At 31.3% G+C, this 51,636-nt stretch overlaps 2 protein-coding genes and 2 long non-coding RNA genes across 4 annotated transcripts; 3 read left to right on the forward strand and 1 right to left on the reverse strand.

Moving 5' to 3' along the window:
• The first annotated feature begins 6,062 nt into the window (after window positions 1-6,062).
• Window positions 6,063-7,914, forward strand: LOC126841617 (uncharacterized). Its single transcript, XR_007686212.1, has 3 exons — window positions 6,063-6,642; window positions 7,016-7,193; window positions 7,859-7,914. It is a non-coding gene; the product is annotated as an uncharacterized LOC126841617 (long non-coding RNA).
• Window positions 7,915-9,714: 1,800 nt separating this feature from the next.
• On the forward strand, window positions 9,715-11,416 carry LOC126841616 (uncharacterized). Its single transcript, XR_007686211.1, has 4 exons — window positions 9,715-9,833; window positions 9,927-10,065; window positions 10,381-10,571; window positions 10,666-11,416. It is a non-coding gene; the product is annotated as an uncharacterized LOC126841616 (long non-coding RNA).
• Window positions 11,417-34,057: 22,641 nt separating this feature from the next.
• LOC126841619 (golgin subfamily A member 6-like protein 22) lies at window positions 34,058-34,795 on the forward strand. Its single transcript, XM_050578200.1, has one exon. The coding sequence runs from the start codon at window positions 34,058-34,060 to the stop codon at window positions 34,793-34,795; it is 738 nt and encodes a 245-aa protein (XP_050434157.1).
• Window positions 34,796-46,121: 11,326 nt separating this feature from the next.
• LOC126841621 (nucleolin-like) lies at window positions 46,122-46,765 on the reverse strand. The gene is made up of 3 exons (XM_050578201.1): window positions 46,650-46,765; window positions 46,194-46,553; window positions 46,122-46,125 (listed from the first exon to the last, which is right to left on the reverse strand). The coding sequence occupies exons 1-3, from the start codon at window positions 46,763-46,765 to the stop codon at window positions 46,122-46,124; spliced, it is 480 nt and encodes a 159-aa protein (XP_050434158.1).
• Window positions 46,766-51,636: the final 4,871 nt, after the last annotated feature.

The following is a 51,636-nucleotide window of genomic DNA, read 5'->3' on the forward strand; positions in this document are numbered from 1 at the left end:
CGCTTCAATCGGGTTGGCTGTATATGAATATTTATTCTGATATTGCTTCGAGCTTGAAATAAAAAAAACACGAGAAAAATTGGTGTCTAAAATGTACATTTTTTATTCTATTATAAAACGTGTAAAAAAAAAAACCATTGAAACGGCATTATTGTTTTCTTTGACGCGTGAAAGATATTTTATATTTACATGGCGTAACCCCAATGTTTGTTATGTCCGTATATTTTAGTTATAAATTGGTCACTGACTGAGTATGTAAATATTCCTCTCTTAATGTTTTTTTTTCTTCTAATAAATCCTATTTGTCGAATAGATATGGTTTCTGGTATTGTGATTGTCATACCTAATTCTCTAAATTATGAACACTAGATATAATATATTGTTTGGTATGGACAAAAACCATCAGTGAAGGTGGAATGGCCATAAATAGTTATCACCTAAAATTCTGGTGTCTGGCTGAGATTTAATTGAGTAGCTTAAAATTAAAACAACAAGCATAATTGCAAAGTATTAAAAATAATCATTTGGGAGCAGGTTTAATCTTTAAATTGAATTTCCTCAAAAACATGATTCGTACTAATTGTATGCAATAATTATTGGCTAATTTTAAGTACATTATTGCCTTCACATTGCTCTTACCAATACCTACTTCATATTTCTACTAAATAAAATATACTATCGACGACAATGTCACATTAACAACTTTATGCCTTTTTTATGAAAATCATTTTATCAACTAGCAATTGTTTTCGTCTTAACTTCTTCCGTTTATCTTTCCTTTAATCCTAATTATTTTTATTACAATTTTCGCCGATTAAATACTTTTTTAAAACACTATCGACATTTTAAAATTAACAGTATTTGCTTCGTTTGATTGTCAAACCGCAAAAAACTCCATCACACATCCTGATTCAACACACAGTGATAGTTTTTATAAATTGTTTTTCCAATATGTACTGTTTTTTTTTTAATTAGTATAACTCAGTACATTTTTAGGACACGCGGTTCTAACTACTGGCGTTTAGAATACCATGAAAAGACTTTCGAGATCGATTATAGCTATAGTAAAGTTTTTACTTATAAAACAAAAAATAGTTGTGTTTACTTAGTATACCATAAGTTTTTTCTAGAATGGGGCACATAAAATTCACTTAAAAATCTGTAGTATAGTTTTGTTTTATTAGGGAAAAACCAAGTTAAAGGGGGGAATTACGACGTTACGGTATGTAGGTATGTAGGTCGCAATGAGTAAGGGTGAATCAAAAGTCAACAGCTGGTATCTGAAATATATTTGCATTATGGTGTAGGTTTTTTCTTTGTCTGTATAGACTGCTACTTTTTTAGGGGTTTTCAAAATTGATAGGTCTATTTTATAACTTCGATATGGAGCAGCGAAGCTATTGGATTTTGCAATGATGTGAGCTTTTTTTTGTATCTGTAAACATTGTAACTTTTTCAATACTGGACCAATTCTTTTGAGTTGCAACTCTATAATTCACAAAATGTATCTACTTGGTATTGAGTCAGATAGACTTTAAATTAGAGTTTCAACATTTACTGGCTCTAATGTTTATTTTTATTTAACAAATAAAAGATCAGAGTATGGCATAATATTCTTGAAAACTAATTGGGTTTTTTTTTTTTGTTACATCGAGATGCAAAAGTCAAATTACGGTAGCATATCACATGTGTTTTGTGTATATTTAAACAAGCCAAGGTTAGACGACGAAATGTGTTAACACCAACAGTGAAAATAAAATATAGTAGATAGTAAACCTATGTAAAAAAATATTTTACAGAAAAATACTTCAAATATTATGTTATTTGCAAAACATCCATGATGTTCACCATATTTCATCTTACTTCCATTTAAAGTATTAACCGCACGTTTTCTTGGGAAATAATGCACATTAACCATTATAACAATTTATTAAAACTAATTTTCTTCATAGCAACAGTATAAGTGATTTATTAATTAAATAAGCCGCTGTCAGATTATACTGATTTAATAGTGTACCTATGTATACAGGGTGACTGATTAATTATGACCCAATCAATATTATAAAAAATGAAACACTTTTTAATTAAATTAAATATGACTGTGGAACGCTTCCAGTATGGATTCTTTATTTTATACAATATGTTATTGATATAAAATTGACCTCTATCTTCTGTCTAATTTTCAGCTTTTAAATATTGAAGGAATTCACTTTTTTGGCTTTTAATACCTTTCTCAGGTCCTCGTGAAGCTTATGTGTATTATTTGCTATTATTAAGCTAAGCCAAGTCCGCTAAGGTTAATTTATATTTTTCATCGTCAGAAAACGAGTTATTTACCATTTTTATAAAGTTTTAATGATTTGAATATAATATTTATAAATTACACAAGTAATAAAGCAACCGATTAAAACAAAAATAACCCACACACCCATTAAAATGTTAAGAATAAATACATAAAAACTAAAAAATAAGATATCAACATAGTAAAGTGATTTTTCTTTTTTTTAAGAGACAAATTAAATACTTTAGTTTTTCTTTTTGAATTCACTGAACAACGGTAGATGTTGTAGTAAATTTGTAGCCCTGAAATATTGATATAATAATTAATTTGCAATGCGATAATAATACATTATATGAAATTATATATACAACCCTGTGGGAAACATTGACAAACCAATAAATAATCAAAAGCCGTTTACTACCAGAAAGGGTGAAAACAGTATCTATATTTCTGTTTCTGGGGTAGAAATAAAAAGTGATTTTTTTATTTACGGTTATATTAATTCCTTAAGACCTGTGACCTCCCATATCATAACAATATGCTCCGTCTCCATTATGTCCGATCCCGCTGTACTGGCTTTTTATATTTACTATTTGTTGAACTAATAATTAACTCAAACAAGCCTAAAATATGTGGAAATCTTTATTTCTATTTATCGTATTAAAAAAAACAAATACAGCTAAAATATGTTATAAAGAAACTCAAAATGTATTATTAAAAGGGTGAAAAATATTACTTGCTCAGAGGCGGCGAATTTATAAATCCACTCTATTCATAGTAGCTTCAAACTCGTCGAATGTCATATCTTCACCAACTAGAAATCATAACAAAATTATTTATATCAAAATTTACCAAACTATATTATTGTTGACGGGTTGCAATTGCTATTATTATTATTTCGTTTTTATGTACAATAATTGGCCATAACGGGTATAATTAAAAGTCATCAAGAAACATAATTTTGTTTGTTAACTTCTTTAGTTTTTAGGTAATCTAAAATCGTGTCTAAAAAAAATGTCACGGGGAATTACATAAAATTAATAATCCAATATTAATTACAATGAGTCAAATTGTTATAAAATTGTTTTATAACATATCTGGTAGAACAGGAAGATACGATTGGGTTTACATTGTTATATCTAACTTGTTTCTCCCAACTATTTTTACAGACGACTTCTGAATAATATTATAAGTCTCCCTCAGATAACACACTACCTAGTACCTATCGATAATAATTTTTGTACAACATCAAAGTAATTATTAGTTATTAACATTTCACATATATATTTTACAATATCTATTACTCAATCATTATTTAACGTACTCGGCGGCAATTCTTCTGTTATCGTCTCCATGCTTTCAGGTGTTAGTTGATAATTTTTATATTTTTCGTCTTGACATAAGTAAAATCTAACTTCAAACCTGTTAACTTTTCCCGTAAAATGGTCAGGAGACATCAAGATAATATAGCAGATGGAACTGTCTTAAACTAAGCGCTTTGGCGCCATAATAAATGTCATGCAATTGCTAAAATTCATTAAATTTTTGTTGTTAATATACATTTTGAACACTATTATTACAGAAATAATAATTTTTTCTAGTATATAATTCACTAGGTTTATAGAGTATTTAGTTATTGTTATTATTATTATTTTAATTAATCATACATTAAGGTATGAGATTATTTAATTACCTGATTAGTAAATCTTGCTGCGTTTGTTACTTGAAAAAAACAAAACAAGAATAATAAGATATTGACAATTTGTATTTTTTTTTAATCATATTAAAAAAAAAACAACTAAAACTAAAATATGTTACAAAGAAACGCAAAATTTATTGGTAAAAGGGTGAAAATATTACTGAATACTACTACTCACATACTCTATTCATAACATCTTTAAATTCCTCGAATAAGATATCTTCATCAACTAAAAATCATAACAAAATTATTCATATAGAAATTTACCAAACTATATTATTATGTTGTAACGAGTTGACTGGTTGCAATAAGAAAACAATAATTTTTTTGTTCAATCTTTCAATTTTCAAATAATCTAAAACGGTGTCGAAAAAAAATCTTGTAGAATGTCATAAAATTAATATTCTAATATCAATTACAATGAGTCAAATTGTTATAAAATTGTTTTATAATATATTTGGTAGAACAGAAAGATACGATTGGGTTTACATTGTTATATCTAACTTGTTTCACCCAACTATTTTTACAGACGAATTCTGTTTAATATTAAAGCACCCCTCAGATAACACACTACCTATCGATAATTATTTAGGTACAACATCAAAGTAATAATTATTAGTTATTAACATTTTACATACATATTTTACAATATCTATTACTGAATCATTATTTAACGTACTCCCGGCAATTCTTCTGTTATCGTCAGCATGCTTTTAACTGTTAGTTGATATTTTTCATATTTTTCGTCTTCATATAAGTAGGTTCTTACTTCAAACTTGTTAACTCTTCCCTTTTTAAAATGTTCAGGAACATCGAATTCTAGTGCTTGGAACCGTCTTAAACTAAGCTCATTGGTGCCATCATAAATTTCTCGCAGTTGCTAAAATCATTACATTTTTGTTGTTTATATACAATTTGAACACTATTATTACAGAAATACTACTTTTTTCTACTATATTATTCACTAGGTTTTTAAAGGATTTAGTGATTATTATAATTATTTAAATTAATCATACATTTTTAGGTGTGAGATTATTTAATTACCTCATCAGTAAATCTTGCTGCGTTTGCTACTTGTAAAAAACAAAACAAGAATAAAAAGATATTACTATATTTGAAATACATGATGATTTTTTTTTTTAAAGAGAGACTTGTTGTTTAGTAGGAATTTAGAACTTTAATGGTTCTTATTATTTTGTAAAGGCTCACGTTATAGCGATTTTAGTGTAAAACTTTCTATCATATATATATATATATGCTATTTGTTCAATATACATTAATGTGTACTTATAATAGTCATGACTGTCAATCGTAAAAAAATAATTGTTTTGCCGTTTTGACAAATACAAAAAAATTACCTACTTCTTCTTTACACGACCATCGTATGTATATACGATGTACTGTATGTAATGTACTTTGATATTATCGCTTTTGAAAACCAAACATTTTATAGAATAAATTGATTTCCATAATACTATTGCTTTGTACAGTTTATTGTTTATATTAGGTTTCTTCGAAATAAATACACCGGTAAACTTACCAGTTATGCTAAAAATGCTTGATTTTATTCACTCTGTAGTTTTATAACCCAAATAAAGCGAGGCTTAAACGTAATACTAACAATTGGATGCGATAATAATTCAGTATATAAAATTATATCTACAACGTTGTAATATCCTTCGTTCGGGGAAGTGACTGGTCTAGATTAATAATTGTTACAACTAAAAATAACGAATTTACTCTATATAAAAAAAAACGCCTTAGAAGACAGTAATGTGCAAAAAATTGTATTTACTTTTGATGATCTACTCTAACTAAACAACCTAAAAATTTACCCCTGTCAAAGGGTAATTTGTGTCCTTTTCTCTTTGGATTTTATAACCCCACCTGAAGATCTATCTTCAGTCATATTTCAGTCAGACCTCAGTCACAAAACTATAAAAGTTGAATAAAAAAAAAAAAACATGATAACTCTTTTTGGGCGATGTCAAAGCACTTATATTTCTGGAGGTAAAAATAAAGTGATTTTATTGTTATAGGGGTTATAAAAAAAATCCAATTTTCTTAACATTCTTCACTGTTGGTGGGTTAAAAAAAATTCGGTTATTGATACAATTATTATTTGTTAAAAACTCCATTATTTCTGTGTAGTTTCATTATAAGTCTACTATAAATTGAATTTGTATTTTTCTCATGGCCAGGAGAGGAGGGATAGGGGAGGGGGAATCCCACCCATCCTCCCGCCCTCTGGATATCTATATCTCTCTATTTTAATCTCTTGAAGATGCGGTGAGTCATATCAATATGAACAATACTAACCCCGTTAGGAAATTACCCATGAAATACATCTGTATATTGATATTAACAATCGCCCGAACATCTGAAAACTATAGTAGGTATTGAAATATGGCTTATGTTTGTTTTTCGCAGTTGTTGTTTTTACTAAAAAAACATGTTAGAAATACTGCAAGTACTCAACGCGAAAAACATAACGCAAAATTGTTAGAAACAGTTTTACTTCCAAGCACACCACGTACATAATAATTTATTCCACGTACATATTTTTAATTGCAGTATGTTTTTAAGTAGTTTTACAGTACTTTTGTGTTTTGCATGTTTTATTGGGGAAAATGATGCGTCAATCGAGACCAATTCAACGGAGGTACGTAAATAATATATATTATCTAAAGCTTTTAAATATGAAACAACTTGTAGTAAACGGGGTCAAAAAAATATTTTTTCTTACAACAAAACATTGATAGTAGAAGATAATAGTATACGGGTACAATGTAATTGAATTTTTACTAATAATACCAAACAATTAGCAGCACAGAAATAAACCATCGTGGAAATATTTATTTTTTCCTTCTTTTTTTTTTAAGAGTTTTTTACTAGTTATAAATGGTATATTTAGACAAAATGATAGTCTCGCAATGATATCGACGAAATGTATACAAAATGTCTTTGCACTGTTTGTTCTACACAAATTGGTCGTGTTGTTTACCACAAAATGTATTCTCATATAATACACTTAGGTTGTGATTCCGAGCGAGGATGTGAACGATGGATGGCATGAGAAATTTCATATGTACGACCAAAACAATGATGGTTTGATCTCCGCAATGGAACTACAGCAAATGTTATTCAAAGAGTCAATAGGACTCGTTACTATTCGCCAAGCAAAAAGATATATATCTTTATTGAATAGAGACGGTAATATATTTCAGAAAAAAAAAAAATATATATATATATATATTATAAACATATATACAGGATGACCAACTTATCGTGAACCACTCAATATCTCACTGGTTTTAATAAGTAATTACATTTTTTCTCTACATAATATTTTTATACGATGTGATCTTAATTGTTCACAATTTTTTTTTGGTTTCACCCTCCTCCCAACTTAGTTTTTTCGATTACAACTTTTGAAACTTAAATGGTAACGCATACATTTCATTATTTTTTTTACTTGATAATAATGTACTAGAATTTTTGTCTGGTCGATTAACAGTTTTGTGTTACTATTTTTGAAGTTATTGAAGTTTCAAGTTCAGTACAGGAGGAAATGTGGAGTGCAGTATTGTTTTTATCTGCGCGAATTTCCCATTCGCACTTCCCCCCACCCATCCTAACATTTAAACTCTATGCGTTACCATTTAAGTTTCAAAAGTTGCTATCTAAAAAACTAAGTTGGGAGGAGGGTAAAAACAAAAATAAATTGTGAATAATTGAGTTCACGTTGTATACAAATTGTATGGAAAAAAAAATTGAATTATTACCTAAACCCAGTATGATATTCAGTGGTTCACGATAAGTTGATCACCCTGTATTTTGTATTAATTTCACTCTACAATTGTAATAAATATTTTCAGGTAACGTGCAAATTAAATTAGAAAAAATCAAACCGATAGTGGATATTATGACAGAGGTTAATTCCGTTGTATTATTGTTACGCTATATTATTATTATTTTTTTTTTTTCGTAATTGTGATTTCCACATTGTGGTCTACGATATATCTGTGAGATACTTAGGACGTAACAGACATTATAAACTCTAAATGAGTACAGTGGGGTCGAGGCATAGTAGGAACGGTGATTTTTTTATCGTGTGCCACTCACTGGGTTGAATTAAAATTATTTTTTTTCATAGTGTTTTTATGTAAAATTATCTCAATTTCTCACAAATTTTCATGTTTTTATTCTCCTCCAAAATTAGTTTTTTTGATAGCAACTATTGAAACTGAAATAGTAACGTATATACCTTATTTACTTTTTAAATGGAGGATAATGTACTGAAAATTTGTCTGGTCTATAACCAGTTTTGAACAACTATTTTTTAACTTTTAAGAGTTTAAAAGTTAAAACGGGGGGAAAGTGCGCGCAGATAAAAATAATAATACCTCAAGAACATCAAAATTAGTTATCCAAAACTTGTTATGGACCACTCAACATTTGTAGTATATTCTTCTCTATTTAAAAGTTAATGAAATGTACTCACATACAGAGCAATCTAAAATTGTATAAGACGTCGTAGTCCCCTTTTAGAATTACCTTCGGTATATTTTTCAGACCTTAAGGCCTAAAATTTCATTTAAACAATAGAAATAAACAAAATGTTTCTGGCCCTTCAATTTTTATATATTCCATACAAATTTAGAAGTAATTACATTTTTATTAAAACTATAGAGCGCTACTATTTTAATTTGAAACTACGAGTATGTACATATTTTAAAAGATTTTTTAACGCATACTTTGGATCGAATATAAATATGAAATTGATTTTAAAAACTTATACGCGTCTGAAGTTTTTGTGTTTTCAGTTTTGTTGCAACTTATTAATAAGGAAGGAAAGGAAGAATGAATGAAAACTTAAAAGAGATTTTACCCTGATACTGTTTCGCTTTAATTCATAAAAATGATATAATTAAATATAATCATTGTTTTTAAACATTATTCAGATACACACAAAAACTATATATATATATATATACCGGGTGATTGGTTAACTATGGACCACTCAATATCTTAGAAGATATTAGACTTTTTTAATTATTTTTTTTTTGTACTATTATAGTTATTAGGTGGGACAAATTTAATGTATTTTTCAAAATTTTAACACCATCCCTTATGCGTTAAAACCATATCAACTTTAGATTTTTAAATGGTAACCCCCAATTTTTTTTTGATGATCGTGTTTATTTTTTTTAAATTTAATTTTAGGCGTAAAAACTAGCTAAATCGATTGAGTAGTTAACGAGCTACACAGTTTTAAAATTAAAGGGAGTGTAAAAAATAAATTAAATATCTTGGAGACGCTAACATATTATGTGACTGCTCTCTGTTATTATTTATTGACAATTAACTTTAACAATAGCTATTGTAGCGTTTAAAAAGCATAACCGTACCAAACACTATTTACTTTAGGTAAATAATTCACCGATAGTAAATAATAATGATAACCGCTATATCGACTGACAAATATACCACCACTACACACTTTTACATTTATTTTGTAAAATAGTAGGTAAGTTTTATTTGTTATCAATATCTTGTGTATATTTTTCCAGCATTTAGCAATTATTTGTTTTGGTTAATTTGACACATTTTGTTTATTCATGCGATTTGTACGTCTTAATCTCATAGTATATTATAATAATATAGTATCATAACTTACTAGAGTCTAGATCTATGAACTTGTCAACATTTATTGTGTTTTAAATAAAAACATTGATATTAAATATCCATAATCAATGTGAATACCAAGATGGAGTTTTGCTCAAGTGACAAGTCTATAAAACCTAAAACCTTACTTATAAAATGTATGCACATCAAATATCAAAATTAAAGGTACTTATAATAATAATATGTTATTTAAAATAAATATTATTATATTTTGAATTATGCTTGATGATATTTTAATTAAAACTTTTATTTTTTCAGTATTATGTCTTTGTTCTGAGAAACTTATAAATGTGTAGTTTTGTGTTTTAACATATTGGTATCTGAATTCAAAGAAAAAATATAAAATTTTTTATGAAAAAATTGAATCTTCAATCATCGTTTACTGAATCAATAATAGGTAAGATAATGTATTTATTGATATAGGTGTATTGTATAAGTACATTTTTTTATTAGAAAAATATAATTAATCTTTTTTTATTATTCATGAACATATAAAATGTTTTTACATAATACATTTTTTGGATTACTTATGTTTATCATACTTAATATGTTTAATTATAATGCGTTACCTAAAACTTAACGTTTAACTTAAAAATTATCATACTTGTATAATTATAAAAAATATATGTGTATACTGATATTTGTTGCTTAACCATATGATTATTTAAGTATCTAAGAAACTTATTTAATTTATTTTAATTATATGTTTCAGTATGTTCAATATTAATATGGACTATCTCAACTTAAATTGATATTTGTTATTGTCTACAACTACACTTCTACCAACGTCAAATTTGGTGTATTATATTATTGTAGTCAATCAGTCTAAACTAATTCCATCAATACATTGTCGAATGTTGTGGTATTCAATTTTCAGTAAATTTATAGGTGTTTTATTTTAAGGTAAAATATATAAGATCATCAGCTTGCAATAATTTAGTTAATTTCTATGAATTCATCACTAACAATTTATTATTATTATTATTTTTTTTTTTAGTTACTGTGGCACACTATTGCAGATAACGGTTTTCCATTAAGTCAGTAAGAAGAATAAGATGGATTCACAAGTTCAAATCAAATATTAGACAACTATATATATTTATTTATTCAGCTAAAAATGTAATTCAATAAAATAATTTAAAAGTACTTTATCATTTTAAAAGTGACATAAAGTTTTTAAACTCTAAGTATTTAAACACACATATACTTAACATATTTATAATTATTAAACATTATTTATTAATTATTAATGATGAATTCTTTATTTAATATTAATTTAATCTAAAATGCTGCTGAGAATGTTAATATTTCTAAAATATGTTATTGTCTTAATCCAAATCTTGAAATTATTTTCATGATGGCATAGTTTTGGCATTAGCTATTACAGAATTTATTGACAATTTTCTAGTGGTTTACGATTAAGTTTTTATAAGTAATAAAGTAAATAAAATTATAAAACACAAAATAGAAAGAAAAAAAAATGTTAACTATTGGATTAAGTGTAAAAAAGTAAATTGAATGAATATACTTATAAATATTTTTTAACTTAAATATGTAAATGGAGATGGATTTCTTCTAGTGGGAAATCATCAAACAAACTTTACCGCCCTAGGTAACTTCCTATAACTACATCACTATATACAGCAATATGTTGTACCTCTATTATTTACAAGTTAATTATAGATATGTTAATTTTATTTAGTCTTAGTTTTTTAATATGATTTAGCAAATAAAAATGTTTATTCGTATCTTATAAGCGTATTATTTATCTTGTTACTTGTTTTTTTATTTTACTATTATCATAATAAACATAACATAATATAGTATTTAAATGTTTGTTAGTAATATTATTATTGAATTTTATGCTTATGACTGTTAAAAAAGCCGTACAAAAACAAACAAAATTGTACTTTATCATTCACTCTAAATTTTTGGTTATACCTCGTACAACGAGAAAAACAACCATTTATTAAATAAGAAACATACTTTTACTGTTCATATGAACACATTAAGACAAGTAAGAATAGTCAATACTATGAAATATATACAGTATAGGCTTAAGGTGGTAATATAATAAAGAGTTAATAAATAAATACAGCTTTTAATAATTAAAAATACTGAACTAGAAATAGTTAAAATTGACGGGTTACAACTTTAAATTATAAAAATGAAAATTTATTTTAGTGCACAAGTATTGGATGAACGTATTTATCATGGAATCCTTTGTTATCTAAACATTTTAATAAGCACAATAGATGCCTTATAAAGATGTTGTTTGACATCTTATGTACCTATCATAAACCAGTTCGAACAAAAATGCTAAAATAGTTTCTGTACATATTAAATTTAGTTTTTGTTTATTTCTGTATATATTCTGTACATATTATCTATTAACTGTATGTAATACAATATTATACTAAAAAAACAAAAAATTAAATGTTATTTATTAGTTTTTTTAAAAATATTTTCACTAACAGAATTAATAATTTGACTAGTTAAGACACCAGTACAAGTAATACTTATTAAGACCAAGACGCTAAATATTTAAAGTAAAAACCAAGACGCTAAATAACCATAATAATTGAAAAATTAGAATAATGAACTTTTTGATTAGTTTTCAAGTAGTCGTATTTTTATAATAATTTGTTCTGTGTTGATATTAATCTACGCTAGTAACGAATCGTTTTGGTAGAACCACGGTATATACTCTATATAAGACCGTGATTAGACCACGGTAACCTATGGTTGAAATTGAAAAAAAACTATTTACTAGGGCTTATAATATTGTTTGTTAACAGCAGCTAATGCCTAATATTCAATACGTACAGGTACACCGCACCGCTAGGAACACTACAGAAAAAACAGATAAGAAGACATTACCCATATAATATTGTTATAGATTTATTATTAGTTCGTTTTCATTGTGACCGACGACCGTCAACTATTAACTTTAATCTACAACCGTATCGTTAATCAATCTTATTTTGTGAAACGTGAGATCCGGCGATAAACGATTTTTTTCTTTAGCTGTAAAACTTATAAAAGCATCTCATATAAGCTAATATTATAATATTGTAGTACTAAGCTATAACTTTAAAAGTACTTGTCTGATTTAGCTAGTTTTTACGCCTAAAATTAAATTAAAAAAAAATAAACACGATCATCAAAAAAAAATTGGGGGTTACCATTTAAAAATCTAAAGTTGATATGGTTTTAACGCATAAGGGATGGTGTTAAAATTTTGAAAAATACATTAAATTTGTCCCACCTAATAACTATAATAGTACAAAAAAAAAAAATTAAAAAAGTCTAATATCTTCTAAGATATTGAGTAGTCCATAGTTAACCAATCACCCGGTATATTACAATTAGAGGAGGAGTGGCCGAGTGGGTAAGGTGGCAGTGTGTTAGCGCTTACTGTCGCCGGTTTGACACCCGGTCACAGGCACTCCGTTTGCTGGGCGAGCAATCGTCCGGTAAAAAGGAACCGCCATCCCCCTCCTCCGGTGACGGATTGACGACCCGTCCCGGAAGCGAATTCGTCAAGAAACCATCTTGATGGCAGCATTGGGCCTTAAAAGGCCCGCTAAGCTTGATGGTTTTATATATTACAATTAACTAAAAAGTGTTCTACTTATTGAAACCTACTCTTAGTTTTCCGTTACAAATGTTGGTCGTTTACGGTGTTTTGTACGCGGTCATCCGACCGGTGCACTACAGTGATAATTATTATGATTATTGCGTTTGATTTTGGAAATTGGGCGCCAAAACCAAAATAGGACTCCGACCGGTCACACTACTTATTATGTAGACGATTTGAGGGGAAAAATGATAAAAAAATTTTCTGTCGCCAACTAATTTTGGAATAATTGAGTTAAATTAAAAAAAATAAACTCCAGTACCTCAATAAACTACAGCACCGACTAAAACGACCAAAGGGCACCGGTCTCACTACTTTTCGGTTTACCCAAGGCGGTTGTGAATCACAGCACGTGTTGGCAATATAGTAACGTTTACCGAAACCGGAGACCTCCGGTTTGACGGATTGACTTGTAAGTATACCGTCTTGAAAAATAATTGACTTGAGCGACGATTGACGGCGGGTGAGCACACCGCGGCACACGTGATCCAATAACACATAATATATTTTGTCAGCCAGACACCGCGCAGACTTATATGTAGACCTCTGTATATAGTTCCAAGTATATAAGTACTTGCACAAGACCGGTGACGAGTTGACGTATACAACGATTTGTTTTTAAAAAATCGATCAGCACATAAAAAAACACCACGACGTCGTCGTGTCGGCGATGATAGCGTATAATCCTCTAAACAATATTTCCTTATAATAATATTACTATGACGTATCTTAGGACAATCTTAAGATCATGGGCCGTCGCGTACTACCGCACAGCTGAAAGAATATTGTGACCCACACTGCAAAAGCGAGTACTTTGGGTAAACAACGATTTAAAAAGTTGTTGTAACAAATCGAGTTTCGTTTGCATAGAGTTGTTTTCTATTCAAATCTTTACTACTAACCTAACCGCCACCACGTGGTATAGGTAGGGTTAAGCGGGACAAATGTAAAAGCGTTTTTTTCAAATGTCAGTAAAAGTATTGAGTTAAAAGTAATTGTCGACGGTATCTAAAAATAGCTTCACTACATATGTTCTGTTGTATAACGGTATTAATAAAAAAGATCCGATAACATGCGATATTTCTACAAAATATATTTGCATAAAAAAACAAACTAGTAAACTTGTGAAATACAAAATCATTTTATGATTGTATAAGTGTTGTATATGTGTATAAGACGGGTTACGCACCATGGCTGTGGTGTACAGCTACTTGGAGTATATACAATTATTTTGTACAAAAATAATATAAGTTATGTGAAAATTGTTAATGTATGATAACATTATATGATATGTGAACGTTTCAAATGAATAACGATATAAATTACAATGACACTGACGATTATCCATACTAGAAACAGCGGCAGAAATACCATGATGGTCAGTAGTTTCAGGAACAGTGCATAAGAAGTCAATATAAGTATCAAAGGTGCAATAGCCGTGAGTAAGAGTACCAGTATGACAATACTAGCAAAAATCAGCACAATAGCTACTGCACTGACCACAACTCCGTAACACACCTTTGCGAATAGGCCTTTGCCCATTTCTCGGATGCCAGTCAGAAAGGTCGTTCCAACAACCTGTTAAATAGATTTAAAGAATACAGCGATAGAGTAAAATTCAACAATTAATTTTAAACTTACAAGTTCTGGTCGGTGGCGTAGGTATATAACTGTTAAAAACAAAATAATATGTAAATTTCTATGAGAAGTTTATTACCTGTGTGTCGACCTGCAGGATCGGCAAATTTGGTTTTCCAAATTCAATAAGTGAAGTTCTGTCAAGGTTTTTGACTTCGGGCAACACCATGCCAAAACCCGGGTAGGAAATCATATGTGCACTGCAGTGTAAATGGCGGCTGTCCATCGTCAAATTCCAAATGACTTGTTCTTCCTTATATAACTTTTTGAGAGAGGTATTTTATATTTTAATAGATTTCGGAGAAACTTTTAAGCACAAAATATTTAAATTTCTATGAGAAGTTTATTACCCGTGTGTCGACCTGCAGGATCGGCAAATTTGGTTTTCCAAATTCAATAAGTGAAGTTCTGTCAAGGTTTTTGACTTCGGGCAACACCATGCCAAAACCCGGGTAGGAAATCATAAGTGCACTGCAGTGTAAATGGCGGCTGTCCATCGTCAAATTCCAAATGACTTGTTCTTCCTTATAAAACTTTTTGAGAGAGGTATTTTATGTTTTAATAGATTTCGGAGAAACTTTTAAGCACAAAATATTTAAATTTCTATGAGAAGTTTATTACCTGTGTGTCGACCTGCAGGATCGGCAAATTTGGTTTTCCAAATTCAATAAGTGAAGTTCTGTCAAGGTTTTTGACTTCGGGCAACACCATGCTAAAACCCGGGTAGGAAATCATATGTGCACTGCAGTGCAAATGGCGGCTGTCCATCGTCAAATTCCAAATGACTTTATCTAGTCCTGACTGGCACGTTGTTCCAATCAACACAACGACCATCAACACAAAAACAGTAAAATACAGTTTAAACATATTGTATTAGCTGTAAGAAATTCTTTGAAACAGGAAAAATTAGCAAAAACCGTTTGGAGAAATATGTTGTTTTACACTGAAAGGGTGCGGTGAAACAAATGTAATATTAACATCAATAATAACAGTTACTATATAAACAAGCCGTTTTAATACATATGTACCTATATTAAGAGTATTTGCCAGCATATAAATAAGTATATAATGTTCTTTAAATAACACATGTGCTACTTTTTCTCTTTTGAGTGCCGTATTCGTATATGTTAGACTTATCTTTTAAGACTAATTTCCAACTCATAAATTCTAAAATTGCGCATTGTTTTATTTTATAAAATATTATTTTACACCGATTCCTTATAACTATATATTGTAGGAAAATGTATTTATTATTTTATCGGGTGAGCCCAGCATTGGTTCACTCTCAAAATAATTGTAATTTTTTAGTTTTTATTTTTCTAAACATTTTTTACTACAATATTGAACAATATTTAAATTTTTATCTTTTTTTGGCATTTTCTAGAGCTTTATCGACCTTTAAAACTATATATTTATTTAGTTAACTATACAGGGCGATCCAACTAACGTAAAACGCTGATTTTCTCGGAAAATATGAATATTTTGAAAAAACATGTTTTCCTATTCTCTTATGTATAAGTCATACTTCATTTTTCAATGCTTTGAACATTAGTATTTTCATCCCTTATACGATTAAAAGGGTCTAAGTTCACGTTTTAAAATGGCAACATATGTTTTTAATTCCATAAATTTGCAGGCGAAAAATTTAAAAATATGTTATCGTTTGAATTATTAGTTTTTATCCATCTAGTCGTTAGCTATGACTTTGTAAAGATATTACATTTTCTCCTAAATATTGTTATATTTCTTTTGTTTTCCAAAGACCGGGAGCCAATAAAATACTTATTTATGATCGCATTGTCCGATAGATGAGTATACATATAACCAAACACAATAAAATGTTTTGTGATATTTTGGTTGATCAACGATTCATATTTATTGATTACCGACTTTTCTAACACACCGTCATGACAGGTAGGTTGACGGACCTATATTGACAGCGGCTAACGAATGGCTATTTAACCACAACAATCAAAAACCGAGTTGGGGGTAGTTCTTCCAAAAAATGATAACGTGTGATAAAAAATAAATGTTACATAACCATCAAAAACAATGCCTTTAGTTAGGTTCTTATCTTTATTGCAAATTGTAGTTCACGATTAAAGATAATATAGTTGCCCAACGAGCAGACCCCCACATGTATTTTTCAAGTAAGGTACTGTAAATGAATACGGGCCCTTATTATATATTAGTATTTATAATAATTTTAATATAATTTCTAACATTTTATTTTTTATTTTTCATAAGGTACCTAAAATATTTGTTACAGAGCTTATATTGCTTTTATACACCTGTAGACAGTACCACAATTACCTCCACAATTCGTGAGATTTACGGTTGTGGTAAAAACTAATATGCATGCTATGATTGCGAATTGTTTTGACTTTGGCCGTCGATAAAAAAATGATTATCTTCTAATGCCAAAAATAGCACTAGTAGGGCAGGCGGCTGACTTATTAGTTATTTCTTTTATCGTCCCGGATTTTTTCCAAGAAATGCTTGCGCTGAATGTCCTACCCGCCCACCGTCCTACCGACGCCAAGTGGCCGACCTCATAAAATAAAAATAATATACATTTCAATTGTTAAACAAAATTATGTATTATAAAAAGTATTATGTACTATAGTAAAAAATACAATTATTTATATACCAATATTATATAAAGATATTATAGTGACTGGAGTGGCACGACTCATTATATTTTTCTAATTTAAATTAATAATATGTATATATTCTGTTTTTTCCCCGGGCCCCCAGAGAGCCCGGGCCTCTAGTACTCACTGACCCCCCCCCCCTTTGTGGGGGCCCTATGTATATATATATATATATATGTAAAAATCTCGTGTCCGCATGATATCCCTGACTTATACTTTATCCAAAGTATTGGAAAAACGTATAATAATCTAACAATAATGTTTTTATGCGCCTTAAAAAGTATAAAATAACCCTCCGGTGGTCTTGATAACCAAATAGGACAAGTGAACTAGAAAAACGTGGGGCGAATCTTTCTACTTAGATATTAAAACCTAAGCTTTCATGCAGTGCCGGATTTAACCATTGTGCCACTTTAAGCACTAAACAAATTGCCGCATTTTAATATAAATATTTTTCTAGTCTAAAAAATGTTATTAAAGCATACAAATATAGTTGTTTCCTTTATTACTTAAAATTTTATTGATGCAAAATAGAAATATACAGCTGTTATAAAAATGTATACATACATTCATATGAAAAACTTAATTATAAAAAATATGATATAAAACATAATGATAAAAAACATGGTAGTAAAAAATGCTTAAATAATTAATTTTTAAATTATATTCAAAATGAAATAGTTAGTGCCTAGTACTCATTGGCTTTCTGCGCGACTTTTGAGTCGCATAATCATCTACTATGACATCGAAGTCCATTTTGTCAAATGTATTAATATAAGCAGCGCATCTCTTTTCAATTTCACTCTTTACACGATCCAGTATGGTAAAATATGTTTCTATTCTTAATTTATCACTTCCAGTCATATGGACTTCATTTTCTCTTGTCTCGCCTGCTTGAAGTTTGCGGTTTTTAGTCCTTACTTTATCAAACTCGTACTCTTCACTCTTTATTTTTTTTGTCAAAATTACATATTCATTAAAACATTCATCATTTCGAATAAATGTTATGAAGGTAATTAAAGATTTATAGAGTTCGACTACTTTTCCCAAATCTGTGTTTACTTTTTGAAGCTCTTTACCTGTGCTATTAAAACGCTCCAAAATTGCATTCCAAAATACAGTCATAAAAACTGTTTCAAAACGGTCAAGTTGACGTCTTAAGCCAGCTGCTTCACAACGCGTCGTCGCCTTTTCAAAATCATCTTCTTCTAATAAACTTAAACTTCTCATAACACCGTCATAGTTTTGATATAAGCTGTCACAAGCTTCATGCCGAGCAGACCACCGAGTTCCGTCTGCTCTTTTGACAACTTTTTTACCGAGCGTTAGGCTAGAATTTAAAATATCCCATCGTTTAGTAGATGCAGAAAAAAAAGAATAAAGATGTTGAATAGTGTTTAAAAAAACGATAACCCTTCTTTCACGCATTCAGCTACACAAGTCCCAGCCAAGTTTAGCGAGTGAGCAGCACATGGTACGTAATACGCGTAAGGGTTTTTTTTTACTATCCTTGCCTGTAAACCCGAGTAAATTCCAGACATATTGGCGGCGTTGTCGTACGACTGGCCTCTACAGTTGTTTATATCAATATCGTTTTTAGTTAAAAAAGACATTACAGCCATTTCAAGTGCTTCAGACTTATGCCCAACATTTGGTAAAAAACACATGAAGCGTTCGACAGGAAAACCGTCATCTCTAACGTAACGAATAACGTATGCTAACTGGTCTGTGTGGCTGATATCAGGAGTTGAGTCTATCACAATCGAAAAATATTTTGCACTTTTAATTTGTTTTATAATTACATTAGTAACTTGTGTTGTCATTAATGTAATTATTTCATCACATGTCGTAGAAGAAAGGTAAGATGTATGGCCACTACCCGGGTTGAACTATATGATTGCTTAGAAAAGGGTCAAATTCAGATATTAATTCTAAACACATCATAAAATTACCATTATTTTGGCTTCCAAATTTTTCCACGGAACCTCTAAATGGAAGACCGCGACTTCCCAGTTTTTTTATAACAGCAATAACCCGTTTCAACACATTTTTCCAATAATCTTTTTCATTGTTTATTTGAACGCAGAGATCACTATCTATTCTCCCAATATTATTACTCCTACGTAAAAATACTATTTGACAGTTAGTATGTTCGTTAGAGACTTCATGTTGTTTTACAACCTTAATAACATTTCTCCAGTCCGTTAAACCTTCTGTAGCAAGTTTGGTAGAACCTCCAAACATTCGACAGGGAATACAAAACAATGCATTTTTACTACGAGAATAAATAAACAATTTTCGAAGCTGTTGTTCTCCATTTAAAAGTTTCCGATAAAATACACTTTTTTTTAAGTATCGCGTTTTATTCCCAAACTTTACTTTTGTTGACGATAAATCATAGTCAATATTTTGTTTTATTTCTTTTAGTAATAAGCGATAAATTGCAAAATCATTAATTACCCATTCTGCAGGATCCTCGCTGATTAAATCGACTATTGGTACATCATCTTTCTCAATATTATTATTTGAAAAACTTTCTGAGGATGTGACGTTTTGAATATAAGTGATGTCCGTAGTACTGGTACCCGAGTTTGAACAACTAGCGAGCGTTTTTTGTGTAGTGTCCACTTCATTTAAAATAATGTTTGGTTTAAAAAAAGAATCTATTTTTGGGGTTTTTTGCACTAAGTTATTTAGTTTAATTTTTTTTTCTTTCGCGATTTTTTTATACTTATAGCCACTAAAACGTGATCGACCGTGCGGACCGTCAGTTTTATTAAAAAAATCACAAATCAAAATAAAAAAAAAATCAAATATTCATACAAATTAGGAGTGTGAACTTCATCTGCACTAAAAAAATTAACACCGAACACGTACGTTACTATAATACTATAGAACATGCCACATGAGCTCGTTCGCGATTGCATCGACTAATGATTGGGTTTTTATTAAATATTATATTTTGTGATATAGACACAGTGTCATTTCCCAGTATACACACTTATAGAAATAGGCATATTGTATAGACTTAAAAATAAAAACTGATTTCATGATTAGATACAGATAAACACACAATCGTCAACGGTCAACCCATGTTATATTTTTCTAATTTATTACCATTAACTTATTTTACGATCGTCGTATCCACTTGTCTGTTGTCAAATCGTATAAAAACAACATGACAACGGAAAATTTATAAATAGTGCAGCAATACTATAATAGGGCGATAGACTCTACGATTTTGAAATTGAAAATCACCTTAACAATAAATATTATCACAACCCCGTTAGTCTAAAAACATTTTATAAATAGTAGCATTTCTTTCAGTTCTAGTTATATATAGTAAAATATTGTAATATTAAAAATTATTTGCCACCCATTGAGAAATTGCCGCCCTAAGCACTAGCTTATAGTGTTTACTGGGAAATACGGCACTGCATGTACAATGCAGTTATTTAGGAAAAATAATTCCTATTGAACTAATATATTCTGACAACAGTATTTTATACGAATAAGTTTCTGATAGTATCAACTCCTTAGGACATCTTGAAAGTTTAATATCAAAGTTTCAAGAAAAATATATATGTAAAGGAGTTGATATAAAAGAATGAAATATTAATACTTAAAACACAAGTTACAAATATTGATACTTTAATAATAATTGACATAATAATTGTGGTTGGACCCTGGTGTTATTCACCAGAATCACTACTGTTGCGGGCCTAGTCTGGTCATGTGTCGTTCATGATGATGGTTGATGTTGATGTCCAATATGCTGTAAATAGATTTAGTTCGACATAAAATTAGAGAAAATAATAGAGACATTAAAGATTGACGAAGAATTATTTACAGTATACAAATATGTAAAGACGAGTTAGCCGAAAGAGTTAGAAATTAATATTAAATATTCTGTTAAACTAAGAAATATTAAGAATCCTCTTAAGTGGGCTGATTTCAAGGAGTTTTATTTAGGCAATAACTAAGAATAAATTGTTTTTTAAAAAATGTACACCATGTCAATTTATTGACAGATTTATTTGTAAAAGTATTATTATTGTTAGAATGAAATCCTTATTCAAAAACGTATCAAAATAAAATTGGTTTTAATATTTTTAAAATATGAAAAAAAAAATGATATACTTACTTATGTAAATGGGCCTAACACTCGAATAGTCCTGGCCGTGGCTCTCTGATATTAACACTTCGTTTCTGAAAATCAATTTTTTTTAAATCAGGCTCATATTTATTATAGTTTCCAGGAACTCTAGGGTGTAAGAACTAAGATCTGAGACACAAATGTTAAGAGGGGGATAGACAACTGTAAATAATAATATACAAATATAAATCATAATAATTGTGTTGGTTTTATGCAGACTTCCAAGCTTCTGTCAGACGAAAATATTTATAGTTTAATTGGTGGTAATTTTTTAAAAAAATGTACATGAGTTATCAGGTTTGATATAGAGCTGAAACAGTTAAATGGCTGCGGGGAAAAAAGATCAATGTCAATTATTGTTTATTCTGAGAAAATCATGTTTTTAACTTCAAAACGTAATACATTTTGCCTGTATGTCTAAATTTCCGGCGGTCGTTACTCTCGATTAATCTGTTTTTTTCCTTGATTCGAGCGCATGAAAAATACAATACGTCAATACAAATAATTTGATACCAAAATCTTATTTTCAAAAAAAAAAAATTGACATTGATCTGTTTTCCCCGCAGCCCCTTCAGTTTTCAAAATAATCAACAAATAATACAAAGGCATTTCTATAGAACAATTGTGAACTCGAATATTGCATTAGGAAAACTATATGAAATGCAGTTTAATGACGTTGTCGAGTTCATAGGGAAGTGTGACGATTTAGTAGTTGACTCTGAAGAAAAGGTATATTATTCTATTTACTAGTAAAAATACTTAATTATTTAATGAAGGTTGTATACTTAAATACAAAATGTATATTTTAGATATTTGATTTTATCATTGGTTGGGTAAGCGTTAACACGAATGAACGAAATCACTTGTTACTAGAATTAATGAAACACAAACGGTTGCATTTAATTTCAAAAGTGGAACTTCGTCAAATTTGTAATGAAACTTTAGTGGGAAAAAAACAATATTAATTTATTTTAATGATGTCACTCTAAAACTGTATGGTATTCACATGTAGGTAATACATTTTTTTATTTATATTTTGAATATGCCCAGCAGCGTACACCTCTAATTTGTTATACATAATACTAAATGTAATAGTTGAATTATTGTTGGACCGTTTGAACGAGTTGTTGTTTGGCTCTGCTCTACTAGTAAACCATATCTTATCAAATATAGCCGGCATACAGGGCCGTACTCACCTGGATACGATCTTTAAGATGAACTAAAAATGATCTGATAACGAGGTTTCTTGAAATACTCCTATTTATCCTTTTTTTGTTCACGCCATGGTTGCCATATAATTGTTGTCTGTCCGCTTCAATTGTCCTTTGTAAATTTCTCTTTTTATCTTTAATTTCTTTATGTAACCTTGAAATTTACAAATTTTATAACATTAAAATGATGCTATACTATATTCAGAATAAGAACAGGCTTCGGCGGCCGACCAGTTTTCGTCGGGCGGCGGTCAGGCACCGCCCATTTTACATTTCGTCTGTAGCCCCCACCGGCGGCAGTGTTCGTGCCGCCGAAGCCTGTTCTTATTCTGATTAGAGTATATGTTCTAACACATTTTATTTTTTTATATTGAAAAGTATATTTGCCAAATGTATTCAAATTGAGGGGAAGTAGTCATGTGACTAACAGTTCCCCCTCATTGGTTCTGTATATTTAATAGAATGTATTTAAATGTACATTTTTTGTAAATATAAAAATAAATTTGATAATTTTTAAAAAACGAAAATTTTTGAAGCTTTTGTGGATTTTGAACATTGTTTATCATTAATTAATTTTTAAGTCAAATTGCACCCCTGTCACCCCATCGAATATTATAGATTAAATACGACGTGACGGTACTTTTGTAGATGATTATATCAAATTTAGTTGTCCAACTATATTTATGTTCAGTAACCCACCAAATGAAATCCAATGAAAAATCTTTCATAGGTTTTGAAAATTGTTTGTCAATAATGAATTTATTATGAATTATGAAACCGCTGACAAAATGTCTAAAAAAACTTACCGCTCTAATTCCATTTCTGCCGTAGACGGCAAAGCGTCCTCTGCAGTCTGAAATATATAAAAAATTAAATAATTAGTGTAAACTTAATGTGTAATAATATACTATTTTAATTACTCTATTATAATTGTACAAATCAAATTGTTTTTTTAAATATTTTACTGCAAGTGTATAGGATCATGGTACATAAAATGTGCAACCCGGACCGCTCTTATTCTGAATAGAGTATTGAAATAGTAGAAAATATCGCAGACAAGTTGGGTATAAAATTGTCAGTAACTAAAGCTTTTCGTACGCTTTCAAACATTTTAAATAAACCAAAAAAAATCACAAGATGTCACGAGGGTGATCAATACCAAATTAACAATCCTGCGGGGTCACAACCAGCAGAGTCTACAAATGCGATCGATAAAAATCAAAATTATCTACTGGATGGCAAATATTACAAAATACTGTCGGTTGACGGATCAAAAATTACTGTTAACTGTCAAATTATTTTTATTATTTGTGTTAGATAGATGTACTATTATATAAACTTTGGAAAAATATGTTAAGTGTAATATTTGTTTGCGGTTTTAAAAGTAATTCATTTGTAGCAGTTATCAAATTTTAATATTTAATTCTCTGCTAAGTATATATCATAAAAGTATATAAGTATTTATATAAAATGTTCACTCATACATTTTCGTATAACATATTTTATGAAGGTTAAAATATAATTTATCTATTTTTCATCTAGATAAAATTGTATTTATCTTTTATCTTTTAGCTAGATAAATGTTAAATGAATAATTCAATATCTTATCTAGATGATATATTACTCAATTGTCCGTTATCTTATCTAGATAACTTTATAGTTTTTATAGAAAAAAAAATGACCGCAAGTCAATTATGTGTCGGCTGGACCCCTCTCTCGCAAAAAAACAGGTGCGCCGAATAGCCGACAAAACGGCCCGTGCCAAGCGAACCGAGCGTAAATGTAGCCGGCATACAGGGCCGTACTTACCTCAGGACCACTTTCCAGATCTTCTATAAAAATTTTTAAATCTTGACATTTGGACAAACACAATCTTAATTTTTTATTTCTGGCCCTTGTTAGTGGGCTATTTTCATGTACTGCTAAAAGTCTTATTTCTTCGTAATATTGTTGACATTTGGTTATGACATGTTGCTTTTCTTCTATTAGTATGTTTTTAATCCTTTAAATTTACAAATTTAAAAACATTAAAAAGATGTACAAACATAGGTTATTAGGAAATAGATAAGCATGCAAAACCAAATAGTTAATACTAATTTCATTTAGAACTATATTCAAGCTATATAAGGTTAGTAAGTACTTATGTTCTAACATATTTTATTTTCTTATTTTGAAAAGTATATTTTCCAAATAAATTCAAATTGAGGGAAAGTAGTCATGTGGCTAACAGTTCCCCCTCATTGGTTTTTTATACTTACTATATTGTATTTAAATGTACATTTTTTATAAATATAAAAATAAATTTGATAATTTTTTAAAAACGAAAATTTTTGAAGCTTTTGTGGATTTTGATTATTGTTTATCATTAAAGAATTTTTTTTAATTTTATATAAATAGTTATTTTTAAAGAACCTGAAATTATGAAACCACTGACAAAATGTCTAAAAAGACTTACTGCTCTAATTCCTCGGACGCTTCAGTGGCCGTGGCCAACCGGTCATTAAACGGCAAAGCGTCCCTTGCAGTCTGAAATATATAAAAAATTAAATAATTAGTGTAAACTTAATGTGTAATAGTATACTATTTTAATTACTCTATTATAATTGTACAAACCAAATTGTTTTTTTTAAAAATATTTTACTGGAAGTTTATAGGATCATGGTACGTAATATGTAAAAACAGATTGACAGGTAAGCCAACCTATAATGACCTCCACTCCCTTAATCAAGAGCTCGTGAGGCCCTTTTTTCCTCATGGCAGACAAGATGGAACGCGTCCCCCAATGGACGGTGGACCCACCGATTGATCACCGGTATTAAATCATGGCACGACAGAAAGCACGGTGAAATAAACTTCCACCTAACGATGAGGGCTGGGGGGGTTAAATGACTAACATCTGTGCCACCCCCCAGTCTTTGATATAATGTAAAAAAAAAAAAAGGTTAGGTTACGTTAGGAAATTAGCTTATAAGCATTTATGGATTGTAAAAAAAAGGGAAAAAAAATTTGGCCATAGTCAATTTTTTAGTATTTTAGACTTACCAAATCCGGCATTGGTCCACGTGGGACCTCTTCGACCTCCTCGTCTAATTGTCTCTCTTCTCCCTAAACGCAAAAAAGCTAATTAATACAATATTTAAATATATGTAAATAACAACTCGAGGTTTAATATTTCTCTACTCCAGTTTTGGCATATTTTTTTTTTTATTACAACTGTAATAGACTACCACAGCTTTTGGGGCGTACAATCGTTAGGTTAGGTTAGGTTAGGTTAGGTTAGCTTATAAGCATTTATGGATTGTAAAAAAAGGGGGAAATGTAAATAGACACTGTATCATTGCATTTGTTTATTAAAAGATGATAACATTATTTTCAGCTAATTCATAAAATAACAATGTTACTAACAAGAAGAAGAAGAGACTTACCTTATATTCAGAAGACTGTTCCAAACTTTCTACAGAAGCTTCAGCGTAATGTGTGTTTGGTAAGGTTGCCTTAGCGTTTTGGTTATCATCCTAGGTTAACATAAATAATAACACATGTATAATTAGTTGAAAAAATATAATAAAATTGTAAGCTCAATAAGTCGCGAAGCGACCGAACAAACCTTTTAGAAAACACGACAAGATATGTACTATATACAATATTATAACACTGTGTAATAGTAAGTCTAGAGGCAGGAAGTGAGTTCTTGTAGTAAATATACACACATACACACCCCGATTAAGAGACTAATTTATAAATATTTAAAATAGCCATTCACCGCCACTTCCCCCTTGTTTTTCTTCTATTACAAATCTATTCCAAGAATTTTCCAAAATCATTGTGGACAGAGGCAGTTAACTTAGCAATGTTTGTGTTAAAACGCACAGGTAATTCGGGTCAAGTAAGCAAATCTCCTTATGAATTATGGTTCGAAAAATCATGTAAAATAGACAAGTACATAGAAGGTAAAATATACAAATCCTATACATAAACCTAGTTTGCTAACTATCAAATAACAAAACAAAGTAGCTCATATTGTACCGTTATTCCACTTCTAGTCCTATATTACTTCACGGTAATTATATTGATCAGTGTACCAGAAAAGTTTAGGATGTAAAAAAAATATATATAGAAATAATTTAAGTAAAATTGTATGTTGTAATTATTATGATTACTTTCTGGACGTGGTTTACGGCCGTTTACCTTGGCTGACTAAGTATAAAGAAGAAAATTAACTATCAATATTAATGTTCTTATATTCTAAGAACATCCCTGTTCGCATACATAAGTTTATGAGGAAAATATACAAGTAATCGACTCCTATCAGTATAATGTGTTATTTAATTAGAAATATTGAAGTCGTAAGTATAGGTAGTACCTATAATAAAATACGTTTAGAGTTTTTTGTTACTTCTGCTAATAAAATAAAATGTAATAAACTCTTCATATTTACTTTTTGGAATTCCTATTTAAAATTAAACATAATATTTGTACTATTGTTTTATTATACCAAATAGTAGATACATTTTTTGTAATTAGATCCGAAAAATAAATCTTTAATAATATGGTCTTATCTATAATTAACTCACTTATCTCTTATCAGCGATTGTAAACTGCGCCCAAGGCACAGGTAAACACAAAATCATACAATATGTAAACTGCGACCGAGTTTTTATCAAGTGTAAAAAGGTTACATGTAAACTGCGCCCGAGTTCTTATCGAGTGAAGTTAAGGTTCATTTATACTATTTAATTTAATGTAGGTATGTTTCTATTAAAATTGCTTTTAACTTTTCTAAAAACATAAAAATATTTGGATGAGTTGTTTAAAAACTAGAACTAAAATGGGTATGGAATGACTCGCATGCATTGATGGTTAAAAATGGCTCTTCTGATGCTTGAGCCATATTTCAGGTGGATACTGACTTCTTCACACTATAATAATCTACTAAATAATTCGCAAACGTGTCACTCTTTCGTCGTCGGGCTTAGATATCATTAAATAATTTATAAAATACTCAGATACACTGTTATGAACCCCTGAAATATTTAGTATTAATTAGAGTAGTGTATAAGTTATATTAATATTTCGCAATTGGAGCAACAGAGTATCATGCGTAGACGCGGTCGGCCTAAAAGAATGTGTCTATTATTTTAAAACCGGGGAAAATCTATAGTATCTAATTACAGACCAAAAGCAAAACTCGCTCCAATTCCTAAGCTTTTAGAAAAACTCATAATGTCCACTCTCGCACAGACATTTAAAAATACCTTAGACTCCAATCGACATGGTTTTTTATCTGGCAGGTCGACCGACACTAATTAGATTTGTTTTCTATCTAACTTAATAAAATCTACGGAAATTGGCCTTCAAGTAGACGTTATATATATATATACTGATTTTAGTAAGGCGTTCGACTCTGTTAACCATTCAATCCTTATTTCTAAACTTAAATCCATAGGCATCTCTGATCCTCTTCGATCCTGGTTTAGCTCTTACCTGTCAAACAGATGTCAACAAGTTAAAGTAAATGACCATCTATCCTCACGTTTTCCTACTACCTCTGGAGTTCCCCAAGGCGGTCACATTTCTCCTCTCCTATTCCTTATTTTTATTATGGACATTGTTATACACAATTAGATTAATATAAATAATAATATTCGCTGATGTTTGTTATGAAACCCAAATTACACGAATGACAAGTTGTGCCGGTGTAGCACTCGCGTATGGTAGACAATTGCACCATATGTTGCATGGAGTTTGTTTGGTCAACACTGGGCGTGTCTGAATAATTAGAAGCAGGAGATAACTCATTTTCTTTTTGGCCGTGTGGCCATATCTGATCATTGTGCCTTAGTCAGAACCATCATTTAAAACTACTTTATGAGTATTATGACTAATATTATCAGTAATTGTACCCTTCGGCCAATTTTCACCTGTTTTTCTGTAATCTTTAACTAACACACCATCCCCCTTATCTAAATTTAAGTCTCTTTTACCCCCGTTTTTTATTTGTGTTACTTGATTATTAATAACTACTTCGTTGGTGTTTGGTATTAATAAATCAAATAGTGTTTGTGTCGAATGACCCAACATGAGTTGAGCGGGAGATTCGTGTGTTGTCGGGTGAGAAGGGACTCCTGTTAAATGCCTAATACCTAGTTTTTTACAGGCGTGAAAAGGCGTGCATTCGGGCTTTACTTCAACGTCGGACTTGTTTCATGCTATAAAGAAGATGGCCGTCATATGTCTGATGTAATTTTTAAAAAATGAAATGGCACTCATTTACATATCATAAAATATTAATAAAATGTTTGTACATCTAAAATATACTGAGTTATGTCTATCTATTTTTGACCCTATTCGTTGGCAGCGGGGGCACGCTGCACCTTAACTATCGATTCATTGTTTTTCACAAACGCGTCGTACGCAAACACACGGTGAACGACACTCCACTGCGCTATAGTGATAACTAAATGGCATTATCTGACGGATCGAATGAGCTTATCTAGACCTGCCTACTCCCATTCAATGTTGAGAAAAACCCATCTATTTTTGTCCCTATTTCCGTGGCCCACCCTGTATTATATTGTATTAAACTTATATATATACATTATAATAATAATGTACGATTGTGTTAAATGAAAGCGACATCCATGTATGTTTATCCGAGGCCAAATAGCGAGCGAGTGCTAAAACACTCGGATATCTGCCGTCCTCATTATCAATGCTAATTCCACATGCTGACAAGAAACCTCGTCATGGCAATTTATGCAATTTGGTAAAAGTGGTAGAAACCCTAAAATGTTAATATTCCCGTGATTTTATTGATTCGGACGCTGTTTGCATTTCATACCGATGACGAGAAGCTGGGCGCAGCTTACATGTAGGTACTAACCTTTTTCCACTTGATAAAAACTCGGGCGCAGTTTACACATACGTTTTTTAAACCAAATTATAAACGGGGCGCGGTTTACGTATGCCCAAAAACTCAATAGATAATCGTTTTCTTGCACCCGGCCTTAAAGGTGCGCGTCCACAAGTCCGCATCGGACGGATTTTAGTGTGCTATAGCCAATACTGGAAAAATTGTACATCCGGTTGAAACGACCCGTCCGATGCGGACATATGGACGCTTACCTTAACACGTAAAGATTGTCAGCTGGCCCTGGACAAGCGGAGTTGTGTGTGCGACCGTTTCCCTAAGTGTGACAATGAAATATTTTTGAAATTCATACGTACGGATTGTAACCACCGAGAGCAGCAATAGTCAACCAGGTAGGCACAACCGAACCCCGCCACAAATCCGCCGGCCGCATACAATTTAAGTGACATCATGTTTCACAAAATCGAGTATGTTGCTGAGACGTGATGACGAATAACGAAAAACTGAATACTGTTATAAAGAATAACGAAAAACTGAATACTGTTATAAGAATAACGTAAAACTGAATTCTGTTATATAATAATAAATAACAACCAATAATACCTAACAATGATTTAAAAAGCCATTATTATTATTTATTCTATTCGGATAGCTTTTAATCAGCTGTTAAAATTCCGAGCTTTTTAAAAACCCAAAAATGTTTTTTTTTAATACATTTCATAACCAATACTCTTTAATGTCTATACAAATGACCAGGCCATTATGGGAACTACTCGTCGTTTCCTGTATGCCGACGATTTAGCGATAACTGCGCAGGGGAAAACTTTCAGTGAAGTGGAACACACACTCGCACATGCGCTGGAGAAATTGGACAGATTGTATACACAGAACTCACTAAAACCCAACCGAGCAAATAAGCAAATAAGTGTATTCCAGCACAACCAAAATAGGTTATTTTTTGTTCGCGGCTTTTGGCGATTTAAATAAAAATTGTAACATTTGAATTTAAAAAACTAGTAAACGAGTAAAACAACATTTTTTTTTACTATGTATAGTCAAATATGTCAGTAATATGTCATAAGTGTAATTAATCATTAACGTGTATTAATAGTCCTACAACTTTACAGGTTGAATTCTAAAATAGTGCAATTATACAAAACAAATGTGTGATTCAATCATCTGTACGAGAAGTATAATAAATGATGTAAAACATAAAAATAAATAACATTTATATTCGCAATTTGAAGAAAATCCAAATTTGCCTTTTTCCAAAGACAAAAATCCTATTTATTCGAGTCGTGTTCGGAATAGTAAAAGCAGCTAAAGTGTCTACATCCAGCCGTGTACCGGATAATAAATCCTTTTGGGGTTCTCTAATGGGATTTGTCGGGCAGCACGGGTTAGGAATTTTTTACAACAGTAATTAGGGTCGACGACGTGCCTGCTAAATCAATATTCGAAAATGTTTTCATATTATATAGTCATAATTCATATATCTATTTGAATAGGTATCGTTTGGTATGAACGACCAAAGCAAATTAGACAACGAATCAATACTGGACAATACTGCATTCCAACCCATATAACGGACATTTTTCAATTCAGTTTTTTTTAAAAATATTATACCTAAAATATTGTCATTTTGTACGTGGAAGCAAATGAGCTGGAGAGAGAGAGAGAGAGGAGGGATAAACAGGGATATTCATAGCAACGTAAAAAAAGGAAACGATCCGGAAAATATTAAACCGGAATGGGGCGAGACCATAAAATAAAGGTCTACAAAAGTTAGATAAGGGCAGATCATGACCGAGTCGTGCATTCGGAATACATTATATTGTTTGTTTAATCTCTCGAATATAGAGTGCACTCTTATCTTGTCAGTGTTTTAAATATGTTATATTTTGTTAGTTTGTCCTATCTCATAATATTCTAGTTTAAAGCCACCTTGACCGAATTCTCTGACCTAAAGACGGCGTACCCGCGACATTTATGCATTTACTTGAAAATGAATAAGAAAAAGTTCAATTTTGTCAAATTATTTTTGTTATATTACTTGTCCACCCTCTGATTGGAATTCGTTTTATTAGTTACCACGTTCAATCGTTCTGACTGCATTTTTTTTTTTTTTCAATGGAGTTTTTTTTTTTGACATGGACATGTCTTATGGCAGGGGTCGTTCACAGTGCTGACGTCATTAAGCATATATATATATATATATATATTTCTACTGCCCGTGTGTAAGTATGCAAACTCCTCTCGATTAATGACTTCAATATTTTTTTAAAATTTTTTTATGTCAACTTTTTTTGAGTGAAGTTAAACGGTTCCACGTTAAATACCCAAACAATTACCCATTAAAGTGAATATGTCTTAGTGGCGTAACGGTTAACACTTTGAACTAATAATCAAGAGGTTTCGGGTTCGAATCGAGTCAGGCAAAACTACCTATTTTGTATTTTTTTTATTTTTTAATTTATATTTCAACGGTTAGAAACATTTGAAGCCTCAAAAAAAATCAATTTAACTTGACCTATCGGCTTCTAGACAAAAAAAAAATCTATTATCGTCAGCGGATTTATATTACACAATTTTTTCTTTCTCTTTAGAAGAATAACTACAGTGATCCGATCAGCCTAATACGCCGGCAAAGATAACAGATATGGACATAGGTTTTAAGTACTCATGAGCTCGACAAAACAAAAAAAACTCCCCGTCGACCGGCACCCCGTACCGGTAAAAGGGCGTTTAACGACACCAAAGCACTGTGTACTATTATATAAAGCCGTGACAAGACGTGACAGCGTTTCTCGGTGATGTCAAAAAAAAAAAATGAGTTGGCCGTCGAAACGACTTTGCCCTAAAAAAAAAACGTCACAAAAAACCCGTACCTATCGTCGCTCAAAATCCAAAAAACCTTCAAGTACTTAAGGGCAAAGACTACGACGGTTTTATGTTGTAAGACTTAGTGGTGATAGGGTTTTTCATTTTTTTTTTTTGAGAAAACATGTACGGTAATGGTCGATTGTACCCCATATGTTACGGCCCCACTAACAATAAACGCGATTTTTCGCCATTACCCTTTGTCTTAGGGTCACCAGCCCTTTACATTAAGGTTCTGGCGCGATTCAGACAGGTCGCCGACGTCAAAATGGCATAAAAATCCACTCCTTGACCGAAAACCCGCCAAAACCAAAAAACTTACCCGGCCGCCGGCGGCCGTTGCTATGCAAAATAACAAAGCCTGAAAATTACTAATTTTCAAATGAAAATGGGAGTTTTCCCGGATTTCTCAGCCGCTAGGGCGTATAGAAGGCCGCTCGATCCCTCGTTAGATCCACGAGATCACGGTCTGTCCGACGATGCCAGGCGCGCGAAGAAACAGCGGTTGTTAGCGCCGCGATTTGCCACTAAACCTACTGCGCTTAACCACGACGTACCCTGCTAGTTTCGCGTCTTCCGCCGGTCTCAGGGCCTCGGCCTGATGTTGCTTAATGTTGCCTACAAAATGTTGTCTTACTGGCCCCACTCGACGGTGTCGAGCCACGGACAAAGGAAAGATCTCAGGGGACGACAAATGCATGTATATGCTAGTCGAAGGGTTTGATATAATATGTGCTACAGCTTGTGTCTACGGTATGTGTCTATTTTTCCAATCGTAAATCCATCGGTTCAGCACTAATTACTCGGTCGACAGCAATATGCACCTGTGTAGGTAATAACAGCTGTTGTTAGGCTTTTAGTTATTAGGCTTTTGTGCTGGCCGATTTCAGTATTAATATTACTCGTTAGCGACCTCGAGTAAACAACCAATGTTTCACCAGACGTCGAACAGACACGCAACGCGAAACATATTTTTTTGTTGTTACGAGTCATTCCAAGTCATTCCAAGTCATTTCAAGTCATTCCAAGTCATTCCAAGTCATTCCAAGTTCTACCGAAGTCTTTAAAGGATGTATGAATACATTGCGGCGGCATTAGCGGGCGGCGTCGTGACCGGCGCTGGTTTTCTCTATTACAATGTAAGTATCGACAGTCCAGTAAACCTACCCTAATGCCTCGGTGCTTCTTAAATAATAATAATAATAATTATAACTATAAACAGAGGAAATGCGCCGCAAAGTACGCCGCGGAGTATGAGAGATTGCGTCGTGAGCACGCAAGAGAAATCGACAACTTAAACAACGAATGGGCGCGAGTGCTTTCAAATAGCAATGACGCAATGAGAAAGCTGCATGAAGAAAAAGATAAGCTACAGTCAAGTTACAATGATGTAGTAAACAAAATGCGAATGCTGCAGCATGAAAACGAAAAGCTCGAATCGATACGTCAAAACCTGCAGGAAAAAAAAGATAATCTAGAATCAAGTTATGACGACGTAGTAAACCAAATTAAAATGCTACTGGCGGAAAAAGAAAAGCTAGAATCGATGTGTCAAAAGCTACAAGCGGAAAAAGAAAAGCTAGAATCGATGTGTCAAAAGCTGCAGGGAGAAAATGATAAGCTAGAATCAAATAACGCAGACATACTAAACCAAATTCAAAAGCTGCGGGGCGAAAAAGAATTGCTAGAATCGATATTTCAAAAGCTGCAGGGAGAAAAAGAAATGTTAGAATCGATATGGCAAAAGCTGCAGGGAGCAAATGAAAAGCTACAATCCAACTACGACGAAATATTAAACAAATTGGAAAAGCTGCAGGAAGAAAAAGAGAATCTTGAGTCAAAGTACAACGACATAGTAAACAAATATCAAGTACTGCAGAAAGAAATGAAAAAACAAGAATCGGCACACTTTGGCGAGATGGAGATAAAGACAGACGAGCTAAACTATTTTAAGTACAAATTAAGGAAAAAAACCCAACGCTTAAACTGCACCCAAAAGGCATTGTACCAGCTCGAAAATGGTCCCCCCCGCCGCCGCCCTAGGAACGTGCAGATGGCCAATAAGGGCGGTAAGTGAAAATACAAATAATAGCAGTTTTTTTTTTTCTTAGGGACTATAACACACGCCTCGCTATTAATCTAATTACTACCCCTTGATGATTTCAGTGAGCGTTCAGTTATGTAATCATGAACCAAGCAGCAATTGACAACCGGCTGTTCGCACTCGGTTGCTCGCACTCGGACGAGCACACTGCTTTTGGGCGTCGACGATGTCAACCTTTAAGTTATCCATAGTATTAATATGTTTGTGACGATTTTAACGAAATTCTTGATCTGTTTGAAAGGCCGGTTGCTTATGAAATATGACACGGTTCAAACGTCGGCCGCGGCTTCGCACGGTGGCACGCGGATGCGACAGGTGGATTTTCAACGACTCTGCCCCCGCACGGATCCGGCTGAGCTTGAGCACGACGGCTTGGGTCGTGTCGACTTTGAGGGCATCCGGCGATTGCGGCGACATAGACCTGCGCATCTCCGGAAAACGTCTGGCTGGGCCGATTAACGTGACCTCTGCGAGAGATAAACACGTGCCCTCGAGCCGTTCGTGCGGAACGTCCGTCGTGGCGCCGTCATGCTGGAACCAAACGTCGTCCGCGTCCGCGTGGTTGATGAGAAAAAACTGGTTATCAATGGTCTCGACAATAGAGTGCGTAACTGATGATAAACGATTTTTTTTTCAGCCGTACGGTCGTAGACTACGTGTGGTTTCGGCGGACGCCACGGCGGAAGTTCCCGGAGTTGCGGGTGTATGCTGCCAGACATCACCGATGACCTCGCAGTCAACCCGGCCCGTGCCACCGCTCGTACAGCCGGATCTATGCGGCAGACTCGTGGAAATCCGCCCCAGCGGCGGCGGACGTTTCAACGATGACATATTTGAAGAAAAAAAACGGCCACAAGAATTTCGTTAAGATTGTGTTTTTTATTTATTCAATGTACAGCTTATAAAAATGTAAAAATATTCTACAAATACCAATGTAAAAATGTGTTAAATAAACCATCTATAACTGTATATACTTGTTATTATTGAGAAGTTCTTGCACGGGGCCTACCGTACATTATAATTTATGAGTATTATTGTACAAAAAAAAAAATATGCCTAATTATTACTGCATAGCAATTAATAGGAGGTAAAATGTTAGCTCGACGGTCGAATATGACTATTTATTATTGAAGATTTCAGTTTACATAACATGATAGATAATAAGATTAATTAATATCATAGTTAATGTGTAGGTAGATATTATATATTGTATTAATGTATTAGTTATCAATAGAGACAAGGGCACGAGACTTGCTATGTTTATGTTTCAATCGCTTATAAAATGTAACTACATATAGAACCAAAGGTTAGAGACATGACAAATTTAATCAACACAAACAAAGTTATTGACACATTTGCAGAACAAGCAAAGGATAATAATATAACTCTTGTAGAGGTGTATTGTTTTTTTATCACAGCATCTTGATCCAAGTTCTCTATATTAAGTGTATTATTTTACCCTTTGAACAATAGACCTCTGGTTCCTCTAACGGATTTATTTATCGACCGTTTACCTTTTTGTGGTTAACTCGGAGGGGTGCAAAGAAGAAGACATATTTTGTTCAATATATTATCCGATAGGTATCTTTTACGGTTAGAGAAAACTTCTGCTGGATTTTTATTCTACCTGCCAATATATTATAATGACAAATAAACGGCAAAGCGGTTTAAACGGTAGTGACAAACAGATAATATATAAAATTTAGATTTTTATTTCAATCAGACTAGACACAACTTTGCCTATAAGGTACTATGGTTTAGTCTGTGTTAAGAAAAAAAAAAACTAATAAATATTGACAAAAAAATTGCCCAATTTTGTTGAAATCTGCACGTGGGTATAAGTTACGTTTTTTTTAAACTAATTTAAACCTAATTCAATTCGATAAATGAACTGAGATTATTATTTTTTTTTTACCACGTTTATTCCAAAAATCAACATTTACAAAAAAAAACTATACAAAAACTACTGTTTTTAAATCCTAAAAAAAACATTGCTAACAAACAAATGGCTAACGCGAAATGTCGACTTGAAAAGTCAAATTTGTTTAGTTTTGCCTTTTTGTTAATAGCTAACTGCTAATTGATAATAATTATTAGCACCTACCTAATACCACGATGGGACATTTTTTTTTTTTTTTGAAATTCAATTATTTAAAAGAAAAAAAATTACATATCCATATAAATACAAGATGTATCGTTGAAAAAAATATATACACCAAAAATTCTATATTGTACTCGTCCATTATAGAATATAACATGCCCATTTACCTATAAATATATATATATATATATATATATATATATATAAGATTATATACCCATTAGGACCCGTTAAGTCGTAATCCGGCTAATGTCGACGGCCGTGGAGTGGCAATTTTCAATATTTTATCCCTTGTTGGAACTTTGCCCAGTGTCTCTTGAACCCTCATTAAACCGATGTAGCAGTTCCCGAGGGAATATCCAGGCTAGTCATCGTTTGTCTACCGACCAATGCAATTAGAAAGTCTGCGAGTCTACGGTTCAAAATCCTACCTGAAAGGTATTACATTGAGTGAACATTTAAAAATTTTACCCCTTCCCATTAAAAAAACCAAGAAAAAACACCAAAATACAAATGTAAAACTGTGCACATTATTCAAATTAAAATCAACAGGTATCCTAAAAATATATTCATTTTGAATAAAATAATTACTCAATGATTAAGCAATACTTAATGATTTTTCCAACGTTTTTGTTTCGTTGAAAATGACTGTTTGCGCCGGGGGCAGATAAAAATAAGCCGCTTTACCCGATAGCTTGGCTGACCGACCCAAATGGTCAGCTGCGTGCGTGTAGTGTTGTGAATAGCTCTACTGGGACTGGGAGGTATCGCCTACGCAGAAACCAGAGAGCTATGAGGTGAGCTTTGTGTGAGTGTGTATATATGAGGGTGTGTAGGAAAACTTAAAACTAAGACAAAAAAGAAAAATGCCGGTTCAAATAATAATTAATAATAATATTTTCAATAACTCACTAAATGTATAGTTGCTTCCTTGGCACAAATAATATATCAACAATGAAAATAATTAATTGATAAAAAATATAAAAATTGGTAATAAAAAAACTAATTATTAACTGCCCCTATGGCACAAGATAATATAATAAAATATAATTCAACAAAAAAAGATAATAAATAATTCAATAATAAACAAAATGACTAAAAAAAAATATTGTAAAATAGGAACTTTTAATGTGAGCAAACTATAATTAACGCCTTTGGTGGTATAAATAAGACGTGACCCATTTAGTGTCGCTTTATTTGAACTTATACAAACAGCCGCGTCTCTATTGTAAGTATTTTGGCTCAATATATAAATATATGTATTTATATGTTTTGTCTTTGTTCAAATAGCATACTACAATTATTATTATATTTTATTGCAGTGTATTTATTTCCTATACAGTAAACGAGTTATTAAACGACGTCTCGTTATTACTTGTAAATAAAATATTATGTGTATACGATATTGTTTTCCGTTGGTCGCAAAAAATATAACCTTCGACAGCGGTAAAAATAAAATTTGTTAAAAAAAACTTTCCGGCCAAAACAATATTATTAACTCTCCCCCTTCACCCCTGCCCCACTGGAACTCAAGTCGTGTAAACTTTACTCGCTCACAGTGTGTATACACGCTTTTCAATAGCAATATTCTATTTTTATTTTTTCTAGTGCTTCCGCGTTCAAGTATAATACCGCCGCCGGACGAGGGAAAAAAAGTTTCTTTTTACGTTGTATTATATTTATCAATTCTCAACGTCCATTTCTTCGAGACCAGAAAACCGTCTATGTCTACTGAACATATCGTTAACAGCTGTGGGGTTTGTACGTTTCATTTTTTTTTCACATTATAATAATATTTTCCGGTGGCGGAAGTTGTTATGATAATATTACAATTACAACATGACTTCTGTTGATTTTATATATTTATCTATAGAACTTATAGTAATGCCATTAGGTTAGGTTACGAATGGAATGGTGAGAGAGGATTTTGGTAATTCCTGAATAACTGATAAGAAATTATTGATAACAATTAAACTATATCGCTCACCAGTGATAAGATATTATGCAAAACGCCGGCAATTCAAGACGGTATTCTTTTATTAAATTCCATACGGTAGATTCTGGCGCGAAACTGAACGAGTCTTACCGGTTACCGGGTATTAAATTATGTACCTATACGGTTACCACTCTGGGTACTGTATAAAACCGCTACAGTACCGTGTAGAAGTCTGGTTTCAAATGAGAAATATTTGTAGGACGAGTACCCGTTAAGAAGTCTCAAAAAAAGCGTTCTATAATAACTTCTCAAGACTATAATTTCATTGTACCAAACGATAGAAACGATACTCCAATTCTGTTTATCGAAGCGTGAATCTTTAGATTAAAGGCAACTCGTATGCCCTTTATTCGGTACATCACATCTTATATATTAGGTATATTAAAATCTAGCTATATGTCATTAAAACAAAATCGAATGCGAAATCGAAATTAGTTTATCGCAAATCTATATGAAACTGCGAACCGTAACAAGTCTGTTGACACGTAAATTTGTATTTAAGTTCCTACCTATGTTAATTAAATATTATAATTTAAATATACTTTGCAACCTCCAAAATTCGGTCCAACTTACGCCGCTGTATGTTATAGTTATTTATTGGCTTTGTGGCGTTAAACTATTGTACCCGTTAAGAAGTCTCAAACATGATTAAGACTATTATGCTATAGTTATTTATTGGCTTTTTCACACCAAACTATTATAACCCGTTTAGAAGTCTCGAAAAAAATGAAAAAATAAATGTAAAAAAATGCAAAAAAAAAAATTCTCCTTCGGTTCTGTACCGCGCAACGTAGGCACTCTGATGGCTTCACTCGTCCGACCGAATGACCGAAGGTTATTTGAAATTTGTTGATTTTATGTTATTTAAACACATTATTGTATATTACTAACACGTATTTATTTATTTAAAATATTTTGTTTGTAACCATGGTAACCACGGCCATCCTTGGTTGAAGGGTTGGAATTTTCGAAAAGTACTGTGCCAGTTAAGAGACAGAAAATCATAGCTGATTATAAGACATAATGACGATCGACAATGTCTTTGCTCCAAGGGAAAGATTGAATATGTTCCTATTGCATAATGCATATTTTAGAGACAAATTTTTTTCGATTATTCAACAATTTACGTTTAAAGTAGAAAACTTCTCGCTAATCTGACTGATACTCGATTTGTGACATAAATTATTTGCACATTATACTCTTTCCAGTAACGGTCGTAAATGCCTAGCTATTGATATTCCAATGTAAAACCTCAATCTACCTCAGTTGGTTTAGTTTAATGGAAAATTGAGTTTTCTATGGTTTAGCTAAATTAACCGTTAAAAAATTAGTTTCCAAAATTAGTTTAATAACCTTTAATTAATTTAACTGCTCGATTTAGTGATACGATCAAGTCATGATCGATTCGTACGACTCATTCGTTGATAGCTTTTGGCAACTGTCTGTATGGTAAGACTGAATTAAATGTGCTATCTGTTAAAATTACCCTATTTTGGGCCAATGTGGGAAAGCGAGAAAGGGTAGTTTAGTGAACAGGCAGTGGTGCGGTTTATTACATTATACCTTATAACGGCTCGATGGATTGTGCTTAAATATTTAAACAGTCATTGAAGTAATAATTATTATTCGGGGCTCGTGTAACCTTAACAAACCAAGTGTATAATATTTAGGTTTCTGTACTAGATTTCTGTCCTGTTTGGATGTTTTATTACATGATAATTGTAATACCACAAAGGTTATAAATAATACACAATGTGCAACTTTAAATGAAGATTACAATAGATGTACACTATTTAATAAAAAAACAATTTCAACGCATGAAAAACGTAAACAACCGGTGGCTACCATGTGAATGGCGTCTGAAGAGAACTGTACCGGTTATCAATGTGAATATACATAACATAAAGGGAATAATGGTATTGTATAATTTGCAATAACGTTATGCTATGGACAGGAGAGCAATAACGGGCAGCATTTATTGTACATTTTATAATTGTATTGTGTTGCGAGTGTCTATATATTATACATAGACACGGGTACAGATAATACACATGGGCGCATTGTGTTTGTATAATAAATTACAATATTATCTGAGCTGTGTAATTATTTTATCAAACTGATATACTGTATCAAAAAAATATATACTCTTTCTAACCTTATTGTTTAAAACATACATGCGACATTTTTACTAAGGTTATGTTTCATACTGTAAAAACTACTTTTGTTGATGACATAAATATTATAATTGAACCGAGCTAAAATATTTAATTCGCATCTTCAATAACGAGGACAATTTTGTTTGTTTAGCAAACTGAATATAATTAATTACACAATTAAGTTAATAAAATACTCTCCATTAATGAGTTTTACGTTTTTAAGATTATCGAAGTTAATTAGCATAAAGATTAAACACCGCTCGCCCATCGATTATTTTAATCAAATAAAAATAGTAGTAGCTATGGTTTGCTTGTTAAAGCTTTTACAACTCCTCGACGGGGCTCTAAAAGTTGTCAGAAAATAAATTTTAAAAAAGTAATGCCAACTAGGCGAAAATGACGAACCGTTAAAAAATGTCTGACGCAGAGAACAATATAATCTGATCAATAAATTTTATAATTTAGCTGAAATATTTACATTAAAAAAAAAAAAAAATTATAAAAACTACTTTAACATGAAAAAACGTTAACGAAAAGCCGTTAAAGGAAATTATATTCACCTAACTTAATTTTGAAGCCCTTACAAGTGTTCCAACTTGCTTATAATGTTTATTTTACAATAATTATCAATAAGAAATTGTGGATCCGAGTTATGGCGAAAGTTTAATAAAAAAATAAAAGTTATTAAAGGCACTTTTTGGCATGTCTACCGAACGGATATAATGGTTTTTTTTTTACATTTTTTATAGTACACTTACAACTTTCTCTGTGGGGGCTGAATGGTCGATTTTTACTTTACATCTTGTGGCTCTTCATCTGTTATCAAACATTCTTATCTCTTATTATGGCTTTGTGTTTTCCGAATAAATGTTTAGTTAGAATTAGGAACGGTTGAGCGCCACGAAACACAATATATGGTTCATGAGTATTTCTAATTGGACAAGAGGAGTTTTTTTTCCACTTATACATCAGCACAGTCTGTAAATAAAACTTCCACTCCACATGGCACCCTTCTCTCTTTCTCGTCACGATTGGTTTCAGCAGAAGAATATTGTGCAATTTTTAACAGTAAATGTACATAACTAAACGACCTAATGATTTTGAGATTTTTATTAGTCCATACTCATCAATATTTATTTATTAAAATACAATTATGTGTTTAAATAACATAAAGTCAACAAATTTAAAATAACATTCGGTCACTCGGTCGGACGAGTGTGTGACTCGAAGAACGTCGTCTGGCGCATAGTTGTGGTTAGGAAGAGCCGAAGGAGAATTTTTTTTGCATTTTTTAATTAAATTTTTTTTACTGTTTTTGTGATTCTCCAACGGATAGAATAGTTTGGCGTCACAAAGCCAATGGATAACTATAACGTAATAGCTGTTTTGTTCATGATGTATGAGAATTATCACGGTTTACTGTTTGTATTATTAAGAGACCACCAAGTTTTGTAAAATACTTACGCATACGACATTTGACATTTATTTTTTAGGCTTTTTAACGGATATGAGTTTTTGTAAGTACGTAATACAAGTACATTTCTAGACATTAAAAACAGCTTTTAATTAGGTGTTCTTATTATTTTTAATATACTTCATAAATTAATGAAAATCAATGGATAATTAAAATTTTTGGATAATTATTTTTTTATTAAATATTATTTCGGATGTCAAAAAAAATTGTTTAATTTACTTATTATTTGTATATTATGTATATTTAACTTTATTTTTAATTATTTTAAACAATATTATTCAACAAGTTAATGATTAAAGTAGGTATTCACTTTCATTAGGTTTTTTTACTTAATAACAATTACTAACTTCTTTTCTAATTTGCACATAATAAATACCAACTATGAATATATTTGTTACTTGACTTACTCTTAAACTATATTTAATAGCTTAGTGTCATCTTCAGGTGTTAATTTTAGTTGTGTTGTATGTAGTTATATTGATTTTTTTAAGATTCTTCGCCAAGTGCAATATTTATTTAGTTAAAATAAAAAAAACAACAAAGCTACCCTCTTTAGCTATTTTTCAACCTCTCAGGGTCTTATGAAGGAGTTGAGTAATTTTGACCAAAATATATAACCATAATTACTTTCTTATAACAATGAAAAATTGAGGTGGTTCTACATCAAAAATTTGAAAGTTAAAAAATATGGACCACCCTTATAACATATGTTACTTAAAATATGTGTTTGTTAACAATTTCTATTAACCTTTCAAAATCGTATGGTTGTTATCAATTTATTTTAATATTGAATGATATTTTTAGTGTGAAACTCAAGATATTATCAAAGATTGTATTAAAAATTTTGACTGGTCGATAACCAGTTTCGGTTAATTATTTATGAAGTAATTGAACCTAACCGAGATAACGCGGACGTGCGTACACGATTTAGCCTATGTTATTTAATATCATAAATTATGATAAAAAAACAATCCACCGGGCATCGAAGATCGTATAAAAAAGATTCAATTCTATAGGATTTCTGATCCGATTCTACTTGGTCGAATCGATGCCGCACTGGCTTTTTATACACTGATTGTTTCTTCTTTAAAGACTTGAATCGAACGGGGGAAAAAATGGCTTTATAATGCTGTACAGTACTTGGTTTCTTAGTGAATTTTCGAAGAATAACACGTATATAAGATGTATATTATAATAATGCTATTTTATCGAAACATATGTCATAAGTGGACTATTTTTGTGCAATACTTTGTTGTTGTAAACAAACAAAATATACGGTCTTTACTTTGATCAAATAATATTTTTTTTTTGGCAAAAAATGGTTTACAATGATGCGTTGAACAAAGAAAAATATCTGGACTAGGTACAGTTTTTTTTTTTAATTTCCTGAAAACTGTGTTTTTCGCAGATTTTGTACATTTTAACATGAACACCTTAAATCTTGGCCTTCTTGCTTCAAGCCACAGATTTTTATTATTAACTATATGTAGGTAACCATATATATTTTTTTTCCCCGCATACTATGCTAGAAATTAACCCACTACAAGTATGAACCGTCTTTCTCTTATCTTCGTATAATATTATATATACTGACTAGTATATATAATTTGTTGAAGGATATTCAACATTATTTAAAATTTTAGTTAATTTTCGGTTGCTTTCCAAGTAATTGAAATTTTAAATAAACTGTACTACAATTGATTGGTAAATTGTTCTTGTAGTGAAATTATTTTTTACTTTTTAGTTCACTTTTTTACTATTTTTTAGAAATGTTTTAAAAAAAGTTATATAGGCAGTGTTTCTGTGCCGCCTAAGTCGACGTAAAAATGCTTATTAATTTATTCATTATTTCAGGTATAATATTATGTCGGGACGTGACTATTGGAGTGGAGTGAGAATTTTTTATGTCGATTTATAATATAGTATTCCTAGAAAAAGTCGCATCAAGCACCTTTGATAATATTTTTAAAATATTTAAATCATTTTATAAGACGTGTTCCATGTGAATTGTTTATTTAATATAGAAAAAATATAAATTACTAAATGAGAAAAAAATTAACACACAGCCCCGGGATCCTCAAAACTCAAAAGATTATAGTTATCGTGCTTTATATATTTCATGTTTCAAAGCAATGTTTTACTACTACTCAATTAAAGAAATAAACAAATTACCTATATCATTTTTGGTTCCACCGCAGTAAATCCTATCTAATTAAAAAACGTAAACTGTCTTCCGACGGCCACCGCATACAAAAAGTAGATTACCAGGTTCAAATGTGCCCAATAGTTTGCCACCGAGCACGTCTCTGCCATCAGTGGTAAAGTCATTTTAGAATCCAAATTTGCAGTATACATAATATATTGAATAATAATAATATTTAATGAACATATAATACATGTATTATTATTATTTTGTTCTAAAATTCAATTGAAAATATTTAAATTCAGACACAGAAGTTATGTGTGTCTTCAGTAATCTACTTGAGTAATATTATAATATTATTAAAATGTAATAATATTTAGTGAGACAAAGCAGGTAAGCAATTTTTTAGTGTACTGATAAACGTATTTAAATTTCCAAAAAAAAATTATATATATATATATTTGTTTATCATTAAAATAAAACACTTTTTGATGTATGTAAATAAATGTAAAATTAAACAGAAAAATAACTATGCAGAACTCGTACAACGGTGTCAACCCGAGTCGTTCCATCGTCTCCTCGTCACTCATTGTCTGGAGTACTGCCGTCTGCTTCACCGCTACACATCTTCCTCGACAGACTGTCCAGGATACGGTTAGATGGGACGGTGGGCCAGCATTTCGCGCTACTGGCTTGCACCGTCACCATCGTTCCCGAGTTGTCCCTTCGTTTCCATCGTCTGGATTACTACTTCACGTCTTCCTCAACAGGCCGGCCGGACAAGTTCGGGATGCGATTGGACGGAGACAGTGGCTGCAGCATCTCGCGCTACTACAGCACACGTGTCCGCCAACGGCTTCACCGACTTGCCGGCCACAGTTTATCGGCTGGAGTACTATTGAAAGTTGTCCGACTCGCTTTCTTCGCTTTCTGACTGGTACGACGTTGGCCGTCTCCGCTTTGTTGACCTGGGTTGCTCATCATCAGAGTCTAAACGCGGTCTCTTCAGACCTGATGATGAGCACGGCTGCGGGTCGTCCGAGTCTGACTCAACTGGTCGGCGTTCGTTGACAGGCGGGCGAATGGCGCTAAAAGTATTACAGTATGTATTCCAGTTGTTTTCTAATACTATTTCTCGGATTAGGTTATCTAAGTCGTCATCAATGATAACAAAATATGATCACCCGGCCGGAAGGAAATAAATCATTTTTTTGATGTACACATTAATTTACATGATAAGCTATATGGTGCACAAAATATGAAAAATGTAATACCAAGCGGTCGTACTTACTTGAAATATGCAAGCCTTGCATCGAAGCTGTATGTGGGCATGAAGTTCCGGGAATATTCGTCGTCGTCGTGGATTTTGTCGGTTTCGTCTGTCTCAATTGACTCGTCATCGTTGTCCTCTGTCTCTCTGTCGTCGGTTTCATCTGTCTCAATTGACTTGTCATCGTTGTCTTCTGTCTCTCTGTCGTCGGTTTCGTCTGTCTCAATTGACTCGTCATCGTTGTCCTCTGTCTCTGTGTCATCGTTGTCCTCTGTCTCTGTGTCATCGCTGTCCTCTGTCTCTGTGTCATCGTTGTCCTCTGTCTCTCTATCGTCGGTTTCGTCTGTCTCAATTGACTCGTCATCGTTGTCTTCTGTCTCTCTGTCGTCGGTTTCGTCTGTCTCAATTGACTCGTCATCGCTGTCCTCTGTCTTTCTGTCATGGTTGTTGACAAGTGGCGGAACAGCACTATTAAAGTATGTACTCCATTGTCTAATGACTTCCAATACTATTTCAGGTATATAGTTATTTAACTCGTCGGTGTTTATGTCAATCTCTTCGTCCGTGTCTCTATCTCTTGTGTCTATGTCGCTAAAACGAATTATACATAAAAAAAACAATTGTATTATTAACACTAGCTGTTGTTAAACTCGACTAGCCAGCTACTATTTTGTCAAGCTTTAGTACTTGTATATAAGGCGTTCTGGAAATAACTCTTCTTCGTCGTCCGTCAAGAAGTCTTCGTTTATGTCTGTTATATGATCAAATAAGAATTTGGGTGGATCTCTTTCTAACGGTGCCATTTTAGCTAAAAAGTGACAATATTTTCTAACTTAGTCCTATGATAATATAATTCAAATACTGTGTTTAAAAAATAAGCTCCGAACGCATGTCGCGTGACTTTGATTTGAGACAACTCTAAGAATATTATATGTACATATTGAAAAACATATTTTATCTTTTAAAAAAAATGTACAAGTTTTAAAAGTGAAAATAATTAGTCATTTAGTTTATTAAATTGCTTTTGGTAAGATAAAATTATCAGCTTTTCTTTTTCAAAATTCCTTCAGTAATAAATATTATTAAAACGTCGGATCAAGAAAGCTACAATATACAGCCGACGCATGTTGTTAAATTAATTTTTTTTACTAACTAAAAATGCATTTTTTTCTAAAACAGTTTTTTAGTATCTATACTAACAACAGAACACTTAAATTTCTATGACTGTTAGAGTTTTATTAAATAAGTACATCCTAAAAATCTAAACCTAGTCGTACGAACACATATCATAAAAATGTGTATCATAGAAATAATTATTAAATATAAAAACGTAACGAGAAGAGAAAAAAAAGTATGTGGACACTATTGTACTAATTGAGAATAGTATTTTATCTTTAGTTTATAACATCATCTTAAAATAAGAACTTACCTGTAATCGGTCACCGTTGTATAAAAAATCAAAAGAATGAAACTTAATAAATATATAAAAAAAACAATGAAATAAACAAAAAAACAATTAACACAAAATACAAAAGTGTTACAAGTAAATACAGAATGTAAATATACAAAAATAATAAAAAATGTAGAAAAAACTGAAAATAATTATGCAATAAAAGTGTAAATAACAAGAATAAGTAAGTATAAGTTTGATATGATAATCGAAATAAGCTTTTTGATTTAACAGAGGTTGGTTAGAATAATTCAAAGTGTTTATCCGGGCTGTCAAGATCAAAATGCGAAGAAAACCGTGTTGTTTACAAGGTACAAGACAAAAATTGCCTTGACGACCAAACGGTGAAATTATTATTAAAAATTTTAATGTTATTTTATCTAAAAAGTGACAATATTTTACTTAGTCCTAAGATATAATTAAAACACTGTGTGACTTTGATTTGAAATAACTTTAAGAATATACAAACATAGGTATTCGAAAACATATTTTACCTTTTGAAAAAAATGAACAAGTCTAGATTTTTTTTAGTACTACCAACAGTACACTTAAGGTTCTGTGACTATTTATAAACTGTCCTTTAACAATAAAGAAATACTAGCGAGAACCATTGTAAAACCCAACAATATAAGTCTTTTGCTGTTTTTTTTAAAGTTAAATTAAATAAGTACGTCCTAAAAAACTTACCCTAATCGCAGGAACACAAACAATCATATAAATGTGTATAATAATAATAATTAGTGAACGTGACGAGATGTAGAAAAAAAGTATATAGACACTAATATTAATTGAGAATAGTATTATACCATTAGTTTATAATAACATCTTATATATTAGAAGTTACCTAAGATCGGGAAATGTATCGTCAAAAAAAGAAAGAAAATTAACAAATTAACACAAAAACAATTACTTACTTACCTGAATACTAATTCGGAACGCTATAGTTTTGTTGAAGACAATATCCAATATTGTTAAGTTTCAATTAATAATTTATTGTTCCAAATAACACAAAATAATTATTATGGAAAAAACACAATTTTATAAAAAGTAAATGACTTTAAATAATAGCAATTAGTTACATATATTAAATAAGTCGCTATAAGAATAGTTTAACCAAATTATATTCACCAACAAAGTAAGTTTAATAGATATTTTATCGTTTAGAAGGTCGGTTAGGTTATGCAATACAATGCATAACTTTTTTCCTGCTCTTTGGTTTGATTTGAAGTGTTGATGGTTTTATAGCTTTAAGTCAGCCGATCACGTACACCATAACCAAAAGTTCATACTTGTCAAAATTGCCTGTCAGAAATGTTTATCAAAAAATAGGCGTTTTTTAGTAGTTTCTCCCGATAACATTGTACTAATTATAATGTACCTGGGGGATGTCGCTAATGGGCCAGAACCTAACATTTGAGCTCAGTGTATCATAATTTTAGGTAACATGGCACAATAGTTAATAGACAGATTAAACAGTTTACAGTTTAAGTTTAAATCACAATCTTTAAACCACATAACGTCATCTGCCGTCCCTACCATATTCTCTGAGCATCGCCCGGCGATCGGGCTGTCCTCTTGATTTTATGTCAAAATTGTATTAATTGATGTAAAACGTAAAACAATTCCATCTATTTGTGTTCTCTCGCTTGAAAAGTACCAAAAAAATGCCTATGTATGGTTAAATTTTCATTTTCTGGCATCAATTTTGACATGTATGAACTTTTAAGTATGGTGTATGTGTTCAATAGACTAATGGCAATAATACCATCAGAACTTCAGAACAAACTAAGGAGAAGGCAAAAAGTTATGCATTGATTTTTGCACAAGTGTCGAAAGAAAAGTATTTTGTGTGTGAGTAAGCACAAGTCGTTTTTCTGTACAAATAACACATTGAATCTTGGCGCGCTTAATATCAGCAGACAGGGCGTGACTTAGCGGTTACAACGCGGGGTCGTGCGTCTCTCTAGCTGCACTCCCTGCCGGGTTAGAGCCCTTAAAGGGCAAATTTGGGAAATTTTCCCAGCAAAAGTCGATTGTTGAATTGCATAACAACAGCCGTCGACGGACGGTTATCAATACTTAGCCACCGCGAATAGGATGACTATGACGATGCGACTTTTGACGACGACACATTTGATATTTTGGAAGACCAACAAATTTTGGACAATGGAAATTTTGGAGATAATGATACTGGAAATTATGCCAATGACAATACCGAAGACATAGGGGCCGGTGTCATATTGTTGGGCGTATGTGAACCCGGTAACTTAAGCATAATTATATATTTTTTCTATTTTGTTAATTGAATATAACATAAAAATTATAAAACAAGGAAATTATAATTTTTTTTTTTTAACGCAGGAGATTTCATTGATTTAACCCAAGACAGCGATGATGGAAGTGAAACTGAAAATAAGAAAATTACCGAGCACAAAGAAGATGACATCAATTCTTATGATGTAAGTTAGAGATTATTCATTGATTTTCTCAAAATTGAGGTAATTTTATAATCTATGATTATATCTGTCCTATATTTCTATGTTATTAAATTGTTTAAAACCCTTAGCCCAGTATTTCTATTAGTTACTATTGGTCAATGTTCATAATAGTATAATAAAATGTAAAACTTTTTATGTTCTTGTTAGAATCCAGTACATTTTGATCCAGCCTTTTTTCAAACACGCAAAAGGAAGGATGAGAGAATTAATGTTATGAAAATTATTATGATTATAAACTTAATCATTTTTATCAAATTTATATTTTTGTTAAGACCAGTTGAACCGGTTGTAAAAAAAATACACGTTGTTAACTCTGAAGAAAATAATTTTGTAGATTTAACACTTGATAGCGATGATGAAGGTGAAGATCCGAAGAAACCTGATAAAATACACGAATTAAACATTGAAGAGAAAATTACCATCAAACAACCTGGTATGGAAGTTGAGTTCAGACAAATATCAAAGGACGTTATAATGGTAGAAGAAGACTTTGACTGTTTTATATGATTTTGAATTTATTGTATGCTTCATTTCATAAAATTTGTATTGTAATTTTGTATTGATAAATGTATAACTTGTTTATTTATGATTGTTTAAAAAAAAATTTATCTTTTTTTTTTCATGCTACATTTGTAGCTTTTTTTATTAATTGTAACTTGTTTATTAGGATTTTTTAAAAAAAACATTTATAACTTTATTTGTACTTATGTTTGATTAGATAAGTATAATTCATTATTTCTAAATGCACGACTTTTTTTTGATAATTTAAAATATATTGTAACTATTTTGTACTTATTTTATTTCATTTTTATTTTAATAATACAATATAGGCCAAGGCCCAGTGACATATAAATTTATGTAACTACTATTATAACTACTTTTGTTTTATAAATAAGAAAGTTATGTTGTCTGATCTTTTAAAATTATTTTGTAAAGCTAAATAATTTAAATGCATGTATGTAGATGAATTTACTGTGGTTTTGCAGTTATAAATGTAACTTTTCTCTATTTATAAGTAAAAACTAATGGCCCATTGGTTAAGAAATTGGACATAATTGACAATGGGAAGTAAAACAAAGTATACTTTACCATTATATGTAGGAAGACAATTTTTTATTCGAAAAAATTGTAAAACAATTATTCAAATAGTTTTCAAAAAATAATTCGAATGATTTTTCTACTTAAATAAATTGTACACAAATTACTCAAAAAACGTTTTATTCGAATAAGAATCAGCAAAACTCTGATGTACGTCCTCTTTTTTCCCTTGTCAGTTTATTCATTCATTTTATAAGTCATAGCACGGTCGTTTTCCGTACTGGTGTACAAAAACAACGCCGCGCCGTTCCTTATACCGACCTTAGAACATTCCGGCGTTGCAGTTTGCCTATACAAAACGCCGTAAATTCAATAATTCCACCAAACCACACATATACCATAAACAACATCATTACAGTCATAGTAAACGAATAGATTGTTGAAAATTCAAACACTACAATGTATTAAAATTGTTCGTCTACATATATTTTATGAAATAAAAACTTTTATGTTCGTATAAGGAATGAAGGTTAACATTTTCAAAGTATTGAAAAATATTGATAAAAATTGATAACAAAACGAGCCGCTAAAATAATTTAACTAATCTTTTACAGTTAAATTTCTTTTTTTTTGTGTTTAAAATAACGACCATATTAATAACTTATGTATGTCTATATTATTAATGATG

Source organism: Adelges cooleyi, unplaced genomic scaffold, assembly GCF_023614345.1.
Source record: "Adelges cooleyi isolate 19-005CV unplaced genomic scaffold, UGA_ACOO_1.1 ACOO_flye_CR_arks_rails_tigmint_CR_PRNA_399, whole genome shotgun sequence".
Classification (NCBI taxonomy): domain Eukaryota; kingdom Metazoa; phylum Arthropoda; class Insecta; order Hemiptera; family Adelgidae; genus Adelges; species Adelges cooleyi.

Excerpts from the sequence above, each read along its gene's own strand:
- LOC126841619 (XM_050578200.1), top strand. The coding sequence starts at position 34,058 with ATGAGAAAGCTGCATGAAGAAAAAGATAAGCTACAGTCAAGTTACAAT.
- LOC126841621 (XM_050578201.1), bottom strand. The coding sequence starts at position 46,765 with ATGGCACCGTTAGAAAGAGATCCACCCAAATTCTTATTTGATCATATA. Across the intron at positions 46,554-46,649 it reads CCAGAACGCCTTATATACAA|CGACATAGACACAAGAGATA; the intron begins GTACTAAAGCTT and ends AATTCGTTTTAG.